Genomic DNA, 72,089 nt, shown 5'->3' on the forward strand with positions numbered 1-72,089 from the left:
GAGTACCTGATCCCCCAGCACCATGGACAGTACCTGATCCCCCAGCACTATGGACAAAAATAGCTGCAGCTGCAGGAATTCCCATAGTCGTTCTCCTCATCATATCAGTCTTTGTCTTCCTGTGGGTCAGGTAATGGACTTTGTTTTCCCTTTATACTTCAATTTAATTGGTCCTCACTAATGGTATTTTATCAAATTATTTTTATTAACGCAAGAACAATGGCTTCCATTATAGCATGCTAACTTTCCAGGAATAGAGCACACAGTTTCTTTTTTTGTTTTTTGAATACCTGCTGTTTCTATTAGCTTGGATTCCCCATCGATGATGTCACTGGTAGGCGGGTTTCTGAACTGTCCACAGCCCTGCCTCTGAGACACAGACCAAGTAGACAGAAATGGTACCATATTATAATGAGCATTAGTGAGGACCAGTTATATGAAGATATTACTATATCTGTAGGTTGAAAATGGGTGAAGTTGTGCTTTAAAAGTGTCAAACTCCTCCGTGAGAATATTCAGTCCCATTCCTGATCAACTGTGCAAGCCTGCAGTGACTTTTGACAGGAAGATCTCAAAATGTAAATGTCATCAGGAACAGGACTTGGCGAGGAGGTCGACACTTTTAGGGTCAGATTTCATATGGAAATTGGAAGGAAAAGAGTAATCCTTTCGGGTAATTTCAGGTCTCTCTCTCCCTCAGAACAACCCTGCACTCTGTTTCTGACTCAGATTATGAGATCTTTGGACAGTAGCAGCTCTGCCTCTGCAGCACATGAGGAATCAATGGAACAGCACGCTGATGTTGACTACACCACCGTCCACTTCACTCGCTATAAGAAGAACCAGGAAGAGCCCTAGTTTTCCACCGTCCAACCACCACGGTCCCAGGGACAGAAGGATGACCACTATGGTGTGGTCAAATTTAAAAGGTCCAATGCTGCCCCCTGACACTGCAACTGAATAAAGCAGAGAGACTGATCACATTGACAGACAATTTATTCTAATTTGGTGTTTCTTCTTTTAGTTCTTTGTCCTCCTCACCTGCTGGTGGTGGTGCTGTCTATGTTCCACTAGTCTTTTTGGGGGGCCTATGATGCATGATTCAATGTTCAAGGTTCAAGGTTCAAGGATGTACTTTATTGTTATCTTGTGAGGTACATAAGAGTAAAACCTATTTTTGTTTGGCTTCCTTCAGACAATGCAGCAGCTTAGATAATAACAACAACTAGAAAAAGTGCTCCTCGGAGCACAGGTCTCCGCCAGGTCAGGTAGGCTATTGTGGCCTCCTGGTGGCGTTATAATAGGCCAATGTGAAAAGGGTGCCATTTCTTCTTAGGCCTTGCACGACAATCGGACACCGACTGCATTCATGATTTGAGGCATGTTAAAAACATTTGTTTTGCTAAATTAGACCTGCTGGTGGCGCTATAACAGGCCAATGTTAAAAGGGTGCTATGTGTTCCTCAACATAGTGTGAATGTGCGTGCAAAGTTTGACTGCAATCGGACGGTGCGTACATGATTTGTGGATTTTTTTTCAAAACAAGCCAATAATGCAAACTTTAGATGTCAATCTTAGCCAATCAGGATAGAATATCGTCAGTGTCCAGCCGGGACCAGCTAACTCCATTTTCATTTTTATTTTATTTTTTCATAAATCAACGCTATTGAACCCCCTCTACATCTGTGTAATTTTTTTTTTAATAATAACATATGAAAAGTATTAAAAAACGCCTCTGACGAAAACTCCTAACTCCATTGGACCCTCAAACTGTCCGTCAAAAACAAACAACTCCCCCCTCCTCTCAGGCTCTCGAGAAGCTCTGCTCTGTATGAGGCAGACAGGGAGAAGATTTTTCAATGCTTTTGGGAGAACATAAACTGGGAAGAGAAGAGAATGTATGTGCAAGGTTTGATAGATGTCACCCCAGTAAAGAGGAGAAGGGTGTCTTCACAAAGGTCATCTGCTCGTGTTTTCTTCTTAAATGTTAATGGACAGAGAATGAGTGTGTGCAGGAGTTTGTTTCAAACATCTCCAAGAGCTCAAGGAGATCATGCCAAAAGACTTTTACAGCTTTTATGACAATCTAAAGCACTAAGAAACACCCACCACACACACGCAACACACAACACACAACAGTGTGATAATAAAATGTTGATAGGTATATGATAGGTAAATTCAACTGTGGTTGTTATTGTTAGTGCAGTAGGCTACAGATTTGACAGATTCTATTTTTCATGAATGTATTTTGTATTTATATGCCATTTATTTATTGTTGGTGTGCCATGATCACTTTTGTTAAATACATGATTGAGTATTGAGGCAGAATTGTTTGTTGCACTCAACTGTAGAAGAACAACAGTGGTAACAGTTAGATCCATGGTTGTTTACAATGCATGTTAAAATAAAAGTTGTTTAAGTACAGAATTCAGCTTGATCTATAGTATATGAGGATGGCGCTCACCATAAATAGCTGATCTCCAAGCTCACAATGCGTTGTGATGTGTTGTGAGCTTTGAGATCCATTGCCAGCTGTTCTTATCAATGATGGACAAAACCTCCTAACTCCACTTGCACTGGATTTGGGTAAAGTGGTGATAATATAATGACACATGCAAGTATCTGATAATATATAAAGTCACAATACCAAGTTTGATGAGGCAGTATTGCTTTGTTTTAAAAAATATAAGGTTTTCTTCATTTTCTGGAAAATTGATATTTTGTTTTTCATTTCCTGAACAATTACCATTTTGGATTTAGCTGGTTCCGGCCGAACAGCAGAGATATGAAAAATCAAACACTGACAACAAATGACTAATAGAGATCATGTGTACCGATTTGCGTGACATTTGGATAAAATCGGAAGGAGTAATATAAAGAAATATGTTTTACATAAGTCGGCCTCCTGGTGGCGCTATAAAAGGCAGAAGTAAAAAATGCAAGGCAAAGGTTTTTCCTTGACCTCTAGTGAGTGTGCATACAAAGTTTTACACAGATCGGTGCAGTTATAGGTAAAAACATGAATCAGCCTGTTATAGCGCCACCATGAGGCTGATTTGAAAAGTTTCAAATGGTATTTCTTCCTTGGCCTAATGGGAATGTGCGTGCAAAATTTCACGGAAATTGCATGCTGTGTTCATGATTTGAGGCATTTTGTTGAAAACGAAGCACTCCTGCAAACTTTGGAAGACATTTTTAGCCAATCAGGATGGAATATGAAAAATCTGAAAGACCAGTTTCGTTTAATGACTTTAAAGATACTGTGTACTGATTTGCGTGATTTTTGGACAAAATCTGTAGGAGTACTGTCAAAAAATATGTTTTGCACAAATCGGCCTCCTGGTGGCGCTATAAAAGGCCCATGAGAAATATTTGGGGCAGAGGTTCTGAATTGGCATCCAGGGAGTGTGTGTGCACAGTTTCGCTGTGATCAAGCCAACGGTGCCGGAGATTAGCTGGTCACAGACGGACGGACACACGGACACACGGACGGACGGACGGACGGACAGGGGGAAAAACATACTCTCTCGCCATGCCTTTCGGCCTGGCGGAGACAATTAGTAGAGAGAGGGATCCTTTGAATGTTGTGCCCTTGCGTGCGCCCTGGCCGTCGCCAGACATCCAATGCGGCGCTCTAACAAACCAAGTTGGCATTGCGGGTGGTTTTAGATGGCACTATACACTTTCCCAAACGTGTGTCAAAATAGCAATTTTGGGGATAATGCAACAACACGCCCACGGCCACACCTCCAGCCGCAAATAGTGGAGTCGGCATAATGAATAGCGGGTGTTCTGCCCCCTTACATTGTAGTGGTCATGTTTAGTTAATTGTGTGAAACAGCACCACTCTGTAGTAATATGTGTAGGGTTTCCTATTTTCTTGATTGGCAAGTGACTGCAATTGAGGTACAATATACTACACCTGTGCTGCACAATCAAGGTGCAATAAACTACACCTGTGCTGCACAATCAAGGTAAAATATACTACACCTTTGCTGCCTACAGTCAGTAGTCAAAGTCTCCAGCTCCAGTGTACATGTTGTTTGTCTCCCCTCTTGCTAAAAGCAACGTCTGTGAGTAACTTGGATGTTTGATTACGTGATATTAGGTTATTTTATGTGTTACTGTATGTTGTGTTTGCATTTATACAAATATATTTTACAGCAGCTAAAGGTATATCTGTCTGTAGATTAGCTCTGTTTGTCACATGCTTTCTGTATTGAACAGTAATTTGGAAATGTCTGTAGGCCTATTGTTGTTGCAGTTTCACAAAAAAAGTACCAGTAAACTTCATAAAGACAACGCCTTCTCCGTGGAGTTTGTTGGGAAATGTTTAGCTGGTGGGCTAGCTGGCATCTGCAGTTAGTGAGGCCTACACAGCGGGTATAGCGGGCGCAAAATAGCGTTTAGGGACAGTGCCAGCTCCCTTATCCATGCGCGTCAATCCCGGGGGGGACGGGGGGGTTTTGTCCCCCCCTAGCTTCAGATTGGACCCCCCCAAGTCAGATTGGACCCCCCCAAGTAATTTAGGATAATTAAAAAATACTTTTTTAATTTAAGTTAATAGAATCCGAACCCGCTTTTGAAATCATGACATGCACTAATAAACACTAATTTATCCCCCCCCCCCCGTGTAAATCCCAAAATGGTTTGGTCCACAGCGCCGCATTCTCGAAATTCCTCCTCACTGCACGGTGAAAACACTCGCCCCAAAACACACTCACCCCTATTTTTTTCGCCGGCCGAGGCCGCCAGATATACCCGGGGCGAGTGTGTTTTGGGACGATGCGTTCTTGTATTGTATCTATCGGCCACACAGCAACATCCAACATGTGGTTTTTCACCGGGTTTGATTACGTTTTGGGGAAAGAGCTCAACAACATAACGAGACACGAGAGGATACAAGAGCTATCTGTGCTAGCTGCAAAGTGTGCAGATTTAAGCAAGTATTTTAAAACAGTGAAAGCTACCGAGGAAAAAGAAACAGAGAGTGATAGACCCCCGCCGATAAACGAAAACGGGAGTTTATCATCAAATCCAAGGATTCGTAGTGTATAATTATAAACAAACAACCTCCTGGTGCTTCCAAGTTGGGGGGTAGTTTGACCAAAACCAAAGGTATTGAAGAGGAGGATATGGATAATGTTACGGTCATCAGAGATCAAAGGATTTAGCAGCTGCCATTCTGATAATGTTAGGAGAATGGACTGACAGGAGTGACACTACGATCAGGTAAGACCATGTATTATGCAAGTACATAATGAAGTTGACCAAAGTTTCTCAGGTGCATTATATTTGTTATTAGTGTCTGTCTATCCTCTGAAACAAACCAACTCCAAGTGCGGCTGCATCAGTGATGAGTAAGTTTACTAAGTTAATATAAAGCAAACTTCATGTTCTGAACAAAACTCACACGTCTCTGTGCCAAACCTTCTATTCGTTATACTTTACACTATTGATAATCGTAGATGGTTGATGCTCAATTCCTCTGCTCTGCTCATTATTTGAAACAGCCAGTGGTGGGTAAAATAAAATGTATATTACTCCTACTTGGCAGTTGGCTGTGCCTCGGCCTGTGTTTTGCCTTGAGGTGATCAGGGCTACTCATCCCCAAGTCATTTAGAATAATAAAAAATGAATGTTAAAATAGTATTTTGATATTAAATCAGTAAAATTAGGCAAAATAACATAACCCTAACCTAACCCTAAAACCAAAATAAAGTAACCAAAATCCAAGAATGAACCCTCCCAAATCCGCCATATAACCAAATGTTTTACATTCGTATAAACCCATTTTGTTTGAATATTTTATTAGGCAGAAATTGTTTTTTGTGATAATAAATTGGTAAAATCAGGCAAAAATATGAATTAAATAACATAACCCTAACCTAACTCCTAATCCTAACCCTAAAACCAAAATAAAGAAACCAAAAACTGGAAAAAAAACGAACCCAATCCGCCCAGAACCGCGAAAAAAACGGACCCAATCCGCCCAGAACCGCAAAAAAAAATTTCGCACACGCGCCATTTCGACGGCCGCGGGGGGTCCCTCGCGCGCGAACCCCCCCCAGCCTCAAGACAGATTGACGCCCCTGACCCTCCCCACCTGCCTTCCTGCAAACATTGCCATTTATTTAGTTTGGAGCGCCAGGAGGAACCATGGAGGATTTGAAACTCTGAGGTGGAGGGCAGGAACTTTGTGAACTCTGTGAACCCTGAACCATATAGAGATTGAAGATCTCACTCACAGTCACAACACACACACACACACACACACACACACACACACACACACACACACACACACACACACACACACACACACACACACACACACACGAAAAAATGCATCACATGCATGCACCTTGGCCAACTTCCTTCCTCTGACTTCAAGGAGTCATCTTGCCAATTGGACTCCTTGTTGGCAGAGTCCAGGCCAGGAAGAGTATCTACTGTACAGTGGCATCCTCTAGGATGCAGGCCTGATGACACACACGCACACGCACGCACACACACACACACACACACACACACACACACACACACACACACACACACACACACACACACACACACACACACACACACACACACACACACACACACACACACACACACACACACACACACACACACACTTCTACGGCATGGCTCTGTATAGCGTGTGTATGTGCATGCGTCGGTGCGTGCGTGCGTTCTTTACGCCGAGGTGCTGTGCTTGCGTTGTTCCAGCAAGCCTCAAAATCTAAGTAAAATCCTGTAGTACTGTATGTGATCATCTGTGATGCGTCATTATTGTCTCCACCAGGCCAAAGGCGTGGCCAAGAATATGTTTTGCCCCCTGTCCGTCCGTCCATCCGTGTGTCCCTCCGTCCGTCCATCGGTGAACAGCTAACCGTTGGCCCGATCAAAGCGAAACTGCACGCACACTCCCTGGATGCTGGCGCAGAACCTCTGCTCCACATTTTTCAGATCTGCCTTTTATAGAACCACCTGGAGGCAGATTTCTTTTTTATATTGCGCCTACAGAGTTTGTCCAAACATCACGCAAATTGGTACAAACATCACGCAAATTGGTACAAAGTATCTCTATAGTCATGTGATCAAGACAGACCTGTCCGAGTTTTCCATCAAACGTTGCACACACATTCCCACTAGGCCAAGGAAGAAATGCCACCTTATATTTTTCAAATCAGCCTCATGGTGGTGCTATAACAGGCCAATTTGTGTTTTTACCTATAACTGGACCGATCGGGCGTGAAACTTTGCACACTCCCTAGAGATCAAGACAGATTGGTCTGATTTTTCATATTCCATCCGAGGGCCACGCTATGAGCTTGTAGATCTGCTATTTTTGAAAAATATTGAGGATTTGTGCAAATCTTTGAATACATATTTTTTAAGCAAACATTTTTAATTCAAATCTTAGCTTCTGGGGGTCCCTGGAACAAAATATTTGGAGATGGGGGTCGGCTGCCAAATACATTATCATGCATTATTATGCACTAGGCAGAGGAAGAAATGCCACCCTTTTCACATTGGCCTATTATAGCACCACCAGGAGGCCACGATATCCTTGATTCTTCTTTATTCAACTTCTGCACTTTTTCTAGTTACGGGGCCAGAGCTCAGCTCTGGACCTGTTTTAATGTTGCCTGTATTCTTCTGTTTCTGCCACTTTTCGCAGTTCTGGGTGAACCGTGCTGTCGCTTTTTACGAAACTCTGCCATATAGTAGATGGTCATGAAAAACGATCAAGAAATAATTCTCACAATCTTTCGTCAAAAGGTGGCGCTATAACACTCAATTGAAAATGCCAACTTTGAACAGGTACAACTCATGCCCTGTTTGACCTACAGCCATAAAACTTCAATACACACATGCGTCTACTCATGATGAACAACTTTTACCCTCTGACTTTTGACCTCTGACCTTTAGATCTCCCACCATTTTGAATTATATGAAAAGCAGCTAAAATCTATCTCCTCCTGGGATTTTTTTGTAATCTGCACGAAACGTTTTACACATGAACTTTGGACGGTGGGAGCGGATTTTTTTCTAAGTGAAAAAATGAAGCTTTAATGAGCCAATGAATATTGCAGTTTTATGACAATTATTCATCTGCCCCTAACACAGACACGCAGACTCACATTTATTTGAAACTTTGCGGTAATGTAGAGGGTCATTCCAAATATCACTGAAACCAATCTTACTCCAATTGGTCAAAGGGGGGAGCTATAGCGATTTTTTTTAAATGCAAACTTTAAACAGGCAAAAGTCATGCCTCGTTTGGCCGACAGCCATTAAACCTGCTTACATATGTGCCTTGACTCATGAGGAACACATCTATCACGTTGACCAGTAAGCTCCGCCCTTAGATTGTCCGCAATTTTGAGCAGTTTGAAAAACACTTAAACCCAGGATTTTTCAGCTATTTGCGTGAAATGGTATCATCTGTCTGACCTCCGTTTTCACTGGATCAGGTCTGTTGGTCCAATGGCTTCCCGCTTAAGTGAATGTTTCACAACATCAAGGTTGCCGGTTCAAGCCTCACTTAGTGGAGTCTTCATTTAAAGTGCATTGCAAACAACAAGATTGTATTAATGAATACATATGCAATTGATAAAGATAACATGAAATGCTTATCTGAGAAGGTATGTTTTTGCAATGTATGACATACTTCATTCTGAAAATAGCCGATCTACAATCTCAAAACTTTTCGGATAGCAACGTGTTTCTGAGCTTGTAGATCGGCTGGTTTCACTGGTTCACTTTTATCTTCAACAGACAACCTTAGCCTAGACAAAGCTATAGCACTATAGGTAGTGTTGCAGCCTGTCAATCCCAAGGTAGAGAGTTCGATTCCTGTTAATGGCAATAGGTTGAGACGTCCAATCAATCCATTCTGCTTCCATCTTTCTCTCTCTTCAATCTATTATGTTTCCATGTCTCTCTCTCTTCAATCTATTCCGTTTCCATGTCTCTCTCTCCGCCCTTCGATTGTCCGCAATTTTGAGCAGTTTGAAAAACACTTAAACCCAGGATTTTTCAGTTATTTGGGTGAAATGGTATCATCTGTCTGACCTCCGTTTTCACTGGATCAGGTCTGTTGGTCAAATGGCTTCCCGCTTAAGTGAATCTTTCACAACATCAAGGTTGCCGGTTCAAGCCTCACTTGGTGGAGTCTTAATTTAAAGTGCATTGCAAACAACAAGACTGTATTAATGAATACATATGCAATTGATAAAGATAACATGAAATGCTTATCTGAGAAGGTATGTTTTTGCAATGTATGACATACTTCATTCTGAAAATAGCCGATCTACAATCTCAAAACTTTTCAGATAGCAACGTGTTTCTGAGCTTGTAGATCGGCTGCTTTCACTGGTTCACTTTTATCTTCAACAGACAACCTCAGCCTGGACAAAGCTATAGCACTATAGGTAGTGTTGCAGCCTGTCAATCCGAAGGTTGAGAGTTCGATTCCTGTTAATGGCAATAGGTTGAGATGTCCAATCAATCTCTCTCTCTCTTCAATCTTTTTTGATTTTTTTCATGCGAATATTACGTTTTTTTTAAAAACCTTATAAAGTCAATGCAAGCTTCCACACCAGTTTCGCGGAGCGGAAAAAGTGTTTTTTAATTATTCGGAACGAGTCCGAATTTTGCGTATATTCGCCGGTGTGTAATCGCCTTTAGGCTGTATTTACGCACCTGCTTAATTGTAATTAATGCTTAAACATAATTATGACCGGTATTTTTTATCAGATGTCTGATAAATTTGATTCATTCCGGACATTGGGACCAGCAGGTTACAATCCTATAGCACGACCCCTGGTATAGACCACATTGCTTAGTAGAGTTCAGTGATGCAAATGCATGTCAAGTTGATCAACAGATTGTATTATTCTCCAATGCAATAACAGTACTGAAATGAAGGGCAATAATGTGAGCCCTTTTTATTTTTTTAATAAAGTAACTTAAAAGTTACTTTTCACAGTAACGCATTACTTTTTGGTGTAAGTAACTAGTAAAGTAACTGAGTTACTTTTAAATGAAGTAACTAGTAATGGTAACTAGTTACAACGGTGTCTAACCGAGTTATACTTCTCCAGTACAACTGTGTCTAACCGAGTTATACTTCTCCAGTACAACGGTGTCTAACCGAGAGTTATACTTCTCCAGTACAACGGTGTCTAACCAAGAGTTATACTTCTCCAGTACAACGGTGTCTAACCGAGAGTTATACTTCTCCAGTACAACGGTGTCTAACCGAGAGTCCATGCAGATCACAGTTGACAAATATTATATATTATCAGAGCTATTATTAATGTTATCGGTTTTATCGGGATGACGTCATAATTCCTGATATCGAACCGATAATTATCGGGCCGATACTTATCGTGCACTAATAATTTTATCGCGAATAATTTTTATATTTTTCTCTGTTGTTGGTGACAACTCTAGTGCGTCCCATGGACGCCACGACGGTGTCATGAATGCGTCCTTTCACAATATTGTGTGTCAGCGACGCACGACGCAGGCCTATGAGCATCTCTGCTCAGTGCGGCTGCAGAGTTCATGTGCAACATCTTGCATGCGTGGCTGTGGCTTTACAGTTTTCCTTCGCCGTGTCTGTAGGTCACCCCCAGGGACCCCTAAGGGGGGGGGGGGGGGGTTGACCGCGGACCTCCTTTTTTTCTTTTTTTTCCTCCCATCCCATGATTTTGTACCCCCAAACGCTATTTTCTTTTTTTGGGGGGGGGGGCCTGCGCCATCCACCATGACATCTATGTCATTCTTTCTTGTTTTGTCTCTGCCAGGCCTTGCGAGAGAGTATGTTTTTACCCCCTGTCTGTCCGTCCGCTTGTCCGTGTGTCCGTCCGTGTGTCCTGTCCGTCCGCGACCAGCTAATCTCCGGCACCGTTGGCCCGGTCGCTGCGAAACTGTGTACACACACCCTCTTGATGCCAATTCAGAACCTCTGGCCCATTTTTTCACATGGGCCTGTTATAACGCCACCAGGAGGCCAATTTGTGCAAAACCCATGTTTTGATACAGTACTCCTACAGATTGTATCCAAACATTGCGCAAATTGGTACACAGTATCTCTATAGTCATGTGATCAACACGGATCGGTCCGATTTTCCATATTCCATCCTGATTGGCTAAGGTTGGCTTCCAAAGTTTGCAGGATTGGTCCGTTTTGAACAAAATGCCGCGATTTCCGTGAAATTTCACACGCACATTCCCACTAGGCCGAGGAAGAAATTCCACCTGAAATGATTCAAATCAGCCTCATGGTGGCTCTATAACAGGCCGATTTAGGTTTTTAACTATAACTGCACCGATCGGCATGAAACTTTGCACGCACACTCCCTAGAGGCCAAGGAAAAACATCTGGCCTGCATTTTTCACATTTGCCTTTTATAGCGCCACCAGGAGGCTGACTTATGTAAAAAAAAAAATATGATATTAAGCCTTAAGATATTTTTCTCAATTTTACGCTTAATACGCTTAATCGGTACAAATGATCTCTATAGTCATGTCATCACCATGGATCTGTTTGATTTTTCATATAACATCCTGATTGGCTAACATTGACATCTAAAGTTAGCAGGAATGGCCCGTTTTGAACAAAATGCCACAAATCATGAATGCAGCGTCCGATTGCGGTGGAACTTTGCACGCACATTTGCACTTCGTTGAAGAACAAATGTCACCCTTTTAACATTGCCCTATTATACTACACAAGGAGGCCAACATTTTTCTTTTTTAGATTACTCCTACAAATTTTGTCCAAACATAGAGCAAATCGGTACACATTATCTCTATAGTCAAGTGATCAAGATGGTTCCATCCGATTTTTTATATTCCATCTTGATTGGCAAATTGCTGGCCCACAATAACCTACCTGACCTGGCGGAGACCTGTGCTCCGAGGAGCGCTTTTTCTATTTTTGTCTCCGCCAGGCCGAAAGGCATGGCGAGAGAGTATGTTTTGCCCCCTGTCCGTCCGTCCGTCCGTCCGTCCGTCCGTCCGTCCGTCATTCTGTCTGTGGACAGCTAATCTCCGGCACCGTTGGCTTGATCGCAGCGAAACTGTGCACACACACTCCCTGGATGCCACAGCAGAACCTCTGCCCCAAATTTCTCACATGGGCCTTTTATAGCGCCACCAGGAGGCCAATTTGTGCAAAACATATTTTTTGACAGTGCTCCTACAGATTTGGTCCCAAAATCTCACAAATCGGTACATAGTATCTCTATAGTCATTAAACGAAACGTGTCTTTCAGATTTTTTATATTTCATCCTGATTGGCTAAAAATGGCTTCCAAAGTTTGCAGGAGTGCTCAGTTTCGAACAAAATGCCTCAAATCATGAACACAGCATGCAATCTCCGTGAAATTTTGAACGCATATTTCCACTATGCCGAGGAAGAAATGCCACTTGAATATTTTCAAATCAGCCTCATGGTGGCGCTATAACAGGCCGATTCGTGTTTTTACTTATAACTGCACCGATCTATGTAAAACTTTGTATGCACACTCCTTAGAGGTCAAGGAAAAACCTTTGCCCTGCATTTTTCACATCTGCCTTTTATAGCGCCACCAGGAGGCCGACTTATGTAAAACTTTTTATTTTAGATTACTCCTTCCGATTATATCCAAATTTCACGCAAATCGGTACATATGATCTCTATAGTCATGTGATCAAGGTGCATCTGTTTGATTTTTCATATTCCATCCTGATTGGCTAAGATTCACATCTAAAGTTTGAAGTAGTGGCTTGTTTTGAACAAAATGCCGCAAATCATGAACGCTGCGTCCGATTGCGGTCAAACTTTGCACGCACATTCACACTTTGTTGAGGAACAAATGCCACCCTTTTAACATTGGCTTGTTATAGCGCCAGGTCTAATAAAGCAAAAAAATTTTTTTTAACAGAATGCCTCAAATCCTGAATGCAGTGTCCAATTGCCGTGCAAGGCCTAAGAAAAAATGGCACCCTTTTCACATGGGCCTAATATAGCGCCACCAGGAGGCCACAATAACCTACCTGACCTGGCGGAGACCTGTGCTCCGAGGAGCACTTTTTCTAGTTAAATATAGTTTTGCCTTGGCCTCGTATTTACTTAAAATTAAAGGTAGGGTAAGTGATATTTTTGGGTTAAAACAAAAAGTATTTTGTTAAAAGGTTAAAGCACTATATTCTGATTGTAATCATTGCTATAGAGTGTTTGTTCAGTAACAGGAGTCTCCCCATCTCTCCAGCTCTTTAATAAACAGAAAATACATTTTACGGTAGCTGTCAAAGTCTTAGCCGATCAGGAGAGAGTACCCATTTTTAAGCTTCATTTTTATAGTGTTCCAGTTCCAATTTTGCCTGCCCATTTCTTAATGTCATCACTTCCAATTTCACTTGTTGTCTCCGCCAGGCCGAGAGGCGATTTCCGTGACATTTTCCACGTAGATTCCCACTTGGCCCAGGAAGAAATGCCACTTGAAAACTTTCCTAACAGCCTCATGGTGGCGCTATAATAGGCCGATTCACGTTTTTCCCTATAACTGCACTGATCTGCGTGAAACTTTGCACGCACACTCCCCAGAGACCAAGGAAAAACATCTGCCCTGCATTTTTCACATCTGCTTTTTATAGCGCCACCATGAGGCCGACTCTTGCAAAACACATTATTGGATATTACTCCTACAGATTTTCTCAAAAAAACACGCAAATCGGTACACAGTATCTCTATAGTCATGTGATCAACACGGATCTGTCTGATTTAGCAGATTCCATCCTGATTGGCTAAGATTGGCTCCCAAAATGTGCAGGATTGCTTCATTTTTAACACAATGCCTAAAATCATGAACGAAGCATGCGATTTCCGTGAAATTTTCCACGTAGATTCCCACTTGCCCCAGGAAGAAATGCCACTTCCAATCAGCCTCATGGTGGCGCTATAACAGGCCAACAGTTTTTACCTATAACTGCACCTATCTGTGTGAAACTTTGCACGGACACTCCCAAGAGGCCAAGGAAAAACAACTGCCCTGCATTTTTCACATCTGCTTTTTATAGCGCCACCAGGAGGCCGACTTTTGGAAAACGCATGTTTGCATATTACTCCTTCAGATTCTATCCAAAAAACAAAAAAGCAAATCAGTACACAGTGTCTTTATAGGCACCGTTGGCCCGGTCGCTGCGAAACTGTGCACACACACTCCCTGGATGCCAATTCAGAACCTCTGCCTCAAATTTTTCACATGGGCATGTTATAGCGCCACCTGGAGGCCGATTTGTGCAAAACCATTTTTTTTTTTACATTACTCCTACAGATTTTATCCAAACTTCATGCAAATCGGTACACAGTATCTCTATAGTCATGTGATCAACACGGATCTGTCCGATTTCCCATATTCCATCCTCATTGCCTAAGGTTCACTTCCAAAATTTGCAGGATTGGTCCGTTTTGAACAAAATGCCTCAAATCATGAACGCAGCTTGCGTTTTTCGTGAAATTTCACAAACACATTCCCACTAGGTCAAGGAAGAAATGCCACCCTTTTTCACATTGGCCTGTTATAGCGCCACCAGCAGGTCTAATTTAGCAAAACACATTTTTGGAACAAAATGCCTCAAATCATGAATGCAGTGTCCAATTGCCGTGAACGACCTAAGAATAAATGCCACCCTTTTCACATTGGCCTATTATAGCGCCACCAGGAGGCCACAATAACGTACCTGACCTGGCGGAGACCTGTGCTCCGAGGAGCACTTTTTCTAGTTGTTTCCTGAATTGTTTACAATTATTGGAATTGTTTCCAATAATTTCATGACAAATGATTGGCTTGACAAATAGTATGGCACTGGCGTTAACAGGTTAAGTAAGGCCACTGTCACTTAATCCTTAACCGGCCCATAAAAAAGTGTCTCACCTAACGTTATTTCCATTCCTCCTCATCACTACTCATCACATTTCATTTCTCCATTACATTTCAACATAAATACATTCATTAACAGACTCTGCCCTGGATAATTGCACACACAGCTTCTCTCTTCTCTCACACAGCTGGTCCAAGTTTGTTGTCACAGCTTGCCTATCAAATCAAGCAGACACAAAGTAGCTAAAAGCCCAAATCTAGTGGGTTTAATGAATAGACTATAGTCAGGGCTGAGCACAGAACTAGCTGGGCCCCTAAAAAGGTGAAAAGTGACTGAGCCCTAGTGCCAAGGGGTAGTTAACCCAAAAAACTCTGATCCAATATTCCAATATTTAATTAATTTAAGTAAATAGGAGGCCAAGGCAAAACTATATAAATGATTATAAAAATTATAAACTCCAAAACATTTCTCAGTGTAATCACTGGGAAGCCTACTGACCAGGTTATAAGCAAATAATTTAAATATAGTATTGCTCTTGTTAAGATTGGCCTCCTATTTACTTTAAATAATTATAAATATTTAATGGATCAGGAATGCGTCAAAAACTAATTCTCCATGATTTTATGGGGTGAGCAATTGATAGAAAAAAAAATGTGGCTGAACTACTCCTTTAAGCTGGCCCAGACAGGAGTTTTAAAAATTAATAAGTATTTGGAAATCTGGTTGCCTCACACACTACAGGAAGTCGATGTCGTGTCAGTTGCAACTTTTTTTTTACTGCTGCTCCCCAGACAGCTCCCATGTAAAATATATATTTTATCTCAATGGGACTCAATACTACTACTAATAATAATAACTAGAAAAAGTGCTCCTCGGAGACCAGGTCAGGTAGGTTATTGTGGCCTCCTGGTGGCCCTATAATAGTGAAAATGTGAAAATGGTGCCATTTCTTCCTCGACCTTTCACGGCAATCGGACGCCGCATTCATGATTTGAGGCATTTTGTAAAAAAATCGGCCTGCTGGTGCCGCTATAACAGCCAATGTGAAAAGGGTGGCATTTCTTCCTCGGCCTAGTGGGAATGTTTCACGGCATTTGCACACTGTGTTCATGATTTGAGGCATTTTGTTCAAAACGAACCACAAGTACTTTAGATGTCAATCTTAGCCAGTCAGGATGGAATATGAAAAATCAGACAGATCCGTCTTGATCACATGACTATAGAGATAATGTGTAGGCCTACCGATTTGCGTGATGTTTGGACAATATCTGTAAGCGCAATATAAAAAAAAATGTTTTGCAAAAGTCTGCCTGTGGCGCTATAAAAGGACCCACAAATAGTAGCAGAAGTGATGTCATGATGGACTACTTCAGGCAAGCTGTGTGTGTGTGTGTGTGTGTGTGTGTGTGTGTGTGTGTGTGTGTGTGTGTGTGTGTGTGTGTGTGTGTGTGTGTGTGTGTGTGTGTGTGTGTGTGTGTGTGTGTGTGTGTGTGTGTGTGTGTGTGTGTGTGTGTGTGTGTGTGTGTGTGTGTGTGTGTGTGTGTGTGCGCCTTTGCAATTATACATGGCAGAGTCTGTATTTATAGTGAAATGTAATGTGATGAGTACAAGGAATGGAAATAACGTTGGGTGAGACACTTTTTTTATTGGCCAGTCAAGGATTAAGTGACAGTGTCCCTACTTAACCTATTAAGCCAGTGCCATTAATATTTGTTTTTCTCGCATTCCTAAGTCAATCATTTGTCATCAAAGTATTGGCTCACGAATGCGACATTTGAACTGTGACCCTGACTACAAAAACATAAAAAAAGTAACTAAAGCTGTCATATTTAGTGAAGTGTCATGCTCAAAATGAGTGGAGTGGAAGTATGAAGTAGCATACAATGGAACTCAAAATTATACTCAAGTACAGTATTTGAGTATTTACTTATTTACTTCCCTCACTGAATATTAACATATTCCAAATAATGTATCTGAAAAGACAAGCTGTAATGACCAAAAGAAGAAACCCAGCACCCACCACCCTGCCAATTGCCACTGACATGGACATAAACCACTATGTAAGCACTAACAGTGTTGGAAGTATAATTTTACAAGTTTATTAATAGATTTAATAGATAGATTGTTTTTATGGCTACAACAAGAATGAAAGAATGAAAGGCAAATCCTACTTTAACTTTTCTGCATAGCATGCAATGAACACGTAATATAAGGCATGCTGAGATGGTTGACATGGACCCATTGCAGAGGAGTTCAGAGTTCCATTTGGTGGTGAGAGAGACTGCATCTCTCCTTCATAGTCATATAAATGTTTTAGAGATGTTAGCTATTCATAGTCAGACTATTATTAGACACAGCTATTCATTTTTAAAATGACTCCTTACATAGTGCCGCATAGCTACAGACATGATCCGAGGTTACAGACACCGAATCATGAGTGGACAGAATAATTGATGTTATGTTGTACAGATTTAAATGATTGATTGTGTATTATTTTATTTTTATCTTAGTGTATGGTTAAGGCCAGATTGGAATTTCATTTTGTTCATTAATTTTTTATTAATTATGTTATTATTATTTAAATAATAGTTTGCATTGTATTGTTTTTCTCTCAAAACAAACTGGTCAGGTTACTACTTGACCTCACACCTAGAACTCACCTAACCCCTGCTCATTATAGGGTGGGATGGCTCAGGGTAGAGGACAGAGTACAGCAACTTGCAATGGGCCTGGTCTACAAGATACTCAAGACCACAGAGACACCCATGTACCTGTCAAACTACTTCAATAACGTTAAAGACGTTCAACCCAGATTCGGCACAAACATGGGGTTGAAATGTGGAATGCCCTACCAACAGACATCAAAAAGTGTGACTCTTTAGTTACCTTCCTTCAAAACCGCTATAAAAGAGCACCTGTCTGCAATTTGTAACTGGTCTTAGTAAAGCGTAAGCTTTATTGTGTTTATATTGTATATATATATTGTCTTTACATGTCTCGATGAATTTAATACACAGGACCCAGGCGTGCCTAACTTTGACATTGACTGCAGGAGCACAAAAACCTCCTACTACCTACAAGTAGCAGTTAACCAAAATCTTTCTTTATCAATATATGCTATAATGATTATAAAATTGGCACGGCGGCCTGCTAATTCTGTACAAATAAATCCTTCAAAAAGCATCGTGTTTATGTGTTTATGAGTGATACATCTGAGATGATACATCTGTTACAATTTCACTTTACACATTACAATTAACTGAAATTGTTATGTGCGGTTGTGGCTCATACAGTGGCTCATGCAGCATGTTCATCATGAGCAGGGCCGGTCTTAGCCGGCTGCAATAGGCTGGGCAAGGATCTAACTAGTATCATATCAGTTTATCTATCTATCCAGTATCGTCTGTCTATCTGTCTTTCTGTCTGTCTGTCTGTAGAGGGACACATATTGACAAATTCACAAAATTTGTCAAAATTCATAAAAAGTTTGTCTTTTTCCTGTTATTCAAAATATACCAAAAATAGCATATCTACAAGCTCACAATGCATTGCAACGTGTTGTGAGCTTGTACTGTAGATTGACTATTTTTGCTATTTACGACAAAGTATAACTCTTTTTGTTTAAAGTAACAGTTTGAAACATCCATGGTGGGTTGTACTGTTGTTTCCATCAGGTGGTCTTGTTGTGATGGTGTGTCCGACTGTTCCTTAGGTGAGTGAGTGAGTGAGTGAGTGAGTGAGTGAGTGAGTGTAGGCAGGGTGAGAAAGTACAGCGCTGTGTCCTCCCCTGCATGGGGAGATGGGGAGGAAGTGACTGGCTGAGGTTATACAATAAAGCCCTGGGTTTTCCCCTACGCATGGTCACATAGTCACAGCCCCCAACCTTATGGTTAACAGTTGGTCTCACGCAAACCCAGTGGTGGAAAAAGTACTCACATTTCTTACTTAAGTAAAAGTATCAGTACTGCAATGTTGAAATGCTCTGTTACAAGTAAAAGTCTGGGTAATCAAAGTTTACTTGAGTAAAAGTACAAAAGTATTCGTATCGAAATATACTTAAAGGTTTAATGACATTCACTTTCACACCACATTCAAAGTCTTTGTCCTGGTCCTTCAAAAGTGTACAAAAAGTTTTAAGTGAAAATTCCATTCCAGTGATCAATGGCAGGTGTTTTTCTCTCACATTTTTAAAGCCTTTTCAACTGCAATGAAAAAAGAAATCTTTGCCTGCGGGTGTCGCTGGTGAGGGATTTTGCCTGTCAATCATCGCCTCAGCTCCGCCCCCCCCAAAGGAAAGGATAGGGGAGGGGAGGAGCGAGGAGGAGAGTGGGCGGGATTATTCGACAGTGACCTCACTGTCGAAGGGCCAAGCTCAGATTACTTTTCAGCCTAATTATTCAGAAAACCCCAGACCACAGAAAATCCACTGAATGTTTTAAGTTCAGGTTTTTTGGGTGTAATTGAGGTCATAAAACCCCAAATAAAACATTGAAAATAAAAAAAGTGAAAATGAATGTCATGATACCTTTAAAGTAGGAAAGTAAAAGCACTCATTATGCAGAATGTCCCATTTCACAAGTTTTAAATTGTATAAAAATCTTTTCAAAATTGCAGATCTACAAGCTCACAATGCGTCGCATCGCAACGTATTGTGAGCTTGTAGAGTTTAAATAGGGCTGAAGTGGTTAATGTATGTTTTGTAATAATAATCAAAATCTACAAAGTAACAAGTGACTTAAGTTTTCAAATAATTGTAGTGGAGTAAAAGTGCAATATTTGCCTCTGAGATGTAGTGGAGTAGAAGTAAAAGTATATACAATTGGAAATATTCCAGTAGCCTAAAGTAAAAATACCAAAAAATGGTACAGTACTTGAGTAAATGTACTTAGTTACTTTACACCACTGTGCAAACCTTACTCAAGTATTCTGTTATGCTATAGCATGCTAGATTTAAAATACATTTTACATTTCATTTCATGTGTTTGTTTATTTGAGCACATAATATGGATATTCATTAATAAGGACCACAATGGAAAGTCCCCAGGACTTTGTTGTGTTATCCTTTTAGCCTTAAAGTCTGAATGTACCTCGTGCTGTTTACATTTCTGACTAATAAAGTCAATCAATCAATCAATCAAAACATGCAGTAAAATACATAAACAGAGAGAGAAATAAAATGATAGGAGCGGGAAGGGGCGGGACTAGATATGTTTTGAACTTCTTCCTATGCTTTTTTCCAGCACTCTGGCGTTATATATGTAGGGGTCCCTTTGGTGGCTTACAGGTCTGTAACACTGAGAGCGTACACATGGAACCAAATGGACCCTTACAGATCTGTAACACTGAGAGCGTACACATGGAACCAAATGGACCCTTACAGATCTGTAACACTGAGAGCGTACACATGGAACCAAATAGACCCTTACGGGACAGAATTTGGGGTCCCAAAGATTTAATAAATGGTATCAAATGGGGGACCGTGGCCTAATGCATATCAAACTTTTTAGAAATTCCAAAGGTTGACAATCATTTCAGTTGCGTATACTGTAAGGCACAGCTTGTACTGTATTTTCGTGTGTGTGTGTGTGTGTGTGTGTGTGTGTGTGTGTGTGTGTGTGTGTGTGTGTGTGTGTGTGTGTGTGTGTGTGTGTGAATGCTAATGCTGCGGTGAGTTGAGAGGAGCAAGTGAGAGTTTTCATTTTTCCCCAACTGACAACCTGACCACAAAACGCCTACTGATTCCAACTGACACGCACACACACACACACACACACACACACACACACACACACACACACACACACACACACACACACACACACACACACACACACACACACACACACACACTTGCCATGCGCGCAGGAACGCAGGCACACTAACAAAATTGTGCTATTCAAAAGAGAAATAAAGGAGAATAATAATCCTACTATAAATGTGTATGTGCTAAATCTCTGTCTATCTGTATGTAATGTATGCATGTGTGTATCTTCTGTAGGCCTATGTATGTGTGTACAATGTTCTGTAGGCCTAAGTGTGTGTGTGTGTGTGTGTGTGTGTGTGTGTGTGTGTGTGTGTGTGTGTGTGTGTGTGTGTGTGTGTGTGTGTGTGTGTGTGTGTGTGTGTGTGTGTGTGTGTGTGTGTGTGTGTGTGTGTGTGTGTGTGTGTGTCAGTATTTCAGTATTTCACGTACCTCAAGAACCGATATATGGGACCGATTGACTTCAAACTCGGCCTGCGAATCACAGAGGACCCGAGGGAGTAGATTTGTAGACTCATAGGATGATGATGAGCCTATGATGACCAGCGACACGTTGTCGGCTTGTAGATTGGCTATTTACGCTATTTTGAACATGTTTGAAATTGTTTGAATTCTATTTTATACTTTAGGGATGCTAGGTTGAATTACTGTAAACACAAAAGGTAGGATCGAACTCGTAGCGAGGACAACCTTCCGCTCCAAGCCACTCCGTTCGGGGCCTTTCATAGTCCACTTCCTCCCGGGTGCTTCGATCTGTGTTTGTTCCCACTAACAACAACAAATGTAGTTGTATTCAACGCATGTTCAGGAGTAGAGACCTCCCTCTGCTCAACCTCTGCTCAACTTGATAAGGCAATCACCTTACCAAGTTCAGCTGCGCTGCTTATCTCTCAGCCAATCCACACTGCAATCACCACAGTATAAATACACCTGCGACTGCTTCAACTACCTGTTTGATTTGGCTGCTCGCAAATCCAAATTTGTTCTGCTTCACGATAGACAAACACAGGTTACGAGTACTGCACTTGTAGATCGGCTATTTTGCTATCAATTGCTCCAATTCATTGACCACAGCATTCTCTCATAGGTGAGTATGAGGTAAGTATGAGTATTAATCTGTTTATATTTTAAATTGCCAGTAGCATCTGTTGAGCTCCAGCCATAACTTCTGTATCATGCTGGCCTCATAGGTCTACATTAACACATGTTCATTTGACATGCCCTCTAAATTACTAAAGATCTTTCACTTAAGCGTTCAAGTGTTTCTAGCCATTGTCTATCACCTCAGTAGTTCTCCCCGAACGCCGCAGAAGACAAGCTCTTCTAAACAACACCTCCAGCCATCAATACCACATTGGAGGTCGCTCTAGTTACACTATTCCAACACATTGACACTGTTCAGTCTTTACTGTTTCGTGCATTTAATCGTTCTATGCATCTAAGCGTTCCATGCATTCAAGCGTTCCATGCATTTAATTGTTCCATGCATTTAATTTGTCACACGCATTTAAGCGTTCCATGCTTTAAGCGTTCCATGCATTTAAGCGTGCCATGCATTTAATTGCTCCATGCATTTAATTTGTCAGGTGCATTTAAGCGTTCCATGCTTTAAGCGTTCCATGCATTTAAGCGTTCCATGCTTTAAGCCCCCCCCCCCCAGCGTTCCATGCATTTAAGCGTTCCACTCATTTAATTGTTCCATGCATTTAATTTGTTACGTGCATTTAATTGTTCCTTGCATTTAATTTGTCACATGCATTTAAGCGTTCCATGCTTTAATCGGTCTATGCATTTAAGCGTTCCACTCATTTAATTGTTCCATGCATTTAATTTGTTACGTGCATTTAATTGTTCCTTGCATTTAATTTGTCACATGCATTTAAGCGTTCCATGCTTTAATCGGTCTATGCATTTAAGCGTTCCATGCTTTAATCGGTCTATGCATTTAAGCGTTCCATGCTTTAAGCCCCCCCCCCAAGCGTTCCATGCTTTAAGCGTTCCATGCATTTAAGCGTTCCATGCATTTAATTGTTCCATGCATTCAATTTGTCACATGCATTTAAGCGTTCCATGCTTTAAGCGTTCCATGCATTTAAGCGTTCCATGCTTTAAGCCCCCCCCCCAAGCGTTCCATGCATTTAAGCGCTCCATGCTTAAGCCCCCCCCCAAGCGTTCAATGCATTTAAGCGTTCCACGCATTCAATTGTTCCACGCATTTAATTGTTCCATGCATTTAATTGTTCCATGCATTTAATTTGTCACGTGCATTTAAGCGTTCCATGCTTTAATCGTTCTATGCATTTAAGCGTTCCATGCTTTAAGCGTTCCATGCATTTAATTGTTCCATGCATTCAATTGTTCTATGCATTCTCCCCCCCCTTCCCTTCCCCTCACGCCGGCCGGCGCACGCCTCGTGCGCCGGCCCACCTCCAACCCCCTCCCCCGCACGGCAGCCATTGCGGCGCATTTTGCCTTCCGCCCACCGTCCAGTTTCTCCCGCTCCCTCACCAGCACGCTGGCAGGTGCTTCAACGCACCTCTGGCGCTCCAGAACCACCTCTCCCAGATCACCATCAATAACGACTGAATTCACTCGTTATCCTGCGACACCGGTACAACCGTGTACCCCTGCTAGACCCGTTCAACGCAGTGGGTCCCTATCGGGACCCTTGTGTGTAAGTACCGCTCTGGATCGCATCCCACCTGTACATCTATAATATCTACAACTTCTGATCAACGCACTGGACTCCTTTTCGGAGTCCAGGCGTGTAAGTAGCCTTTCTAGCCGCTGCTAACCACTTAGCCCTTGGCTAAACAACAAACACCAGTATCTATCTATTGGACTGTGTACTGGCAGTTATTTCTCTCTCCTTAGATGTCGCCACTTACCTCAGATGATTCCGAACTGGTCACCTTAAGGTCCGAGCTCGAGACCATCGAGGGAGTCCTGAAGGATGTCCTCCGGAGGAAGTCGCTGCTGCAGTCCAGGCTGGACAAACTGGTTCCCAACGGACCCCGCTGTTCGAGTCCCACTCCGGGCCGCTCCTGGACGTCTGTTGTCAGGAATGGGAGAAAGCGTTCTCTTCCCTGGTTCTCTCCTGGAGGGGACCAGCGCGGACAACGAACGTTTGCTTCCCTCAGCCCAGCCGTGCCAAGAAGAACAACCACCTCTCGCCAAGGAGCGTTGGCAACCGGCGGGCGTCCGCAGGGGCAAGCCCCGCCCCCGCAAGCAACATCAGACTAGACGGTCATCAGTTCACAGCGCGTCCTTACATCCCCTTTTCAAAATAGGCCAGAAGGCCGACCCGTTCGCAGCCTACCTGGCCTACCTCCGCAAGGAGCGCACCGTGCCCCCCTCCCCCGCAGCAGGATCGGCTCTGCCCACTTGGGCCTCTCACTCCAGCTCCGCTGCCCACCCGTCATCCTCAGCCACGCCTCCCGCTGCTCCCCACCCTCCCTCCCTCCCAACGTCAGGTGAGCGCTCGGCCCTCACCTTCACGCCGGCCGACGCAAGCCTCGTACGTTCCCTCAGCTCTCGCTCACAGGCAGGCACTGGCCAGTACCTCGCCTTCTCCCCACCACCTTCCCCCTCCCCTCCCCCGCCTCCCCCCCTGCTCCCAGCCTCCCCCCCCCCCGCTCCCAGCCTCCCCCCCCTCCCTTGCACGGCAGCCATTGCGGCGCATTTTGCCTTCGCTGGCGGGTGCTTCAACGCACCTCGCCCACCTCCCCCCCCGCACGGCGGCCATCACGGCACATTACGCCTCCCCCTCACCTCCCTACCTCCTCTCCCTCACCAGCACGCCGGCGGGTGGTGCAGCAGCGCACCCCGCCCTCCTCCAACCCCCCCCCTCCCTCCCATTCCCGCTCCCCCGCACGGCGGCCATCGCGGCGCATTTCGCCATCTCCCCACCTCCCTCCCTCCTCTCCCTCACCAGCACGCCGGCGGGTGGTGCAGCAGCACACCCCGCCCACCTCCAACCCCCCCCCTCCCTCCCATTCCCTCCCTCCCTCCCCCGCACGGCAGCCATCGCGGCACATTATGCCTTCGCCTCACCTCCCTAACTCCTCTCCCTCACCAGCACGCCGGCGGGTAGTGCAGCAGTGCTCCCCGCCCAACTCCAACCGCCTCCCTCCCTCCCCCGCATTCCCCCCCCCCGCATCCCCCCCTGCTCCCAGCCTCCCCCCCTCCCTCGCACGGCAGCCACGGCGGCACATTTCGCCTCGTCCTCAAGCTCGCTCCTCTCCCTCACCAGCACGCTGGAGGGTGCAGCAAACGCACCCGCCCTCCTTCGCCCCCCTGCACAGCAGCAACCGAAAAAAGCGGCACCTCTCGCCCAGGCGGCATTTCCCCGCCTCAAGCCCCACCCCTCGCTCAGGCGGCACCTCTCGCCCAGGCGGCATTTCCCCGCCTCAAGCGCTCTGCCGCCCACTCACTTCCTCCTGCCTCCCCGTCTCATGCGGCGCCTTCCACCCAGACCACGCCACTACCCGACCCAGCTCAGCTGTTCTCCAGCAACTCTCTTGCCCCTCGGCTTCAACCCCTTCCCCGCACCAGCCTCATCCTACACCCTAACCACAGCTACCCCAGCCGCCGCACCTCAACAGGATGCAACCCGGCACTCTCCAGTCCCGCCTCCCTCCCCTGCACAGCAGAGAAGCCTCAGGATTACCTGGACCTATCAGCAGCTCTTGCCGCACGCCCACCTGGACCCGTCACCCCCAGGTTATCCCTCAAGCAGCCCACGACGCTCGCCCGCCTGGACCCACCACCTTCAAGCTCCCCCCAAGTAACCCACGCCCACCTGGACCCGTCACCTCCAGGCTCCCCTAATCAACCCACGCCCACCTGGACCCGTCACTTCCAAGTTTCCCCCAAGCAGCCCACGATGCTCGCCCACCTGGACCCTCACCTCCAGGCTTCCCCCAAGCAGCCCACATTGCTCGCCCGCCTGGACCCTCACCTCCAGGCTTCCCCTAAGCAACCCACGCCCACTTCGACCAGTTTCCTCCAGGTTTCCCCCAAGCATCCCACTACGCACGCCCACGCCTACCCGGACCCAACACCTCAAGGTCATCCCTCAAGCAGCTTTCGTTACATGATCACCTGGACCCAGCACCATCGGGTTTTCAAGCAGGCCATGCCACATGCTCATCCGGACCCGTCACATCCAGGTTATTCAAGCAGCCGCGGATGGCTTTGGCAATCGACGGCGATCACGTCGCCCACGTTGACTTTCACCTCAACAACAACACGCTGGGACTCATCCACATCAAGGGGGTAGCGGCTGGCCTTCTCCAGGTCCCGGCCGAGGTACACCCCACTGCCCAGCATCCCGTCCTTGGACTGGCCGAAGCCCTGGGCCAGGACGGACTCCGCGCCTTGCCCGGAGGTTCCACGTCACATCACTTAGCTTCTACAGGATTTCGGAGCCGACCTGTCATGGCAGCGTTCTACTCCAGGCGGGAGAGAGAAGCCATCCTCAGCCCACCTGAACCTGCTCACGTCGGCGTCAAGACAAATGCAGAGTAGTACAGACTACTCACTCACAAGGGATTTACAAACAAACTTAGCATGCCATTTCTCCGTAACAGAACCACAGTTCACGGCCACCGGGGTCCGTCACTCCCAGGCCATGCCGCAAGCAGCACACACATCATGAGCACGCCCTCAGGTGCCCACTGCACCTCGTGCACTCCCTCCCCCCCCTCTCTCGGACCGGCGCTGTGCGCCCCTCTCCCCTCCTCGCCCCGTGCCGTGCGCCAAGAAGAAGAAAAGAAAGGCGCCCTTGACCCACAGGTTCACCTCAAGCTGTTCTCACCTCAACCCAAAATCAGGGAGGTAGCCCAGGTCGACTCACAAGCAGCTCACGTTCCTCGCTCACCTGGACGCATCACCCCTCAGCCATCCTACGAGCAGCTCACGCACTCGTTCGGGCCGCCAGCCCCAGCACATCTATCAAGCAGCTCACACAGCCTCTCCACGCTCAAGTCGGTCTTCTCAGACCTCCGATTCCCTCCAGCACTACCTCCCCAACAAACGGAACAGCATCACCTTCGTCAAGGCTTTGATACTCTCCCTGACGACATCCAGTGCTACACCGACGCAGCTCCATTCACTCAGCTCGGCGACTGCCGTCAGTGCCACTGGTGCGCCTCCGCCTGGTCCCAACACCTTCAGCCCCTCCGTCCATCAACCGCACTCCGTGAGCTTACCAATAGCCTCCGCCGCGCCTTTTGGGGCCTACAGATCGTTGCAATAAGCGTCCTAACCCACAAGGTAAACACAGCCCACAGCCCAGCCGTCACCATCAATAACGGCCGTTCCTACTCTCCCGACATCTCGTCATTCCTCCGTCCTCACTCTGGCCTTCGTCACCCAACATTCCAACCTCGGTGCAGCTCACCTCCCGCCACCTAACCCATTACCGATTCCATTGCCAGTTCCCCAATTTCCTGCGACAGTCATCAACCAAACCTGCCGATCCAATACCTAACCGACCAGCCATGTCACTCCCGTTCACCACCGAGCCCGGTTCCATCGCCACCCGCTTCTGGTTCCACCATCACCTCCGCCAAATCCTCTCCCTTTCCGGCCTTCCACCTCAGCTTTACTCCGGCCACTCCTTCCGGATCGGCGCCGCCTCCACCATGTCCAGACACGGCCCGTCAGACCACGTCGTCTGCATCCTCGGTCGATGGTCCTCGGAAGCTTACCACTCCTGCATAAGAACAAACGTCCAAGACCTGCGCAACGCCCATCTCCACCTGCGGCGACCGTAACTGGCGTGTCGTTTCCTAGCCTGTCCGCCCTGGAAGGGGGTCCCCTCCTTCGCGATCCTTCCCGAGGTTTCTTCCTCCATCCTCCCCGGAGGGAGTTTTTCCTCGCCCGACCGAGGGTCCAAGGACAGGAGGAATCACTCGTCAGTTGCCCGCCTAGAAGCCACTCGGCTCCACCTACTGGCCATCGCCAAGAGACCAGCCGTCTCCACCTCCCGGCCATTCTCACCTTCAAGCCAGGAGGAACCACGCAACAGTTGCCCGCCTAGAGACCACCGTCTCCACCTCCCGGCCTTTCCCACCTTCAAGCCAGCCTTTTGGGGGCAGTGTCGGAGCGAAGGCGACAGACCGCTCCTGAGCAGACAGACCGCTCCTGAGCAGAGCAACGCGGCGGTCGCCTGGCTCCCGAGACTATACCCCCACCCTGAGTCTCGCCCCGCCTCGGGCTCCCCAGCAATACACATATATTTCATTGTACTGTGTTCAATAAATGCTGTTTAACCTGAGCAGAAGGTGTGGTCTCTTACTAGTGAAATGTAGTTGTATTCAACGCATGTTCAGGAGTAGAGACCTCCCTCTGCTCAACCTCTGCTCAACTTGATAAGGCAATCACCTTACCAAGTTCAGCTGCGCTGCTTATCTCTCAGCCAATCCACACTGCAATCACCACAGTATAAATACACCTGCGACTGCTTCAACTACCTGTTTGATTTGGCTGCTCGCAAATCCAAATTCCCTCCTCCTCCCCAACCACCTCCTTTCTCACCAATTTTGCTCATCTAACTTTTTTCTTCCATCCTCCAGGAGCCCCAGGGCGGGGCAGTGTCGGAGCGAAGGCGACAGACCGCTCCTGAGCAGACAGACCGCTCCTGAGCAGAGCAACGCGGCGGTCGCCTGGCTCCCGAGACTATACCCCCACCCTGAGTCTCGCCCCGCCTCGGGCTCCCCAGCAATACACATATATTTCATTGTACTGTGTTCAATAAATGCTGTTTAACCTGAGCAGAAGGTGTGGTCTCTTACTAGTGAACACATGTTTAAGGCAGTGGTGCTGTTAGCAGAATCTGTCCTGAGAGATCAATGTAAACATGGCCTCTTCCTCTGGTTTAAAGTAAAATCCTACAATCTTGTACCTTGTGGACTCACAGGCCTCACATGAAAGCGTCAGCACTCAGGCAGGGGAAGTATATCTGGCTCTGAGAGTGGCTGCATGCTTTTTCATGTCAAGGACCCCCAAATTGATTGAAGTATTTGGCCGCGGACCCCCATCTGAAAATATGTTGTGCCAGTGACCCCCAGAAGCAAAGATTTGCGTTAAAATGTTCACTAATGTTCAATATTTATAAAAATAGCAGATCTACAAGCTGTGATCTTGTATATCTGCAATTTTTTTAATAGCCAAATTATAAAAGTATTCTTTGAGACAGAATGTGCCTAACTTTTGCAATATTACGCAGGTGAAAGTGAAAGATGAAAGTAATCAATATCCATCTTTCATGATCAATATGTTCAGTATGACTGGAAGCAGATGGTCAGAGGGATCAATTTCTCTCTGTTGCATCCCATAGCTCTCCATAAAATTAACTTAAAAATGCATCAAGTGTTTTAGTCATAGTTCTAAGAGTTTTATGAGAGTTTCTTTCTTTCTTTCTTTTCTTTTCTTTTTCTTTTTTGAGTGAATGCTGCATCCTGTTACAGGTTTGTTTTATAAGATCAGAAAGGTGTGCGCTTAGCAGACTAGTTATTAGGTCACACCACACACACACACACACACACACACGCCCACGCCCACGCACACGCACACGCACACGCACACGCACACACACAGCAGAAGGTTCAGGAAATACTCATTGTGGTCAACATTGCAGTACTATGCAGGTGGCATGGGGGGGGGGGGTACTCTTACGAGCATTATAATGAAGGAAAAAGGCTGTCCACCAGCCTGTCAGTCTGCATGGTGTTATATTTGTTTATATATATTTGTATTATATTTGTGTCACAGTGCATGCATGGCAACACTGGTTGTGTTATTGCTTGCACATGTATATGCACTGTATATGTGTATTTGCATGTACGGTATGTAAGAATCATGCATGCCTATAATGTCCCTCAAATGCTTCTGCACCTTTATTGAAAGCACATTAGACTTTTGTTATTGTCTCCGCCAGGCCGAAAGGCATGGCGAGAGAGTATGTTTTACCCCCTGTCCGTCCGTCCGTGTGTCCGTGTGTCTGTGTGTCCATCTGTCTGCGAGCGGCTAATCTCCGGCACTGTTCGCCCGGCCGCTGTGAAACTGTGCACACATACTCCCTGGATGCCAATTCAGAACCTCTGGGCCACATTTTTCAGATTGGCCTGTTATAGCGCCACCAGGAGGCCGATTTGAGCAAAATTCATTTTTTATATTACTCCTACAGATTTTATCCAAACATCACGCAAATCATTACACAGTATCTCTATAGTCATGTGATCAACACGGATCTGTCTGATTTTCCATATTCCATCCTGTATGGCTAAGGTTGGCTTCCAAAGTTTGCAGGATTGGTCCATTTTGAACTAAATGCCTCAAATCATGAACGCAGCTTGCGATTTCCGTGAAATTTCACACGCACATTCCCACTAGGCTGAGGAGGAAATGCCACTTGAAAATGTTCAAATCAGCCTCATGGTGGCGCTATAAAAGGCCAAATTGCGTTTTTAACTGTAACTGCACCGATCTGCGTGAAACTTTGCACGCATACTCCCTAGAGGCCAAGGAGAAACATCTGCCCTGCATTTTTCACATTAGCCTTTTATAGCGCCACCAGGAGGCCGACTTATGTAAAATACATATTTTGAGATTAAGCCTTCCGATTTTATCCAAATGTCACGCAAATCGGTACACATGATCTCTATAGTCATGTGATCAAGATGGATCGGTTTGATTTTTCATATTCCATCCTGATTGGCTAACATTGAGATCTAAAGTTTGCAGGAGTGGCCCGTTTTGAACAAAATGCCGCAAATCATGAACGCAGCGTCCGATTGCGGTGGAACTTTGCACGTACATTTGCACTACGTTGAAGAACAAACGCCACCCTTTTAACATTGCCCTATTATAGCGCCACCAGGAGGCCGATTTTTCTTTTTTATATAACTCCTACAAATGTTGTCCAAACATCATGCAAATCAGTACACATTATCTCTATAGTCAAGTGATCAAGATGGTTCAGTACGATTTTTTATATTCCATCCTGACTGGCAAATTTTGAACATTGCTGGCCCACAATAACCTACCTGACCTGGCGGAGACCTGTGCTCCGAGGAGCACTTTTTCTAGTTTAATCTATATCCTGATTGAGTTCTCTATCCTGATTGGATAAAATTGGAAATGAAACTGAAACTGAAACGAAAATGCATTTTCTGTTTTATAAAGAGCTGGAGAGACAAGGAGACTCATTTTACTGAACAAACACTCTATAGCAATGAGTACTATCAGAATATAGAGCTATTTCACACTTCTTTCAACCAAAGAAAATCACTTACCCTACCTTTAACTAAACATTGGAATATTGGATCAGAGTTTTTTGGGTTAACTACCCCTTGATGGTAGGGCATGCTTGGCTGCTTGATTTGATAGGCAAGCTGTGACAACAACCTTGGACCGTATCAGCTGTGTGAGAGAGGCTGTGTGTGCAATTATACATTACAGAGTCTGCTAATGAATGCATTTATGGTGAAATGTAATGCTGAAATGAAATGTGATGAGTAGGCTACAAGGAATGGAAATAACTTTAAGTGGACACTTTTTTATGGTCCTGTCAAGGATTAAGTGACAGTAGGGATGAGCTGTAGGGGGTGCTATGGGGGGTCGGCGACCCCTTAGTTCTGGCGCTGGCTCCACATGCACGCGCGAGCACGCACCGTCAGCTGCGGTCTTAACACCTTAAAGTTTAAACAATAGCCTCTCAAGGTTCGCGCCGTCAGCGGCGAGCCGTTCTCAATAGCGTCTACCTGGCTGCTTTGCATAACATTAGGCTACTCGAAAAAAGCCATGGACTTGAATTGAATGTGTTACATTCCTCTCACAATGAGAGACAACAGTCTCTGCACTGCAGAGTGTGAAGGGGATCGCTTAGAAGAGGACCCAGTTCTCTGAGACAAGACAAAGACATGTTGTCTGATTATTTTAAGTACTTATGTGTGGGTGAGTCTATGTAAAGGGCTTTTATATAAAACTAAAGGAAAATAAAATAATTAATTAATTGAAACAAAAATAAAAACAACAAATTAACAATGCAACTAAATAATGAGATATAATTACATTAAAATCACGTTGAATGTTGAATACAGTATTTCAACTAGCACTGAGCTGATTGGCTATGTGCACGTGCGTGCACGTGCGCGTGCACGTGACGTCAGAAAATATAGCCCCCCTAGTTCAAAAATCCACAGCTCATCACTGATGTGACACTGACTATACACCTACAGTGAAGCCTGTCCCGTTAAGCCAGTGCCAGACTATTTGTTGGAGCTGTTAACGACTCATAGGACTCTGAACTGTGACCCTGACTACATAAACATCAAAACCCCCAAAACGTATATAAAGCTGCCAAATTTTGTGAAGTGCCCTCCTCAAATGGAGTGAAGTGGAAGTATACAATGACAAGAGTATTTGAGTATTTACTTTCCTTACTGAATATGAACATGTTCCAAATAATGTATAAGACCTGCTAGCTATATGCTTATATGCTAATAAAGACACCCAGCACCCCACCACCCTGCCAATTATACTATTTTTATACCATAGCCACTGGCATGGACATAAACCACATAGCCAAGCAGCACTACCAAATATCATGTGAGTGTTGGACGTATAGTTTTACAAGATTATTAATAGATTTTAAATGTTTTTTTTATTATGGCTAAATGGATACTATCGCAATGTCAACAGGAATTAAAGGCCCTTGAAAGGCAACTCCTACTTTTACTTTCTGCCCAGCATGCAATGAGCACCTAATATAAGGCATGCTGAGATGGTTGACGCGTACCCATTGCAGAGGAGTTCAGAGTTCCATTTAGTGGTGAGTGAGACTTCATCTGTCCTTCATAGTCATAGTCGTATAAATATATCATGTTAGTGACTCCGTACATAGTGCCACATAGCGACAGACATGATACGACGTTATAGGCACTGAATAATGAGTGGACAGAATAATTTGTGTTTTATTGAACAATTTAAATGATTGATTGTGTATTATTGTATTTATAGTGATATGGTTTAGGTCAGATTGGAATTAACTTTTGTTCATTAATTTTTATTTAGACATTTTAATTATGTTATGATTATTTAAATAATAATTTACATTGTGTGTGTTTTTACCAGATACTTTCTTAATCTTAACCAAGTAATTATTTGGAAGAGTGCTTTTACAACTAGAGTTATTATTAGTTTAAAGTAACAATATTTTTTACTCGAGTAGAGTTTGGCTAGACTGCCCACCTCTGAATGTACCCTTAATTCATACAATGGGATTAAAGAAGAAAGAAATCTAGCATTGCTTCAGTACAAATAAAAAAAATCATGATTACAAATTGTATTAAATCATCAACTAATGTTAATGTCCTCAAAATGATGTGTTTTTTCACTCTTAGGGGTTGCACTCAAGATTCTACTGCTACTGGTAGTGGGGAAAAGTGAGTGTTCATAATCTTTCTAAAAAAACCTACAATAAGCTATAACCATAAGAATAGTCCTACAATTATCTGCTCAGATCTCAAGTCAGCAAAGGCATCAACACCATCTATTTGTCTGTCTACAGAAAGCCGCCACCATGAGTACGGACGCAGAGATGGAGCAGTATGGCAAGGCCGCCATTTATCTCCGTAAGCCAGAGAGGGAGAGAATGGAGGCTCAAGCTGCACCCTTTGATGGCAAATCTGCAGCATATGTGGCCGATGTTAAGGAGCTATACCTCAAGTGTAAAATTTTAAAGAAGGACGGTGACAAAGTCACCGTGGAAACGCTCGACACAAAGGATGTATGTAGAGGGGTATCTAAAATCAAATAGTGGCTCAGTAAAAATCACATTACATTCTGAGGTTGTGCTTTCTTTTTTTTTAGGAAAGAACTGTAAAGGAGGCTGATGTCTACCCTATGAACCCTCCCAAGTATGACAAAATTGAGGACATGGCCATGATGACCCACCTCAGTGAAGCCACTGTCCTGTATAACCTCAAAGAGCGTTATGCAGCATGGATGATCTATGTAAGGTTTTCTACATACTGAGTCGATAGCGAAGAAAGAAAAATACAGTGTACAAGTTATATCATCAAGTGAAAACCATAGAAAAACGAATGCAAACAAACTCTTCTGAAGTTAACTTGCTCATTAGTTGATGCCACTTGAAACTCATGACTGTAATCCCAGCTCTAGTGATCCGTTGTGCTAGATATGTGGCATGCTCAGTGCTATGTTGTATGATGTTATTGTTCTCTCTCTTCTCCCCTTCAGACCTACTCTGGCTTGTTTTGTGCAACTGTGAACCCCTACAAGTGGCTCCCAGTGTACGACCAGGAGGTTGTAAATGCCTACAGAGGCAAGAAGCGTATTGAGGCTCCACCCCACATCTTCTCTGTCTCTGACAACGCCTATCAGTTCATGCTGATGGGTACGTACTACTCAGGACAATGTAAAAACAATAATATAACTATAATGGTTTTGTGGTGTATCCATGACTAAAAGTTTGCTTTACATTTTACAGATAAAGAGAACCAGTCTGTCCTGATCACGTAAGTTTCCCATCTACTAGGCTTTAAAAAAAGAACATTGTACATCAATTCCCTAACTGCATTTCTCTGAATATGTGTATTTATAACCAGTGGAGAATCCGGTGCTGGAAAGACTGTGAACACCAAGCGTGTCATCCAGTACTTTGCAACAGCTAGTTCTGGTTCTGGAGAGAAATCAGCGGCCGATAGCGGTAAAATCAAGGTATATGTACAGGTTTTTAACTTCAACAAATACATGTTTTTGAACATAAAGCATTTGTATGCAATATAGCAATTCAATTTAAAAGAATTCTGACCAAATTTTCTAAAACATTCTAGGGGTCACTGGAGGATCAGATTATTGCAGCCAATCCCTTGCTGGAGTCCTATGGTAATGCCAAGACTGTGAGGAATGACAACTCCTCTCGCTTTGTAAGTATAAATAATGACACTTTATGAGAAAACATGCAATAATTCCACAGTGTAGATGCAACTAATTGTGCTATATCAAACAGGGTAAATTCATCAGAATCCATTTCGGCACAACGGGTAAACTGGCCAGTGCTGATATTGAGACATGTAAGTATGAAGTTCACAGATGATAAATTATATATGTGTTCATTTGAGGATTACATTTTGAGTTATGTACAACCCATATAGATTATTATTGTTATTATTATAATTGAAATTGTTATAATTATAATTATAATAATAATTATAAGGGTAATTATAATAATAATTATTATCATTATTATCATTATCATTATTATTATTATTATTATTATTATTATTATTATTATTATTACTATGAGTTATGTACAACCCATATAGATCTGCTGGAGAAGTCTAGAGTGACCTATCAGCTTCCTGCAGAGAGAGGTTACCACATCTTTTTCCAGATGATGACCAACCACAAACCTGAGATTATTGGTAAATGGAATTACTGATGATGCAGTGAGAACATAAATTAATGAATAAAAACACATGTTCACCATTTTTTAATCCCTTTTAAGAAATGTGTCTGATCAGCACCAACCCCTACGACTTCCCGTTGATCAGCATGGGTCAGATCACTGTGGCCAGCATTGATGACAAAGTGGAGCTGGACGCTACTGATGTCAGTGAACATTTTTGTTTCTTTCTAATACTCACTATAGTGTGAACTGCAATCAGTTGCACTGCAACATGTATTTTATAAAGCAGTGGTTCTCAAAGTTTTCAGGCCGTGACCCCCCAAACTAATCCTATTTGAACTGGGGACCCCCCCATCCTGACAAGCACTTGGAATTGTAGCAGTTGAGGCATTACATTTAGTTTGACTCGGTTCCACAGATAAATATTGTGAAAATAGCCGATCTACATGTTTTAATTGTTTTTACCTCTTTCTTAGGTAATATTAGACAATTTGGCCAATGTTTGACAATTTGAATAGTATAGTTTGTTGATTACTTTTGATGCAGTAATGGTCTTATTTGTTTTATTTCAACTTACTTATTGTATAGGTCTTAAAAGTCCTTAAATTGTCACTTTAGATATGTGCAGATACCATGTATATACACTTATACTGTATGTTGGTTTGTTAACTGTTGAGTTGTACACAGTTCTAAATTATGTTTGTTAATCTAATGCTTAATCTCCAATCTTTTGAATACATCTCTGCTTATTGACATCAGGAGGCTATTGACATCCTGGGCTTCAACGGTGAGGAAAAACAGATGATCTACAAGTTCACCGGTGCAGTGATGCATCATGGTGTCATGAAGTTCAAACAGAAGCAGCGTGAAGAACAGGCAGAACCTGACGGCAACGAGGGTGAGCTAATCTTTATTATTATTATTGTCTCCGCCAGGCCAAAAGGCATGGCGAGAGAGTATGTTTTACCCTCTGTCCGTCCGTCCGTGTGTGTGTGTGTCCTGTCCGTGTGTTACCAGCTAATCTCTGGCACCGTTGGCCCGGTCGCTGCGAAACTGTGCACACACACTCCCTGGATGCCAATTCAGAACCTCTGCCAATTTTTCACATGGGCCTGTTATAGCGCCACCTGGAGGCCGATTTGTGCAAAACCCATTTTTTTACATTACTCCTACAGATTTTATCCAAACGTCATGCAAATCGGTACACAGTATCTCTATAGTCATGTGATCAACACGGATCTGTCCGATTTCCCATATTCCATCCTCATTGGCTAAGGTTCGCTTCCAAAATTTGCAGGATTGGTCCGTTTTGAACAAAATGCCTCAAATCATGAACGCAGCATGCACACATTCCCACACATTCCCACTGGGCCAAGGAAGAAATTCCACCCTTTTTCACATTGGCCTGTTATAGCGCCACCATTAGGTCTAATTTAGCAAAACACATTTTTGGAACAAAATACCTCAAATCATGAATGCAGTGTCCGATTGCCGTGAACGACCTAAGAATAAATGGCACCCTTTTCACATTGGCCTATTATAGCGCCACCAGGAGGCCACAATAACCTACCTGACCTGGCGGAGACCTGTGCTCCGAGGAGCACTTTTTCTAGTTTTTTTAATATTTTACCGTTTACGGTGGCACGGTGGCGCAGTCGGTAGCGCAGTCGGTTGCGATTTCGCCTCACAGCGAGAAGGTCCTGGGTTCGATTCCCACTTTGGGCGATGGGGGCATGTTCTCTCCTCCGCGTCATCAGTGCCCATACTCTAGCTGGGGTTGGCGAAAGGGCCTTTCTGTGTGGAGTTTGCATGTTCTCCCTGTGTCCCCTATGGTAAATAAATGTGTTCCTTCCACACGCTACACCCTTCCGGGGAAACTCCACCCACATGTCAGGTGATAAGAAGCGGCCTAGTCACTCCTCATGCATTGAAGGAAGCATGAGCTCAGTTCGGGGCTCTCCCCAAGCTAGCAGAGGGAGAGTAGCACCCAGGATTAAAGCTTAGGCAATTGGCACTGAGTAAAATAATGGGTTACAAAAATCGTGGTATAAAAAACTTTATATATATATATATATATATATATATATATATATATATATATATATATATATATATATATATATATATATATTATACTGTTTAGACTGATGATTATTTGGTTTACCTATGATCCTAGATTACTATCTCTATGCATTTGATGTATTAATTCGTGTTTAGCTTGCTTACTGTATATCACACTCTGGATTAAGAGTGTCTGCTAAATGCCTAAATTGTAAATTGCAAATTGTATGAACATTTCAGAGGCTGACAAGATTTGCTACCTGTTGGGTATAAACTCAGCAGAGATGCTTAAGGCGTATTGCTACCCCAGAGTGAAAGTTGGAAACGAGTATGTCACGAAGGGACAGACTGTGCCACAGGTGAGTAAATTACATTATTTCCATGTTCTGATTTCATACACACTTTATATTCTCAACACAGCATACCATTAGAACTCTAATATCTTTTTGAGTTGTGTCCAGACTGTCTTAAATCATCTTCTGTAAAACCACCCGGGACAGACTCTTCTCCCTTCTGGCTCCCAAACTGTGGAACAAACTCCCCATTGCAGACTCACTCCCAATCTTCCGCCGTAATCTGAAGACTCACCTCTTCAGACTCCATAGCCCGTAGCACTTGCCGTAGAACTTACCCTAACCTTGATGACCTTGCAGGCTTATGCAAAGGCTAAATGTAATTTCGATGGCATGTTATGTAGACAGATGCCAGGTTAATCTGTAGACCTGGCATCCAAGTGTATAGTTTCAATGTGCAGATTATAGATTGTTTTAGATTATAATGTTTAGACTGATGATAGGTTCTTGGTTAACCTATGATCCTAGATTACTAATGCAATGCATTTGATGCATTACCTCGTGTTTTCCTTGCTTACTGTAAATCACTCTGGATTAAGAGCGTCTGCTAAATGCCTAAATTGTAAATTGTGTAATTCACACCCCTACTAATAACGTTCCTATTTCCATAGGTAATGAACTCAGTTGGTGCCTTGGCCAAGTCCCTCTATGAGAAGGAGTTCTTCTGGATGGTCATTAGGATCAATGAGATGCTGGACACCAAGCAGCAGAGAAACTACTACATTGGTGTGCTGGACATCGCTGGTTTTGAAATCTTTGATGTAAGCATGGACTTGTTTTAAGTGGGAGACTTATTTTTTTTGTCACAATTACAAGAAATTGGGCTAATGATATTTCCACTCACAGTTCAACACCCTGGAGCAGCTGTGCATCAACTTCACCAATGAGAAACTGCAACAGTTTTTCAACCACACCATGTTTGTTCTGGAGCAAGAAGAGTACAAGAAGGAAGGAATTCCCTGGGATCTCATTGACTTCGGCATGGACTTGGCTGTCTGCATTGAGCTAATTGAGAAGGTATTATTATATTTTATTACACGGCTTGGTTGGATGCTTAATTCTGATTGGTCAATCACTGAATTCAGCTGTGTGTTATTTCTGGATAATGACCGATGAGCTCAATAACAGACCGCTGTCTAATCAAAGGCTCAGAGCACCTGCGCTAGTTGATTTTGTGCACCTGCGCTAGTTGATTTTGTGCACCTGCGCTTGTTGATTTTATGTAAACAAACACACAATGTCATTTACAGCTAAACATTGATCTCAAGTGAAGAAGCGAAGACGCGAGAAATAGAAATGCAGTAACCGAAAATTGATTCTATTTGATCAACACTTCCTTGTTTTCCGAGGTGACCGTGTCCGCACGGCGTAACACTTATGGAACACTTTCATTACCGTAAGCAAGGACATACTTTGTTTTCTTGTAACTGTTGGGTACATTTATTAATTTATTTATTAAAGGAATTTCCCCACGGTTTTCTCACCTTTTCTATGATGTTATGATATCCTAGGATGGGCCTTGCGCTAAATCGCATATTTGAATAGCTTTTTTTTTTGTTTTTATTTGGTGAGATCAGACGTTCATAGTGACAGAATACTATCCAACGTGACTGTCTTGAATGCGCCCCACCGAAATTCTCGCTAGACGTGAGAAATCTCGTTTCACTTTAAGTAGCCATTTAATTAGCGGGATAATTTATGTTGTCTAGAGGACGGGCGGGTGGACGGACGTCACAAATGTAACATGCGGAACAGCGAGGCGCACCATTGCCCCGATCCGCACCAAACTTGGCACCAACACTGGTCAAGGGTCTGCCATCAGAATAGACACAACAGGGACCACACAGGCGCACCCTTAGCCTGTGTTCCTATTGGCTGTACTTTAAACAGCCATAACTCCACTTCCCAGCTTGCTAAACGCCCCAAACTTGGTAGGTGCTCTTAGACGGTAATTACTTAATCCCTGCCCCCTCAGTGTTCCTATTGGCTGGGCTTTAACACCAATAACTCCAGTTCCCAGCATGCTTAACACCCCAAACTTGGTAGGTGCTCTTAGGCGGCCAATTTGGACAGGCTGTAATTGCTTAAGCCCTACCCCCTCTGTGTTCCTATTGGCTGGGTTTTAAACAGCCATAACTCCAGTTCCCAGCATTCTTAACGCCCCAAACTTGGTAGGTGCTCTTAGGCGGCCAATATGGACAGGCTGTAATTGCTTAAGCCCTACCCCCTCTGTGTTCCTATTGGCTGGGCTTTAAACAATAATTATTATTATACTATTATATATTATCATGGACTTGACTGTCTGCATTGAGCTGATTGAGAAGGTATACAATCATTATTATACTATCATATATTATCATGGACTTGGCTGTCTGCATTGAGCTGATTGAGAAGGTATACAATTAGTATTATACTATTATATATTATCATGGACTTGGCTGTCTGCATTGAGCTGATTGAGAAGTTATACAATTATTATTATATTATTATGTATTATCATGGACTTGGCTGTCTGCATTAAGCTCATTGAGAAGGTATACAATTATGTTGTGCTTTAATGGACATGATGTTAATATAGTTTTTGTCATTGGCACTTCGTTTGTGGTGATTTGTCTCTTTTGTCTCCTTTACAAAGCCCTTGGGCATCTTCTCCATCCTTGAAGAGCAGTGCATGTTCCCAAAGTCTTCAGACAAAACCTTCGCCGAAAAGTTGCTTGACCAGCATCTTGGGAAGAACAAGGCCTTTGAGAAGCCCAAGCCGGCCAAAGGCAAGGGTGAGGCCCACTTCTCCCTGGTCCACTACGCTGGAACTGTGGACTACAGCATCACAGGCTGGCTTGAGAAGAACAAGGACCCCCTGAACGACTCTGTCATTCAGCTGTTCCAGAAGTCTACAGTTAAACTGCTGGCTGTGTTCTATCCTCCTCCTGAGCCTGAAGGTATGTTTATTAATATAATAATATGATATAATGTGTTCTATCTTCCTCCTGAGTCTGAAGGTATGTTTATTAATAGAATAATATAATATAATGTGTTCTATCCTCCTCCTAAGCCTGAAGGTATGTTTATTAATATAATAACATAATATAATGTGTTCTATCCCCCACCTGAGCCTAATACTATAAACACTCAGAATTTGACAAGAAGGGAGGAATTTTCATTCTGTATATCAAAAAACATTATGTCTGTTGACTTTAACAAATGAAGAAAAGGAGGGATGCGGGAGAAACTGTCCACTCATGATTCTAACCAATATAAACAGATAACACAAAGGCGGGCGGCAAGAAGAAGAAGGGTGGTTCCATGCAGACTGTGTCTAGTGCTTTCAGGGTAAGAACATTTATTCATTATTATCAACATTATATTCCTGTAAAAAATAGGCATGTCTTTTCATGTTGGAATTAAACAATTTCTGTATCACATGATGTGAGCTTGTAGAGCAGCTATCTTTGAATGGCTGAAGTTTAAAACAGGGCTTAAGTGGTTAATGTATGTTTTAGAAAAATCTAAATCTGTAAAGTAACTAGAATCTAAAGAGTTCCAATAATTCTAGTGGGGGGAAAAGTACAATATTGTCTTACTTTTTACTAATAATAATTGTCTCAATAGGCGAACTTGGGGATGCTGATGACCAATCTGAGGAGCACTCATCCTCACTTTGTGCGTTGCCTGATTCCCAACGAGTCCAAGACTCCAGGTAAACACTGAAAATAAACATTTAAACAAATGATTGTGAGGTAGCCATTGAATGCAACTTTGGCCAGTGTGTAACTATTTTGTCCTAATAATAATGAAGCAACATCTTTACAGGCCTGATGGAGAACTTCCTGGTCATCCACCAGCTGAGGTGTAACGGTGTGCTGGAGGGCATCAGGATTTGTACAAAGGGCTTCCCAAGCAGAATCCCCTATGCTGACTTCAAGCAGAGGTATTCATTCCTTTTTCCAGCAACTTTTAGTTCCACACCTATTAAAGCAAAATGACCCACTTTTACAAAACAGGTACAAAGTACTGAATGTCAGCGCAAAATGACCATGAACTTTAAAAAAACAGGTACAAAGTACTGAATGCCAGCGCATGTCCCGATGGCGCGTTCATGGACAACAAGAAAGCCTCTGAGAAGCTTCTTGGGTCCATTGCCGTACCTCATGATGAGTACAAGTTTGGACACACCAAGGTAAACACACTCCCAATCTGGTTTAACATTATCCAGAGAGGATTAAAAGTAGATTTTACGGTTGTTTAGTTGCTCAATGCTCAGTGTTTGTAACATTGTATTCAGGTGTTCTTCAAAGCTGGTCTGCTGGGTGTCCTTGAGGAGATGCGAGATGAAAAGCTGTTTGCTCTGGTCACCATGACTCAGGCTCTCGGACGAGCTTACGTCATGAGGAAGGAGTTTGTCAAGATGATGGTTAGGAGGTAATATGAAAACATCAATTCAATATTAAGTACAATTTGTAAGTAAACGTTGTCATTGCTGTTCAATAAAACAAAAGTAAAATGTCAAATCATTATAATAAAAATAGCAAAAATTGCAGAGGAAGCTTTTGATGACGGTGGTAAGGAAAAACACTGCCCCGCAAATACAGGCTCTAGGACGGGTGGCCATCTGCATTTACCTTCCCGGGGGTTAACAACAATAATACCATCAGCAATAATAACGACAACAACAGAAACAACTATGACACAATAATAACAGCTTTAATAACAGGCTGCAGTCGTATTACATGGAAACCCTCGATCTTCAGCTAAATCATGATCCATTGAAATCACTTTCCACAGAGAGGCCATTTACACCATCCAGTTCAACGTGCGCTCATTCTGCAATGTGAAAAACTGGCCATGGATGGGGCTGTACTTCAAGATCAAGCCTCTACTGCAGAGCGCCGAGACTGAGAAGGAGCTGCAGAACATGAAGGAGAACTATGAGAAGATGAAGACTGACCTGGCTGCTGCCCTGGCCACGAAGAAGACACTGGAAGAGAAACTGGTGGCTGTGGTGCAGGAGAAGAATAACCTTGCACAGGCAGCGTCATCAGTAAGTAGCTACACTTGTACAGGAAATGTTGATAATATTTCATATTGTTTATCATCCTATCTTAAATATTTTTTCGAATGTAGAATGCAGATGTAGACCATGGCAGAGAATGTCTGGTGGTCGAACGGCTGTTGGCATCATTGTATAGCTACATGGCTACCAGCACAAAGGCCTGACCCAATTTGTGGGGGAGGTTGAATCTGTATATGCCACTGCTCCTCACCCACGTAATACTATAGTATATTGTTTTGGAGGAGGTTGATAGCCTGCCCTCCAGCTTCTTCCTTGTCCTCACCTCCGCTACCGCCTCCGTACCGTCCAGGCTCTGACAATGATAGAGCCTGCCTTTTTCACCAGCTTGTTCAGTCAGTTAATGTCCCCTGTGTTAATGTACCCCCCCCCCCCCCCCAGGAAGCAGCTGCAAAACAAATCTCATATGTCTCACCCAGAACAAATGCTGCAACAAGTTCCCTCACTTATCTTTTTCATTGACAACCAGGGAGATGAAGCATTGAATGATGCTGAGGAGAGATGTGAGGGTCTTATTAAAAGTAAGATCCAGTTGGAGGCAAAGGTCAAAGAAACGACTGAGAGACTGGAGGACGAGGAGGAGATCAATGCTGAACTGACTGCCAAGAAGAGGAAGCTGGAAGATGAATGCTCTGAGCTCAAGAAGGACATTGATGACCTGGAGCTCACCTTGGCCAAAGTGGAGAAGGAGAAACACGCCACTGAAAACAAGGTTCAACATTATACACTCTAGCCGTCTTATCAAGTTATAGAACAATAATGATCCATTCATGATTACACTCAAGCCGTCTTATCAAGTTATAGAACAATAATGATCCATTCATTCATGTTATTCAGGTGAAGAACCTGACTGAGGAGATGGCCTCTCAGGATGAAGGTCTTGCTAAGCTGACCAAGGAAAAGAAGGCCCTCCAAGAGGCACATCAGCAGACTCTTGATGACCTGCAGGCAGAGGAAGACAAAGTCAACACTCTGACCAAGGCCAAGACCAAGCTGGAGCAGCAAGTTGACGATGTGAGTTCATAAAGTCAATTGGCTGTTTTCAACGTATACGGTATGTTTATTGTGGTACTGAATTATAAGACAAATATATTGTTGTGCAGTTGGAGGGTTCTCTGGAGCAAGAGAAGAAGCTCCGCATGGACCTTGAGAGAGCCAAGAGAAAGCTTGAGGGTGATCTGAAACTGGCCCAGGAATCCATCATGGATCTGGAGAATGACAAGCAGCAGTCTGATGAGAAGATAAAGAAGTAATGTGGACCACAATATGAATAATTGATATGAATAATAAATAATATGAATACAAATAAGAATATGAAATGCCATGGATAAAAACTACCACTAAAATATGATGTACTGTATTCCACAGGAAGGACTTTGAAGTAAGCCAGCTTCTGAGTAAAATTGAGGATGAGCAATCTTTGGGGGCCCAGCTGCAGAAGAAGATCAAAGAACTCCAGGTATTTATTTTATTCATCTTCTTTAAAATCATTGATAATAAGTATGTGAAAATTTGGATTTTAATATGTTCATTAATTTGAAAGGCTCGTATTGAAGAACTGGAGGAGGAGATCGAGGCAGAGCGTGCCGCTCGTGCCAAGGTTGAGAAGCAGAGAGCTGACCTCTCCAGGGAACTTGAAGAGATCAGCGAGAGGCTGGAGGAGGCCGGTGGAGCCACCGCTAGTCAGATCGAGATGAATAAGAAGCGTGAGGCTGAGTTCCAGAAGCTGCGTCGTGACCTCGAAGAGTCCACCCTGCAGCATGAAGCCACTGCTTCTGGTCTCCGTAAGAAACAGGCGGACAGCGTTGCAGAGCTGGGCGAGCAGATCGACAACCTCCAGCGTGTCAAGCAGAAACTGGAGAAGGAGAAGAGTGAATACAAGATGGAGATCGATGACCTGTCCAGCAACATGGAAGCTGTTGCTAAGGCAAAGGTAAAATAGAATGCTTGTGCGTAATTCTTGACAAATATAAGAATGACTAAAACGAGGTAATACATTGTAGGTTACTTCAGTGATTGAATATGTCCAATGTTAATCAACAGGGAAATCTTGAGAAGATGTGCCGAACCCTTGAGGACCAACTCAGTGAAATCAAGGCCAAGAGTGATGAGAATGTTCGCCAGTTAAATGATATTGGAGCTCAGAGAGCAAGACTGTTGACGGAAAATGGTAAATGTTCATTGTAAAGTTTTTATTAAGTTTTATTATTATTATTATTAGCCTGGTAAACCCCTCCCTCCGGATATCTCATTTCCATTTGATATCAGGAGTGAGTCTGGCATGGGGGCCTGTTTGGCTTTTTGTCTGTGGGCTGGATTTGGGCGGGAGTTATACAGTTGACTGACAACCACTTCAGCCAATCAGCAGTTTGTTCCCCTTCAGCCAATCAGCAGTTCGTTTCCCCGACCACCAGACAGGGGGACTTTTGAAAAGGCCATGCCGAAAATAGGTTGCTTTATTCGGATACATACGTGTCACTGCCCGCCCCTGCCGGTTCTCTGAATTTGTATTTTTAAATAGGCTCTGTCATAATTAATTGACCACATATATGAAGTTAAACAACTAAATTCTATCCGAATGATATCTTAAAAGTAAATTCCGTGCCTCAAAAACGACGTTTCAAAGTTTTAAAACCGAAATCAAAACAGCGGACAGAATTTCAATGGCCGCCCGTTCAATTTTTGTCGGTTGCACTCGGTTCCATTCGGGTTCACCCGGGTTCCACCTGATTGGCCAACCTCCGCTGTCAATCACAGAACAATGAGAGAGAACGCTGATAGACGAGTCCATTTTATGGACGAGCAAGAAACGCCCAGACAGGCGCTCAGGCCAGACTCCTTCCTGAAATGAAATGCAAAGGAGATTTCCCGAAAGGGGGGGGGGGGGGTTACCAGGCTACTACTAGCCTAAATGGTTTGTCAATGGTACTTGAGCAAATTCCATAATAAGAGATAATGCTTTGATCAGCAGTCATCCCAGGAATTTAAGGAATATGTATTCAACAAAGATTATTTAAATGTTTGAAACTAATATTCAAATTTCTAACTAGGTGAGTTTGCTCGTCAACTTGAGGAGAAAGAAGGTCTCGTCTCTCAGCTCACCAGAGGCAAGCAGGCCTTCACCCAACAGATTGAGGAGTTGAAGAGACACGTTGAAGAGGAGGTTAAGGTAAGGAACAGCTTTCTTTTTTTAAATAGGCTTATGTCTTTTTGTAATTGTATCCAGCTGACATTATTTTGGCATTTTTCTTTTGACAGGCAAAGAATGCCCTTGCCCATGCTGTGCAATCAGCTCGCCATGACTGTGACCTTCTGAGGGAGCAATTTGAGGAGGAGCAGGAGGCCAAGGCCGAGCTGCAGCGTGGAATGTCCAAGGCCAACGCTGAGGTGTGTCAGTGGAGGAGCAAGTATGAGACTGATGCTGTCCAACGCACTGAGGAGCTGGAGGAAGCTAAGTAAGTGATCAGTGTTTTTACAACATCAGGTACCACTCACTATACGAAATATTGCTCACAATAATTTGAATCCATTCAAAACTGATCAACAGGAAGAAGCTCGCCCAGCGTCTTCAGGAAGCTGAGGAGCAAATCGAGGCTGTGAATTCCAAGTGCGCCTCTCTGGAGAAAACCAAACAGAGACTCCAGGGTGAAGTGGAAGACCTCATGATTGATGTGGAGAGGGCCAATGGTTTGGCTGCCAACCTTGACAAGAAACAGAGGAACTTTGATAAGGTGCTTTGACATACATTATTTTACAACAAAATCATTCTTGCCTCCTGGGGTACATGACACATTTTGTTACAAATGCTGTGCAGGTCTTGGCAGATTGGAAGCAGAAATATGAAGAGGGCCAGGCCGAGCTGGAGGGAGCTCAGAAAGAGGCTCGTTCTCTCAGCACTGAGATGTTTAAAATGAAGAATTCCTATGAGGAGTCTCTGGACCACCTGGAGACCATGAAGCGTGAAAACAAGAACCTGCAACGTGAGTTTTATCTTTTAATAACAGTAAAAAAAAGAAAACTTTCAAATGCAAATACAAATACAAAATAGTTGCTGATTGGAAAGTTCCTCATTCATTATTTTCAATCAACTGCAGAGGAGATCTCAGACCTGACTGAACAGATTGGTGAGACTGGAAAGAGCATCCATGAGCTGGAGAAATCCAAGAAACAGACGGAGACAGAGAAGTCAGAGATCCAGACAGCCCTGGAGGAAGCTGAGGTAAATCTTTTAGGTTCTACATGTCTATATTTTAGATTTCTTTCAACACGTTTTATATTCAAACAGTGTAGCAGTATGATCGATGGTACATTAAAAGGTCCTACAACCTTTTGATCCTGTATTATCATTTTAGGGTACTCTGGAGCACGAGGAGTCCAAGATTCTTCGTGTCCAGCTGGAACTCAACCAGATCAAGGGTGAGGTCGACAGAAAGCTGGCAGAGAAGGATGAAGAGATGGAGGGGATCAAGAGGAACAGCCAGAGGGTGATTGACTCCATGCAGAGCACTCTGGACTCTGAGGTCAGGAGCAGAAACGATGCCCTGAGAATCAAGAAGAAGATGGAGGGAGACCTGAACGAGATGGAGGTTCAGCTGAGTCACTCCAACCGCCAGGCTGCTGAGGCCCAGAAGCAGCTGAGGAACGTCCAGGGAATGCTTAAGGTGCAAAACATAGTAGTTAGACACATATTCAAATAATGGAACTGCACTGCACAAGTCACATTCTGATGTTTCTCTTAACGTGATCACCTCAAATGTGATTTATTTTAGGATGCCCAACTGCACCTTGACGATGCTGTCAGAGGCCAAGAAGATGTGAAGGAGCAGGCTGCCATGGTGGAGCGTAGGAATGGCCTCATGGTTTCTGAGATTGATGAGCTGAGAGTGGCTCTGGAACAGACAGAGAGAGGCCGCAAAGTGGCTGAACAAGAACTAGTGGATGCTAGTGAACGCGCTGGCCTGTTGCACTCCCAGGTAAGTCAATGGAAAAACTCTCAATATATTTAACATACAAGTCATGCATACTTGCATTGCTAAACTGAATCTTTATTTTAGAACACAAGCCTTCTGGGCACCAAGAAGAAACTTGAAGCTGACCTGATCCAGGTCCAAGGCGAAGTGGATGACAGTGTTTCAGAAGCAAGGAATGCTGAGGAGAAGGCCAAGAAAGCCATCACTGATGTAAGTTAGGATGACCGCCCCTTATCCAATATACCAGGACAATTAGACAACCTTATGGCATGCTTAATGTAAACATACAATACAATACATTTCGCTCATGGCATGCAGATGTTGAACACCTTTGCAATAGGCTACAACAAAGGATGTATTTTAGAATTAAATACTAAACTTATCTTATTCAAACAGCCATGATGAAGGGAAAAAAGGAACATCACTATTTTCAGTCTTTATATCAGAAATATGTGCTCAGGGAGACAAAGTACATTCTGAACCCAGCATTCCGAGGTGCTGGCTTCAGGTAGATGGTTCAGAATGCTACAGTGCAGACTGAACTGGTACAAGAATCTATTCATTCCATCCTCCATAAAGATATTTACTTTAGTTTGTTTCCTTCTGGTCTTATGACACTAGTATCTGTTTATTACCTGTTTATTATAATGTTAATGAGAGATTTTAATCTATATACCATGTTTGTATATTGTGATTTTCTTGGTAAGTATGTTGTGTGATGCAGCATAATTTTTTCCTTGCGGGTGAATGAAGTATATTTCATCTTATATTATACAAAAATTACTTTCCAGGCTGCTATGATGGCCGAGGAGCTTAAAAAGGAGCAGGACACTAGTTCTCACTTGGAGAGGATGAAGAAGAACCTGGAGGTCACAGTCAAGGACCTGCAGCACCGCCTGGACGAGGCTGAGAACCTGGCTATGAAGGGAGGCAAGAAGCAGCTCCAGAAACTGGAGTCTAGGGTAAGATACGTAGTTCACTTCAACACGGCTTATAGTCAATGAAATAAGAAGACATTATTTCACAGTGCATAATTCAATTGTGAAGGTGCGGGAACTGGAGGGAGAGGTTGAATCTGCACAGAGAGGAGGTGCAGACGCTATTAAAGGTGTCCGCAAGTACGAGAGGAGAGTGAAGGAGCTGACATACCAGGTACTGTATATCATGTTCACTTAAATAACCATCATGCCACTGGCTAAATTGATATATTGCATGAACGTAACTAATGTTATATATTCACTCTCACTTCAGACTGAAGAGGACAAGAAGAATCTTGGCAGGCTTCAGGATCTGGTAGACAAACTGCAGATGAAGGTGAAGGGCTACAAGAGGCAGGCTGAGGAAGCGGTAAGACAAATATACATCTTTAGTTGTGGTCGCCATGTGCATAGTGTTGTTGTCATAGTTTAGCTAATGGAATAGCCTCGATCTCCAGGCTTTTATTTTCCTTCGCGTTTTGCTCAAAAATAAGAGCCTGGACCCGCCTGTTGACGTTCCTGGAATAGGAAGTGGTTGATTTCCCCAACCAACCAGAGTGCAGTGGGCGTCGCTCCAAATGTTGTGGCATCAGGGCTCTCAATGCTGCACATTGGGGGGGAGGAGGGGCGCGTCGGCGGGAGCACAGATCGGTGAACTAATGGGATCCGGCGGCTTCTCTCTCCGGAGATTTTGATGCGCTAGGGCAGCCTACTTATGGAATAACTAAAAAGGAATAATCGGAATCAGTTATGTAATGTCAATACGACCAACAGCAGAGCATTTTTCAGAGTCCATCTTGCTACTTTCCACAAGCGGCACATGGAATCTCTAGCTTGCCATGTTTCTGCAGTATGGCATGCACACAGCGGAACTGCACGGCACTGCACACATGGGCGTTGTGGAAGCTCTGACCTGTTACTGTAACATGGATGTTGAAAGGAAAGGCATGCTGCTCCACAATGCCACATACTGCAGACGCATGCAGGCAGTGTGTTTCAGGCATAATGGTAAAAGTACATTTACAAAATGGACTAGAGACATTTGTTTCCTATAAGCTGCAATTTATGGCTCGGGTGCCAAACAAGAACAAGAAAACAGCCATGATTGTGCCGTTCCAATGAGAACCTGTCTGGGCTTGTCGTGTAATTGAGGCATTAAACTGCGGTTACCAGGCTGGTAGTTGTAATAAAGTAGAGGAAGAGAAGAGACGTCAGGTTTCCAGGTTCTATCATTCATTTATTCAGCATCAAGTACAACAGCATAGCAAGTGAACCAGGAGCCCTTTCCTCCACGCAGCCCTTCGGCCGGTGTAGTGTGACCATTCTGAGTTAGATTTAATTCCCCTTTTATAACACAATAGCTTCACATTTGAATACAGACGGTTCATGTGGGGTGGGGGTCAGTGATAGCCTCCACCTGTTGACCAAGCTCTTTGATCAGTGCCTCCATCTGATTAGCAGCTGAATGCCAAGAACCCAGACCTGGTTTCTCCAGGTTAAACAAAAGGCAATGTAAATTGTACTTCACAGCTATGCAGAGTGTCCCTGATTACCTAGGCAAACGCCAGGCTGAGTCTGAGTCAACAACACATTCTTATTCTGACTTTAGTACAATAACTCCTATCTGATTTTACTTGCACACTGTCATAAGCAATAAGCAATAAGCAATAAGGGCCAATATACCATAGGCTCACTCATAAACATGCTGCATGGGCCACTGTATTAGCCACAACCACACATTACAATTGCCTGAAATTGTCTTGTTTCGACTATATCATTGTAAGATTCTCTTTTCAAATATTGAGGCTTTGAACCATCTCTATCATATTGTAGGAGGAGGCAGCCAACGTTCACCTGTCCAAGTGCAGAAAAGTTCAGAATGAGCTGGAGGAGGCTGAAGAGCGTGCTGACATCGCTGAAGGCCAGGTCAACAAGATGAGAGCTAAAAGTCGTGACTCCAAGGTAATACATGTTCAAGGTTGACTGACTATCTTTAAATAAGATTCAACTGAAAATGTATGTTCAATATCTACAATTATATTCTTTACTGTTGTTACAGGGAAAAGAAGCTGCTGAATAAGTTCTCCAATTCAAGTCACCTTACAAAGTCATAAAATATGACCCATTGTATTATAATGTAATACACCGTACAAAGTCATAAAATATGACCCATTGTATTATAATGTAATAAAGGTGCATGGTAACAAATTTATTTTTGTTGTTTCTTGTATTCATTACTTTGTCTTGTCAATACTTTTTGTTGTGTCCACTATACCATTTTATAAACACAAACAAAAAGAAGATCAAGATTTTTGAGCAGGATCTCCTCGTTGGTCAGTAGGAATACACTGAGGGCACTAGCTGGAGCACTCATCCAATGTCATTTTGACTATAAGCATGTACGTCATGGTAGTGTAATCCCCACCTGTACCCCGCTCCTGTGTATACGGTGGACACTTCGCTCTAGGTCCGTGAAGAGTTGTTTTCGATGTACAATGACCACACAACACATCAGACGACACCATATGCTTTGGTTGGGTAACCACTTGGCACCCTTTTAGTGTTTTTAGCAATTGCAGTAGTGCACATGAAATTACAATATTAAACAATGGTACATTAGCCGGCATAAATGAACAATATTTGTTTTCTCCCGCCGTAGAGATGGGGACATTACATAAAGACAGGGGTTCTCAAACTGTTTAATACCACAACCCCATATTATGAGGGATTTATTTTGGCGACCCCATCACCTCCCCCCCATTATTAATAATGATAATAATTATTATTATCATTATTGTTATTACTACAATTATTTGAAAACTCTAGTTACTAGTTACTTTGTAGATTTAGATTATTATAACAAAACTTATCACTTCACCCCTATATACATTTTGTCCATTCGAAAATAGGCGATCTACAAGCTCACAGATCTTGTAGATCTGCTATTTTCAAAAGGTGTCATACATTTGAAAACTTGTGAAATGGGACATTCTGCATAATGAGTATAGCCTACTTTCTAGTTTTTGTACTTTTACTTAAGTACATTTTCATTCCGGACTTTTACTTGTAACAGAGTATTTCTAGATTTTCTACATTGCAGTTGATACTTTTACTTGAGTAAAAAATGTGAACGCTTTTTCCACTGACTGTATGTCCATGTCCAACCACAAGTTTATTGCCAGGGACCACCATATAATATTTGTGGTGTTAAAATGTTTGCAAAAACATTCCAAGTTTTTCACATTTTGTCAAAAGTTTTTGAAAATAGCAGATCTACAAGCTCACAACGCGTCATGATGCGACACGTTGTGAGCTTTTAGATCGGATATTTTCATAATAGCTGATGTAGGCTATATAGGGTTAAAGTGGTTGAACTGCTGGGGGCCCCCTGGAACACTCCCAAGGACCCCTGACAGTGATGCACTGGACGTACGCACAAATGTCTTATGTTGTAGTAGTAGGAGGTCACTCACTGTATCTATCTACGTTATCGTTTAATGTTCTCTCATGTAACACACACACTCACATTGGATAATATGTTATCCAATTCATTCTTGTTTTTCCTTTGCTGGTATAACGCACTGACTTTTGTCTTATATTGTGCTTTTTTTTTCTTTCTAAGAACCTTAACTAACGTCCATAAATATATCATGCACAGCATTGCTGCTATGCTCACACACCTTTTATATCTTATCTCAGGTACTAGTGTAAATATGTAGATCCCTTTTTTTTTTAAATCTCCTTTTCCACTTGGCCCCCTCCCCTCTTCTTCCCCACCTTCTTCTTTCTATGGAAATAACGTTACGATGGGAATTTCACCCACTTTTTTGCTTCTGTAAGCCTGTGATGTGATGTGACAATAAACCTGATTCTGATTCTGATTCTGAAAATGTGATGAGTTTTAGTCTGGCAGAATAAGGATAACGACAAAACGAGTGCCTTCATTTGTGACAGGTAAATGCATGTAAAAACATCTCAGTCAGTAATCCTCCTACTCTAATTGACGGCCAAACTCATGGAGGCTAAACAACTGTATGAAAGCACTCTCCAAGCACACACATGGCCCAACTAACTCCACATTTTCCCCCAAAATTCCTCAATATTCTGCCTGTAACACCAGCTGCTTCCCATACCGTTACTCTACTTGCACGATGTACAATTAATATGAAACGCATTATGCCCCAATACTATGCAAATCACTTCGCCAGCTCGCACTTTACTTCCGGATGGTTCGTTTCACCAAACTGAGCACCTTTGCCACATCAGTCAAACGGGAAAGAAACAAGCGCTGCCGTGGTCTATGCAAACGAGCCCAAATGCGCGCCCAAATAAGACCTATTATACAAAAGGCAGACCTGGCAACGCAGGCTACGCCAATCATGTGACAGAGATCCACAAGCTATGGGGCAGAGACGCCATGTGCCATACACCGTATCTTAGCAACAACGAAAGCGCTCACTCTCATTGGTCGTGTCATCCTGAGGCCAGTTTCCAGACAATGGCATGGCATCGCAGAGAGCTTGCTTGCTGTCGCCACTCGCCATTACAGGCAGACGGCAGACGCAGCAACAACAGGGCTCAGTGAGAGTAGGGCGAGCTGAGCTGGACAGTACAATCACCCTCATTTCTCTAATAAATCGCCCTGTCATTCATATTGTCAAGACTTTTATGTCACTGCAGCCTGCTAATGTAACCAATGTTTATGTCCACTACTGTGATAGCGTTCGTTGTATTTGAGTGATTAGTGGCTAACGCACTTTTACCGTAGCATGTAGCTAACGCTAACGTGGTTGTCGTGGCTGACGCAGATGTGAAATCACGTTGTCAACAATGACAGTTGGTGTGGTGAATGTTACTATTCCTGCTCAGTTAGTCCATTGTAGATGGTGCGCCCACATAAGCCCTAAATCGCCGTTAGTTGGGTTACATGACTATTAAAGCACTTTGAGCTGCATTTCATGTCATGAAAGGTGCTATACAAATAAAGTTTATTATTATTAGCCAAGCGCGGCTAACGCTAATGCACTTTCACCGTTAGCATGTAGCTAACGTGGTCAACGTGGCCTGATATACTTGGATTCTGTTGCTGCTGGTTGTTGCTAATAGTGTCTAAAGCATGTATGTGAATGCTTATGTCCATTACTGTGTTGGCGTTAGTTGGGTTCAAGGATTATTAGCCAAGAGCTGCCTATAATGGGCCGTTAGCGTGTAACTAAGCCAAGGCACTCAAACGGCTATGTTAAACATCTTATCAACAACCTGTATGAGTGGTCAATGTCATCAATGCTAACATTAGCCCGTTGAACAGTGTTATTTTGGTGTATTTTGTGGGTTTTTGTGACACAATGTCACGTCCAAGGTCCAAATGATCACCAGCCTTGGAGAGACACAGTGCAGCTGCAGAGTTCATGTGCAACCTCTAATAAGTCAACATGTTCTCAATCTTTAGAAAACAGCTGATCTACAAGCTCACAACAACTCGCAAAGCCACGCGTTGTGAGCGTGTACACCGGCTATTTTAAAATAGCCAAAGTATATAGGGATACAGTGGTTAATGCAGGTTTTGTAATAATTATATACATCTACAGTTTACAAAAGGACAATATTTGCCTCTGAGATGTAGTCGAGTAGAAGTACAAGTACTGAAAATTGAAGATAATCCAGTAAAGTTAAAACCCCTGAAATTTGTACAGTACTTGAGTACAAACAAATGTACATTATCTATCTATCTATCTATCCATCAGCATAAAACGAAACGAATATTCTATCTATCTATCTATCTAACTATATATCTATCTATATCTAGCCTGTCTGTCTCTCTGTGAACACATTACTTAATAAGATGTATGATGATTCATTATATTATTCTATGATTATTAGATAATGATTATACGTGCCCCATGATTATTATAAGATCATATATCTTAATCAAATATAATAATCATATGATATAGAGCTGAGGCCGCGCGCAGCGCGGCCGAAGTTCTTGTCTTTATTATAGGCTAAACCTAAGGGAAATATGTTCCCTATTGTCCAGGTTTGTTCATCTTCTTACACATGCTACACATACGTGCAATGGTTCAATTTGATATTTTGTTGTTAAAACAAAAAGGTTTTTGTGAAAATTTTAAAGCTCTAATCTCTGATAATCATTGCCATAGAGTGTTTGTTCAGTAACAGGGATCCATCTGTATCTCCAGCGGTTTAATAAACTGAAAATATGTTTTTAGGTTGACAATTTCATCCCATCAGGAGAGAGTATCCTGATTTGATGTAGTCCTACTCAGTGGTGGAAAAAGTACTCAAATGTTTTACTTAAGTAAAAGTATCAATACTGCACTGCAGAAGTACTCTGTTACAAGTAAAAGTCCGGAATTCTAAATTTACTTGAGTAAAAGTACAGAAGTATTGGCATCAAAATGTATTTAAAGTACCAAAAGTAAAAGTACAAAAATGTTTGAAAATAGCCGATCTACAAGCTCACAACGCGTCGCTTTGCGACGCGTTGTGAGCTTGTAGATCGTCTATTTTCAATTAGCCTCGGTATAAAATAGGGCTAAAGTGGTTAATGTATGTTTTGTAATATCATAATTTATATCTGAAAAGTAACTAGTAACTAAAGTTTCCAAGTAATTGTAGTGGAGTAAAAGTACAATATTTGCCTCTGAGATGTAGTGGAGTAGAAGTAAAAGTATTGGAAATTGGAAATACTCAAGTAAAGTACAAATATCTCAAAATTGTACTTAAGTACAGTACTTAAGTAAATGTACTTAGTTACTTTCCACCACTGGGCCTACTGTTCAGTGTTCCAGTTCCAATGTTATGTGCTCACTTGCTGTTTATCCAGTATCCTGTAGTTCTTCCTCTGGATATAAGTGGTATCGTGGATTATCTCTTTACTAAAGCAAAATTGTTCATGTCTAACCTTTTCTATAATGTTCCTATGTCTTCACCAAGCTCTCCCAAGGCCAGAGCACAAGATTCCATAACAACAGATAGTGCTCTGTTATCTGCTACCGCTGCTGAAAAACATGAATGGCTTTGTGTAGACGCTACCACACCATCCCCCACCGCTGCTGAGGGGGAGGGGGGCGCCACACCCCCCCCTACCAAGGATGGTGGAACATCCATAACAAATGAACTCTCTGATAACTCGGAAACAAAAACAAAGGCTGATGACAGCCTGGAGGAGATTGTCGACTCTGATGACAGCCTGGAGGAGATTGTCGACTCTGCAGCCACGGTCTGCAGAGGGTCACGCTGGGTCACGCTAGAAGAGGGATGGCCTCTCGATGAGGAAGATCAACCAACTCTATCACCTTCCTCCTCCTCATCATCATCTTTTTCCCTGTCCCCAATACCCCTTCTGGAGTTCACCAGTAGCATGAACGACTTGATTAAAGAGGGGACTAGAATCACCCCCCAAATCAAACGCCAGGCCCCACAACCATCAACCGTGCCCTGCCCCCCACCCATCCCCCCTCGACGGTTGACGCTGTTGGCACTAGCGATACAGAGGCGCAAGATCAGGAACGAAGAACGTGAAGAACAGCGCAAGAATTGTCCCTACGAATTGTCCCTACGTCTAGAGAATACATTTGACTGCTGAGATAGGCAGGGTCCATTATGCATAGCCAAAATCATGTCTGGGCCCAAGGCTATTTCAGTTAGCCTTGTTGAAAACAAGGTTTACAATATTCACACTGTTATCTCAAATAGAGCCTCCGGGACAAGGAGTGACTTTAAACACTCTGCAAATATAGCAAATTTAACACGCATTCCCTGTAGAGGCAACAGCCAGATAGTTGAATGCCTGAAGCTAAACCTGGCCCTATTTAACATCAGGTCACTTAATGACAAGTCTTCCTCTGTAAATGATATCATCTGTAAAGAGAAACTAGATATTATCTTTTTAACAGAAACTTGGCTTGGATCTGATGGAGCGGTGCCCCTAGCTGCAGCATGCCCACCAAAGTACAGTTTCATTCACTCAGGACGTGAGGGAAAAAGAGGAGGTGGTCTGGCGAGTATCTTTTCTGACACTTTAAAATTCAAACCTCTGCCAAACCTCGGCAGTTTTAAATCATTTGAATACCAGGCCACCATATTGGAGAGTCAATCCTCTGTGCTTATGATTAGTATGTATCGACCTCCAAAGTGCAGCAAAGCCTTATTTCTAACAGAAATATCAGAACTTTTATCTATCTGTTCCACTAATTATGACAGAACTCTGATTACTGGAGATGCTAATCTACATGTTGACATTGTTTCGGATGTTGTGGCTATGGGTTTCCTACAGTTACTGCACAACTTTGACTTTATTCAACATGTTGTTGGGCCAACACATAAACATGGCCATACCCTGGACTTGGTGATCACTAAAGGTTTGAATATCACTGTTGACAGTATTATTGATAAGCCCGAACTAACAGACCACTATTTATTGTGTTTTAATATGACTGTCTCTGATCTAGGGAAAAACAATACAGAATATACTATAAAAAAACGTTTTTTTAGCTCATCTGCAGCAAACGAGTTTCCTCGTCATCTGGCGTGTGTGCAGGTGCCCCCCCTACTTGATGCTCCCTCAGTGAATGATATGGTTCAACATTTTAATCTCAAATTAGAGTCAGCTCTCGACATAGTGGCTCCTATGAAAACTAAAAAGAAACTTAACTCTAGAGTAACACCCTGGATCGACGCGCACATGCGCTCACTCAAGAAAGAATGTCGTAAAGCTGAGCGAATTTGGAGAAAAAACAAACTCACTGTCCACCTAGAGATCTTTAAGAAGTCAACAGTGGCCTATAACAAAGCACTGCGCTTGGCAAGGCAGGCATATTTTTCACGCATTATCAATGACAACAAGCAAAATGCCAGAGTCTTATTCTCTACCATTGAACATCTCTTAAACCCCCCCCAGGCTTACAAGGAGTCGCTCCCTGCTTCTAAAGCTAAGTGTGATGAGTTCGCATCCTTTTTTGAAAACAAAATTTTTAGCATTCGAGCTGGTATTATGAATGCTGCTGCTAGCACTGCAAATGCGGCAAATGGTGCATGGTGCAAAAATGTAGATCCCTCCAGAGGAAGCCTAATATCATTCTGCGCAATTAATGAAGAGGAACTCCGTAAAACTATATCACAGATGACATCATCATCTTGCTCACTGGATGTAGTACCCACCCCGTTTCTCAAAGAGGTTTTAGACAGTGTTATTGGAGATATCCTAAGAATTGTAAACATCTCTCTACTTTCAGGCGTCTTTCCAGACTCACTGAAAACGGCTGTAGTCAGGCCGCTACTCAAGAAACACAACCTTGATCCATTGGTGCTGGGTAATTATAGACCAATCTCAAATCTGCCATTTTTGGGCAAGGTCTTAGAAAAAACTATCTTTCATCAACTGGATGTGTTCCTACAGAACAATAAGGTTCATAACAAATTCCAATCTGGCTTCAGGAAAGGTCATAGTACAGAAACAGCACTTGTAAAAGTAATTAATGATCTAAGGGTGTCCGCTGACGACAAAAATGTATCTGTTCTCCTACTTCTTGACTTAACCGCTGCTTTTGATACGATTGATCACACAATTCTACTACAACGTTTGGAGTACTGGATTGGTTTGTCAGGCACAGCCTTGTCTTGGTTTCACTCTTACCTAACAGGCAGAAGCTATTTTGTCAGTCTAGCTAACTTTGACTCAGACAAACACAACATCTGTTCTGGTATTCCACAGGGCTCAATTCTGGGTCCCTTATTGTTCTCCCTGTATATACTACCGCTGGGAGAACTCATCGCCGATCACGGAGTGAACTTCCATTTCTATGCTGATGATACCCAGCTGTATCTTTCAGTAGCTCCAGACGACCCCTGCGCTCTAGACCCATTGTTGACCTGTCTGTCCAGTATAAAATGCTGGATGAGTGAGAACTTTCTTAAGCTAAATGAGGATAAAACAGAAGTTCTCATAATTGGCTCCAGTGAGCAGAGAGAATCAATAACAAGTAGACTTGGTAACCTGGTTGTAGAAAGTAACACCACAGTAAAGAACCTGGGGGTGATTATCGATTCTGAATTGAATTTCAATACACACATTAATCATGTCACCAAGATTGCTTTCTTTCATCTTAGAAATATTGCGCGAATTAGAGACTATCTGTCGTTAGACGATGCAAAGACGCTGATCCACGCTTTTGTTTTCTCTCGGCTTGATTACTGCAACGCACTCTACTCTGGCCTGCCAAAGAAAACAACTGACAGATTACAACTTGTTCAAAATGCGGCAGCCAGAATTTTAACTAAAACCAGGATGAGAGAACATATCACTCCAGTTCTTGCTTCACTACACTGGCTCCCGGTTGTTTTTAGGATTGATTTTAAAATTCTTTTAATAGTTTATAAAGCTCTAAATGGTCTGGCACCTACCTACCTCTCTGACTGCCTAGAGAGATATGTTCCAAACCGGGCCCTCAGGTCTTCAAGTGCTGACCTGCTCGAGGTGCCTACAATGACATATAAAAAATACGGTGAAGCAGCATTCTGCTTTTACGGACCGACAGTGTGGAATAAACTCCCATTACACCTAAGACAGGCAGCCTCTGTCGATAGCTTTAAAGCACAGCTCAAGACCTATTACTTCACTCTTGCTTTTAGCTGATTCTTTGGTTGATTTTTAATTCCTCACTGTATTCCCTATTTTAATGTTGTTTTATGCCTTTGCTTTTGCTTGCTTTTATTTTATTTTATTTTATCTTTGTTTGCTTTATTGTTAAATTGGTTCTAACTGTAATTGTATTCTTGCTCTGTAAAGCACTTTGAGCTGCATTTCATGTCATGAAAGGTGCTATACAAATAAAGTTTATTATTATTATTTATTATTAAAGAGCTTGAGATACAGTGAGACTCTTAAACAAGTACCAAGTATAAAATATCATGAATATATATATTTAACACTTATTTTAAAACCAACACACAACTACAGAACATACAATAATAATTATGTATTTTGATAAAAATCTGTTTATTGTGTTATCTCAAATATCTCCAGTACAGTATATTCAGTGGTGGAAAGTAACTAAGTACATTTACTCAAGCACTGTACTTAAGTACACTTTTCGGGAAGTTTACTTGTTTTAATTTTTCAATACTTGTAATTCTACTCCACTAAATCTCAGAGGCAACAACTGCACTTTCACTCCTCTACAATATTATTTGAGAACTTTACTAATTACTTAAATTTTGATTATTATTACAAAACATACATTAACCACTTCAGCCCTATATACATTTCAACCATTTGAAAATAGCCGATCTACAAGCTCACGATGCGTCACGATGCGACGCATTGTGAGCTTGTAGATCGGCTATTTTCAAAAGAGTTTTATCCATTTATTTGAAAACTTGTGAAATGGGACATTCTGCACGTACTTTCCACTTTTGGTACTACACCTCAAGTAATTTTTTTGCAGTAGGCCTATTGACACTTTTAGAAATTGAGTACATCTGTACCGAAGGACAGACCAAATCAATCATTAAAATTTAGAACAGAATATAAAAAGGAACGAATAGCCTTTGATCATGACAGTCATGTATCAGGGTTAGAACCGAGCTCCACAACGCAATATGAGATACACGATGTGTCCTACGTTGGTTTGTGGTGATTTTCTTATCTGCAATATAAAATACATCAGTTATGTTTTGATATAGGAAGGTGGCACATGATGCGAGCATCCATGGCTGTCAAAAAAAGCCACTTCATCCTCCAGAAAACATAATTTAAACACAAACTGCCTTGTGCACGGTTCACTAAGCAAACCCCAGCTGTGTGCTCTTTTGCTCGTGCATGTATTCGCCCCGCCTGCAGTTCCAGCTTTGGCCAGTAGGGTTCTCACTCCTCCAAGTTCCACACCCAACTGAACAGGCCCCCTGCCCAACCTGGATGACTAGTGCAGAGATAACCCTCCCCACCTGCCTTCCTGCAAACATGGCCAATTATTTTTGTTGGGCACCAGGCCCAGCTGGAGATCCCCATGGAGGATTTGAAACCCTAGTCTCTGAGGTGGGGGGCAGGAACTTTACCCCATACCAGAGAACCCTATAGAGATATAAAGATTGAATTCACACGCATGCATGCACGCACGCGCACACACACACACACACACACACACACACACACACACACACACACACACACACACACACACACACACACACTCACACACACACACACACTCAGTTTGTGTGCTGTGCACTGTCGCGGTGTGATAAAACAAGCCACAAGAAGCCAAGAACACACACATCACACTATAAAGTAAGAAATCGTCTGTATTTTGAGGTCGGGGAATCAATATGATCTAGAAAAAGTGCTCCTCGGAGCACAGGTCTCCGCCAGGTCAGGTAGGTTATTGTGGCCTCCTGGTGGCGCTATAATAGGCCAATGTGAAAAGGGTGCCATTTCTTCAAAGGCCTTTTACGGCAATCGGACACTGCATTCATGATTTGAGGCATTTTGTTCCAAAAATTTGTTTTGCTAAATTAGACCTGCTGGTGGCACTATAGCATTTCTTCCTCAGCTTAGTGGAAATGTTCGTGCAAAATTTCACAGAAATTGCACGCTGCGTTCATGATTTGAGGCATTGTGCAACGCGACGCGTTGTGAGCTTGTAGATCTGCTATTTTCAAAATATACGAGCGCTTTTGCGTCGGGACTCGGGAGTCCCGCGGTCGGGAGTCCCGCGGTCGGGACTCCCGACGATCTTTTCATGAACAGTGAGGTGTACAAACTTACAGTAGCTTGTCATATGTTATGGAGTTATGTCATAGAGAGTTTTGAAGACTACAACCTGGCTGGGTTAACGATATAAACCCGACGCTCCAATCTCTTATTAACGTGGCGGAATCACTGCCGCCCGTCCGAGTCTCACGGGGAATATCCTACATGACTGCTTGTGCACTGCTCGGTATGGGTTAAATAAATTAATATACAAACGTATTCCATTCATGGCGATGTGATTGGTATCATAATATGTCATTCATGTAGGCTACAAGCCTACGTGACAAAGATTGTACCGCTACTACGGATTACATGAAAGACACAGTTGGGCGTGTGTGTGTGTGAGTGAGAGAGAGAGAGAGAGAGGCGTGTGCGTCTGCGTGTGTGTGTGTGTGTGTGTGTGTGTGTGTGTGACTTGACAGGCAGCGAGGCGAGGCGATCGGGGGAAACTCTTTCTTATTGGCTTTTGATGTCTTTGGTCGTATTCTGGTTCTTCTTCATGTCGTAAAATCGGGGCGTTTTGAGAATATTTAAGGGCGTGTTATTTAAATGACGCTCGTTTTCAGACGTGAGATTTATCAAAGCTCCGACCTGATGTACGCCAGGATTGGCTGTGTAGGATTCGTTGATAAATGTGACTTCAACGTTGGTGTACGGCCGAATATATGGAAAAATATAAGCCGGTTTATACGCTGCGTTGATAAATGAGGGCCACTGTGTACCAGAGCCGTCGGAAGCCATTCCCAGTTGGGGGGGACATATTTGTACCGGCCCGTGCGCGCGCGCGAAATTTTTCTGCGGTTCTGGGCGGATTGGGTCCGTTTTTCCCCCAGTTTGTGGTTTATTTATTTCGGTTATAGGGTTAGGATTAGGGTTAGGTTAGTGCCGGCCTCATTTGAGGCTTTTTTTCCTCCTCTTTTTCCCCGTGGCCTCGCGGCCCAAATACCGGTTCGCGGCCCACGCGAGGCCGCTCCGCGGCCCGCGGGGGACGAGTCCCCCCCGTCTCCTACGGCCATGCTGTGTACCGATTTGTCAGATTTTTGGACAGAATCTGTAGGAGTAATAGCAAAACATTTATTTTGCACAAATCGGCCTCCTAGTGGCGCTCTAAAAGGCAGATGTGAAAAATGCAGGGCAAAGGTTTTTCCTTGGCCTCTAGGGAGTGTGCGTGCAAAGTTTCACCCAGATTGGTGCAGTTATAGGTAAAAACGCAAAACGGCCTGTTATAGCGCCACCATGAGGCTGATTTGAAAATGATCAAGTGGCATTTCTTTCTTGGCCTAGTGGGAATGTGCGTGCAAAATTTGACGGAAATTGCATGCTGCGTTCATGATTTGAGGCATTTTGTTCAAAACAAACCAATCCTGTAAACTTTGGAAGCAAATCGGTAATCAGGATGGAATATGGTAAATCGGACAGATCCGTGTTGATCAAATGACTATAGAGATACTGTGTACCGATTTGTGTGATGTTTGGACAAAATCTGTTGGTTGGAGTAATATCCAAAAATTTGTTTTGTGCAAACAGGCCTCCTGGTGGCACTATAACAGGCCCATGGGAAAAGGGCAAGGGTTCTGAATTGGCATCCAGGGAGTGTGTGTGCACAGTTTCGCAGTGACTGGGCCAACGGTGCCGGAGATTAGCTGTTCACAGACAGACACACAGACGGACGGACGGACACGCGCACGGACGGACGGACGGATGGACGGACAGGGTACAAAACATACGACTGTCAGCGCATGAGCGAGCTGCCCGAGTATGCGATTCTTGGTGTCTGGAAAGTGGCCTCAGCTCATTGGCTCATTTACTCATGACACGACGAATGAGAGTTAGCGGTTTCAGTGTTGCTAAGATACGGTCTGTGCCCCATAGACTGTAGGGTAAAACGGGGAGGGGCTACTGGCAACCTGTTGTGAAATAAGGACAGATCTACAAGGCAACAACGCGTCGACACGCAAGGCGTTGTTAGCTTGTAGATCTGTCCTCCAGAAATTGTGGCGATTGCAGTACCTGCGGAAGTGATTTACATACGTATTGGGTCATAATGCGTTTAATATTAATTGTACGTCGTGCAAGTACAGTAACGGTATGGGACGCTTTTGGTGTTATGCTGTAGGCATAATATTGAGTAATATTTTGTGCAAAAGTGTGTGAGTTGTATGGAGCATGCATCTGCCATTTTCCCCTGGCGAACGCTGACTATCCACTCCATGGGTCTCGGCTCGGATTAGTGTAGGAGGATAATATACATATTCATTTGTTCATGTTTATAAAAAGGTATAGTGGACATGTGAGTTGGACCCAGAATTCAAACCACACAATAAAAAGTATTGACAATACTAAGTAATGAATACAAGAAACAACAAAATACTTTTGTTACCATGCACTTTTATTGAATACAATGGGTCATATTTTATGACTTTGTACGGTGACTTGAATTGGAGAACTTATTCAGCAGCTTCTTTTCCCTGTAACAAAAGTAAAGAATATAATTTTAGATATCCAACATACATTTTCAGTTGAATCTTATAGCCGTTTCACACTCGGGTCCCGGGTGCGCACTCCAGACCGCTTGGCTAGTGTGAATGTAGCGAATCGTCCCCCGAAACGGGTAACCGTTCCGTTCCCGAAACCACCTCCGGAGGCAGTTTTGGATCCGGATCACGCGTTTTCGGGTACGGTACGCTGCAATGTGAAAGCAAGCGTACCATTAGACGGAAGTGGCCCGCTATTTGGAATAGGTGACGGTATATAAACTCGACAAAAACAGCCAACAAAAACACCGCTCTTCTAGCCGGTGCTACTGAATGAATGAAAACGCCCCAGAATGCATTGCGCACTTAAGGTGGGCAGGTGGATATTACTCTTAAGGTGGAACATAACAATTGAAATAATAATCAACTTATATTTCTAACAATTTTACTCATTCAATTCTGAACCGATTCTTAAAATTTAAAATTCTCTATTAGCTGTGAAGGGCCTTCTTTCATGTCTATCAGTCATGAAACATTGGCGGGTCTCCATCGCGCATTTCAGGTGCGCGAGCAGCGCATATAGTATATCTTGTGGGTATCTTGTGGAGTTTCAGCTACTATGCATCCCAGAAATATATAGCTTATAAGGCTTTGTAATTTGACATTTGTAAGTAAATATGGTAACTCATTTAGATGTAGGCCTACGTAGGTTTATAGTTTCCCAAGGACTATAGCCGTTTCACTCATGATGCAATTTCTCTTTCATAACAGATACATACATGTGCCAGATAATCCCCACACCAAGAGAGTCAAAAAAGAAAAGACGTTGGATTGATGTACTTTATTTAGACATGAGACATGAGAAACAGTACATGGAAGTACAATTCACAATACAAGGTTTCAGTCATTCAGTCGGACTTCACTGTATAGGCTACTATAGTTGCCTTTTCATAAATGATATATTTTTGTACTTAAGCTGTCGTGAAAGTTTATAATATTTAGAGAAATTTAAAGTTTCAAATACAAAAGTATTAGTAGTTGTGAAGGTTAGCAAACTGGACATTTAGACTGAATGTTTCCTGTATCCTCATCTTGCCCTAATGCACACAAGTGTTTCACCAGGTTTTATTTGTGTTGTTTCTCATAAGCGTACATCCGTTGTCCGTCAACAACACAGAAGTCTGTGGCTTGACTTCTGTGCGCTCACTGTGTTGAGCGCTCAGTGCGTTCTCCCCGCTTCGGGGCGAGGCTCCCCAAAGACCGTGCACTTACATAGATCGCCTCCCCTCCCCAGCATAGCTCTCCAGCCACAACCCTATATTTCTGCGCGACTAGCACAAACATTGTCGCATAGTTGATGACGTCTGTGTCCACAGGGGAAACACTATGTGCATGCCGCCACCTGTAGGATCGGGGGTATATATATGCATGTGTTCTCTGGCGCGATTGGATCTTGGCCAATGTGAATGCAGGCCAGCATTCGATCTGGGAAACGTTTAGAATGAAAACGGATCCAGTGTGAAGCCGCCCTTAGTTAACATAACTCGAAAAAGTGCTCCTCGGAGCACAGGTCACCGCCAGGTCAGGTAGGTTATTGTGGGCCAGCAATATTCAGAATTTGCCATCAGGATGGAATATGAAAAATCGGACGGAATCATCTTGATCACTTGACTATAGAGATAATGTGTACTGATTTGCATGATGTTTGGACAACATTTGTAGGAGTAATATAAATAAAAAAATTGGCCTCCTGGTGGCGCTATAATAGGGCAATGTTAAAAGGGTGGTGTTTGTTCTTCAACGTAGTGCGAATGTACGTGCAAAGTTCCACCGCAATCGGACGCTGCGTTCATGATTTGCGGCATTTTGTTCAAAACGGCCCACTCCTGCAAACTTTAGATGTGAATGTTAGCCAATCAGGATGGAATATGAAAAATCAAACAGATCCATCTTGATCACATGACTATAGAGATCATGTGTACCGATTTGCGTGACATTTGGATAAAATCTGAAGGCTTAATCTCAAAATATGTATTTTACATAAGTCGGCCTCCTGGTGCCGCTATAAAAGGCTAATGTGAAAAATGCAGGGCCGATGTTTTTCCTTGGCCTCTAGGGAGTATGCGTGCAAAGTTTCACGCAGATTGGTGCAGTTGCAGTTAAAAACGCAATTTGGCCTTTTATAGCGCCACCATGAGGCTGATTTGAACATTTGCAAGTGGCATTTATTCCTCTGCCTAGTGGGAATGTGCGTGTGAAATTTCACAGAAATCGCATGCTGCGTTCATGATTTGAGGCATTTAGTTCAAAATGGACCAATCCTGCAAACTTTGGAAGCCAACCTTAGCCAATCAGGATGGAATATGGAAAATCAGACAGATCTGTGTTGATCACATGACTACAGAGATACTGTGTACTGATTTGCGTGATGTTTGGATAAAATCTGTAGGAGTAATATCAAAAAATGGATTTTGCACAAATAGGCCTCCTGGTGACGCTATAACAGGCCAATCTGAAAAATTTGGGCCAGAGGTTCTGAATTGGCATCCAGGGAGTATGTGTGCACAGTTTCGCAGCGGCCGGGCCAACGGTGCCGGAGATTAGTCGCTCGCAGACAGATGGACGGACGGACGGACGGACGGACACACGGACGGACGGACGGACGGGGGGTAAAACATACTCTATCGCCATGCCTTTCGGCCTGGCGGAGACAACAATGAAGAGACATGCCACGCTTCATAGAGGTATTGACTTCCCCTGACCACACCGTGTCACTATTTACTCCTCTGAGTGTAGCACCAACATAGGAAACTAGCATAGAAACACAGCATATCTGTCACTACACATGCATGATTTCCTCTGCCATTGGTGTGTGAATGTGGGTGAATGTAATGGCCATTGTAAAGCGGTTTGACGAAAGGTGCTATATACATGCAACATGTATTTAATGTTTTTTTTAAGCATAACAAATAAATCTGTGTTTGATGCAGGGAGACATCAGAATGAAATGGACTCTTTGGCTGTGTCGAACTTTTGTTCATTCCATTAAAACACCTTAGACATTTGTCTGTTTGGAGGAGTTCACATGTGCTTTATTGTTCTGCACCTGAATGGCATCATAAAAAAATGTGCAACAGAATAGAGCAGCTCAAGTTTTATGAACAATATTTTTTTCATTTCTATTTTTTCCCCCCAGTATATATGGATGTCTTAATTGTGAAAAAATGTGTGTGGCTCAAATGTAGATCTCAGAATTCACGTGGCCAGCCGATGACATCGGTCGTCTATGACATATCTATGACATATGACTCAAAATTTGGACAAAGTTTAAGCCTGATCCCCAGGCCCCATTGACTTCCAGTACAAATAAAGTTATTTTATTTTTTTAAACTATAAAACACGTGATTTAAAAAAAAAAATGTTGTAAAATAATAGTGTCAGTATGCACTAGACATTTGATGCTGGTTGCTCCAGTGGTTTGTGAGATTAGCTCCAGACACACCGACACACAGTGTCTAGATGGCTCGCCTCTGAGTCACACCGTAAAAATGATATGTAACATGCTAAAAATGTGTTCAGAAAGTTAAATCCTCTCAAACGTAGTTTGGTGATGATGACTCAATATGAAAGACCTATCCGACCCCCTCCCCGCCTGACCTGAAAAAAAAAGTTAATCAATGACCTAACCCGAATCGTAATTTATTTGTCAGTGGAATTGACCCTCCTGCCTGAACCTGCAATATTTGCATCTGAAGCTTACCCAAACCTACCCGACCCACAGGGTGTGGGTCAACCCGCGTATCACTAGTAGAGTTTAAAAGCCAGGGACAATGACCATATTTCTCTCTTTTATATTCTAAACTCTCTAACTACAACTGATACTGAAATCCCAACACATCAGTTCACTTTAACTGGACTATACTCAGGTAGCCAAAACAATTAGCTAATAGATCTGTGTGATGCTCCCTAAGTTCTGTCAGAAGTGTCCCAAAGTCTAACCCCTTATCTATGACTGACAGCGATATAAATAACAAAGTGAGTACATTCAAATTAGCAAACAACTTACAATTTATACTGCTGATCTAACAGGGTTGCAGATTTTCAATCCCCTCACACAATTAAGCCTCTAATTTACTGAATCCAAAGGATTGAGGTCAGTATTTCTATGAATCATACATGACAAACCAACCACACCATGATCGAGCGAGGAGGTCAAGACAGATAAAGAGAACGACTATGATAAAGATTAGATAAGACTAAACAGAAAATGCATAAAAGGTACTGTAATCTGAACAACAGTAATATTATATTGTAGCGTCCTGTGAGGTGAAATGGGGGGGATTGCATTTCCCAGTTCTTATTTGTGTTATTATTGGTGTTATTAGTTGAATATGGGAATGAGTTGGGATGGGATTATGTTGTGGGACATTATGTGCAGTATTATTTCTTGTTTATGTTCATGTACTATATGTCAAAGAGTCAATTAAAAGAGTTGTTCCTGCTAAGTCGTTGTCATGACTACTCCTTACCAGGCAAATCCTGCCAGTCGTCAATATGAATCAAAGAATCGAACTGCATCAAGAATACATTAGATCTACTACTTTAAACTGTGAAGAAATGTAAAAGATTATAAACCATTTGGGACTCATTGAGAAGTACATGGACATGATGAAAAAATGATGAATACATTTTAATGCAAGAAAACAAAAAAGAAAGAAAACTAGAAAATGTGCTCCTCGGAGCACAGGTGCTCCGCCAGGTGAATACTGTTCCTGATTAATCCTGTCTTACCTATTTATATTACATATTGTCACGTGTCACGTGAAGCTTGACCAATGTTAGCTTGGCTGAGACGGACACAGACACATATTGTCACGTGTCACGTGAAGCTTGACCAATGTTAGCTTGGCTGAGACGGACACACACACGGAGGGTAAAACATACTCTCCACCATGCCTTTGGCCTGGCGGAGACAAAAACATGACATACTGTAGGCTACAGTATATAAAAAGGCAGACTAAAATGCAGAGAACCTACATAACTAATTAAATGTGTCTGACCATAGCACAATACAGTAGTAATACATGACAAGGTTTAGTGTACTCCACTACCTGTCACTAATGAACTGTATTGGTTATTACTTTCTTTTAATGCAAAGAGTTGAAACAGTTTTCAACAAATGTTTGCTGTTGACATGTTTCTACTCTTGCTATTCATGAAAAGCTCTCACTACAATGCATCAAACATCAACACGATGATGATTTTCTGTGTTTGCTGTTATCTTGTGATTAGTCTCGCGTAGCCAGGCAACTATTCTACAATCTCTGAATGCTATATCGGAAACATTTGAAAATTGTGGGAGGCAACAGTCTGGCCACGCAAGACTATCTTGTGATCTAACTATAGGTGATAGCAGTAGTTTTTTCCCCCGTACGTGTTACAGATTATATATATAGCTTTAGCTCTCTCTCTACCTCTCACACATGCACACACACACACACACACACACACACACACACACACACACACACACACACACACACACACACACACACACACACACACACACACACACACACACACACACACACACAAACTAACACACACACACACACACACAACACACACACACACACACACACACACACACACACACACGCGCGCGTGCAAACATGCGTGCACACGTGTGTGCGCGCGCACACACACACACGCACGAAAAAACACAGAACATACAGTATATAAAGTTTAAAAAGGCAGACTCAAATGCAGAGAACCTACATAACTAAAGAAATGTGTCTGAACATAGCACAAGCACAACATACAGTAGTATGTGTTTGTGTTTGTGTTTGTGTTTAGACTCATGCAAGGTTCTTGATCGTAGATTGATGTGTCTACCTTGCTTACTGTCGCTCTGGATAAAGAAGGTCTGCTAAATGTGTACATTGTAAATTGTAATTGCTCCACAGCCTGTCACTAATACACTGAAATATGGTTATTAGATTATTTTAATGCAAAGAGTTTCAACAAATGTCCAACTCTTGCAATTCATGACAAGCTCTCACTAAAAACCATGAAACATCAACACGATGATGATTTCCTGTGTTTGCTGTTATCTTGTGATCTAACTATAGGTTATGGCATTAGTTATTTTTTCCGGATATACAGATTCTATATATACAGTAGCTCTAGCTCTCTCTCACACACGCACGCACGCACGCACGCACGCACGCGTACACACACACACACACACACACACACACACACACACACACACACACACACACACACACACGTTATATTTCTCATAGATTATTATCAGGAAACTCACATGAGTTCTGCGGATCTGCTGTTGAACTTGATGATTTACCAGCAGTCTGTGTGAAGAGGAAGGACGTGTCCCATTTTAAACACATTTTGTCCTAATATTGTATCAACCTCGAAACAACCTATTTACAACTTACCAGCATACTGTGTAAGTTTACTCTTTTATTAGACAACTAAACAAACATTTTTAATTACAGTTTTTATTTTAAATTCAGACACAATATTGCACTGAGTACAATGACATGGGTAAAGATAGAGAGCACTGCTGTTATGATCTGGTTAAATTATATTATAATATGTCCTCTTATTATTATTATCCACCAGTTAAGGTGTTTTAGTTCCTCTGAAGCCTTCAACTGAGATGAGAAGCCTAACTATGAATGTTAGAGGAGCAACAAGTGGATTTGTGCTCTTCCTTTTGACTGTACCAGGTATTGTACATTTATATTCAATATGTATTTATTCAGAGAATGGTGAACTGATAAAAGACATGATTATCAGTGTGGTTTATTGTTAGATCACTGAAACCTTCTGAAGATTGACTGTTGTAGGATCTTAAATCAGGTCTCTTTATCTGAATACCGTTTGTTTGTTTGTTTGTTTGTTTGTTTATGATTACAAAGGATCCCTATTAGCTGATGCCATGTCAGACAGCTAGTTCTCCTGGGTTCCACCCTACATGACACTTTACTCCATCATTAGGAGTATTAAAAAGTAGAGGTCTAGAGGATTCTGACTATTGTACCACTGCACTGCTATTTAAAAAACAACAAACTTCTTTTTTTGTAACTGTTTATATACATACAGTACATATAAAACACAAATATGTGTAAGCCTATATCATAAAGTGACACAATTTTTATTTGGAACAATGCTGATTTTCACCAAAAATAAACACATCAACCTGTATAAATGAGGCATCAACTAGACACCCCTGATGTATAAAGACCTTTAACTGTTTAACCTTTAACTCTAAACACATAACTTACACACACTAGCTGTATCATGTTCTTAACCTAATTATCTAGGAATTATTATATTTTAAATAGAGATGTCCCATAGAAGATGTGTTTGTTTGTCTCTCACAGTGACATCTCAGACAGTTTAGATTTGATTTGGATAAAAAATACCAGATGAGTTGGGGGAAGCCTCAGGATCTGGGCTATCGAAGGTCAGGTGGATAGTACAAGGTCAAATATTAGCTTGTGATCTAGCTCAGGCAGCTATACTAGAGAGGTTACTTGCACGTGCTAACCACTATGTGGGTTATCTAACTGTGATGTGTCAAGCAGCTGAACTAATTGGTGGTTTATTTAAGCTCACCTCATTCTGCTGTTGCTCCTCTGGCTGTCACTGATGGTTGTTCTGTTTCATTCCCTCCTGACTGCCAGTAGGCAGTTACAGTAGTGAATAATGCCTCTCGCGCTCCGCGCAGGTCGAGTATTTATATAAACAAAGTCATGTGATGCGTAGGCTACCTGTGCGTCCGCCGTCCCGGCTACATAAGCACATGATAGCCTGCGCGCGGCCTCTTTGAACTTCTCGCTACCTGGCGTGCATCGCGGGTAAGTATTGCTCTGGAGAATCCGTGCATCGGTTCTTTGTTTTGCAGGTCCAAAGAGAGAAAGACACTACGTGTTGTTTGGTGAGTTGACATCCTGCCTGTGACAGTTGTCGAGAGCGCAATTTATTGCCCTCTTAAGGCTGTGGTTGTCAAACTATCTCCTCCTCTCTTTTCTTTATCTATCGGGAGGATTTTCGAGCGTGGCTCGCTCACCAGCTACACACACACTGTCTTACACAGAGTGTTGTGAGAGTGATTCCTCCACACTGGGTGTCGGTCGCGTGCTGTGCACTCGCCTGATTTACCTGGCTATAATAGCTTGTTTGATTAATTAAAGGTTAAATTCATTAAAAAGTTAAATTAATTTTAATTTTTTTTTATTGAAAATGATAATAATAATCAATTAATTAAAAGTTACTGGAAGTACCTGACGCATACT

The 72,089-nt window shown here is 42.9% G+C and overlaps 1 protein-coding gene across 1 annotated transcript; it reads left to right on the top strand.

The window, feature by feature from the left end:
• Window positions 1-32,432: 32,432 nt before the first annotated feature.
• LOC308097315 (myosin heavy chain, fast skeletal muscle-like) lies at window positions 32,433-50,710 on the top strand. The gene is made up of 41 exons (XM_080445046.1): window positions 32,433-32,486; window positions 33,058-33,099; window positions 33,225-33,443; window positions 33,527-33,670; window positions 33,917-34,073; window positions 34,167-34,194; window positions 34,285-34,396; window positions 34,513-34,605; window positions 34,689-34,752; window positions 35,005-35,103; window positions 35,187-35,290; window positions 35,847-35,985; window positions 37,389-37,507; window positions 38,113-38,262; window positions 38,348-38,518; window positions 40,137-40,440; window positions 40,764-40,831; window positions 41,111-41,198; window positions 41,312-41,429; window positions 41,555-41,678; window positions 41,784-41,920; window positions 42,284-42,539; window positions 43,039-43,281; window positions 43,407-43,583; window positions 43,673-43,818; window positions 43,938-44,028; window positions 44,113-44,502; window positions 44,613-44,739; window positions 45,620-45,738; window positions 45,828-46,024; window positions 46,117-46,300; window positions 46,384-46,549; window positions 46,664-46,788; window positions 46,922-47,230; window positions 47,339-47,542; window positions 47,624-47,749; window positions 48,331-48,501; window positions 48,587-48,691; window positions 48,791-48,886; window positions 50,350-50,478; window positions 50,576-50,710. The coding sequence occupies exons 3-41, from the start codon at window positions 33,237-33,239 to the stop codon at window positions 50,594-50,596; spliced, it is 5,808 nt and encodes a 1,935-aa protein (XP_080301172.1). The 5' UTR covers window positions 32,433-32,486; window positions 33,058-33,099; window positions 33,225-33,236; the 3' UTR covers window positions 50,597-50,710.
• Window positions 50,711-72,089: the final 21,379 nt, after the last annotated feature.

This window comes from Gymnoscopelus braueri (assembly GCF_963280865.1).
Source record: "Gymnoscopelus braueri genome assembly, chromosome: 2".
NCBI classification, from domain to species: Eukaryota; Metazoa; Chordata; class Actinopteri; order Myctophiformes; family Myctophidae; genus Gymnoscopelus; species Gymnoscopelus braueri.

Excerpts from the sequence above, each read along its gene's own strand:
- LOC308097315 (XM_080445046.1), top strand. The coding sequence starts at position 33,237 with ATGAGTACGGACGCAGAGATGGAGCAGTATGGCAAGGCCGCCATTTAT. Across the intron at positions 35,986-37,388 it reads AGAACCTGACGGCAACGAGG|AGGCTGACAAGATTTGCTAC; the intron begins GTGAGCTAATCT and ends TGAACATTTCAG. Across the intron at positions 43,819-43,937 it reads TCTGATGAGAAGATAAAGAA|GAAGGACTTTGAAGTAAGCC; the intron begins GTAATGTGGACC and ends TGTATTCCACAG.